At 38.9% G+C, this 72,089-nt stretch overlaps 1 protein-coding gene across 1 annotated transcript; it reads left to right on the top strand.

The window, feature by feature from the left end:
* Positions 1 to 30,321: 30,321 nt before the first annotated feature.
* On the top strand, positions 30,322 to 31,302 carry LOC120864073 (olfactory receptor 13C3). The gene has a single exon (XM_040240895.1). The coding sequence runs from the start codon at positions 30,349 to 30,351 to the stop codon at positions 31,300 to 31,302; it is 954 nt and encodes a 317-aa protein (XP_040096829.1). The 5' UTR covers positions 30,322 to 30,348.
* The last annotated feature ends 40,787 nt before the right edge of the window (positions 31,303 to 72,089 follow it).

The raw sequence follows: 72,089 nt of genomic DNA, 5'->3' as shown, positions 1-72,089 counted from the left end.
CACTCAAAAGTTTTTATATTTATTGATATTCTGTTTTTCTTTTGAAATAACTTAAATAAGAACTTCTCAATTTTTCTTACCTTGTGGCTGAGTTTTAAAGTCATTCACACCATTCCATTCTATTAAGTAATAGAAAACATTCTCAAGAATTTGAATTTTTTGTGCATAATTAAAATAAGGCCAGAAGATTCTAAATTTGAAAGACGATTTATTTCTTCTCAAAAAGAAACATGAGAAAGAACAGCCACAATCAATTAGTCTGTACATGAATATTCTTAAGAGGCACGAGGGAAATAAAACGTATAAAAAAGGTCAATGATGCAACTCTAGTTTCCTATGATTTGCCTTAAAGTTGACACTTACTCAAGAGACTCAGACTTTTTTGGAAGATAATTTAGCACTTATTTTTACAAACTTCATTAGTCTCTAAGGTTGAGAGTCAGAAACTTAGGATTCTCTAGAGATAAAGTTCCCTACTTCTGCTACATCTGAAACTCCAATTATCCTGACTTAACAAAAATCTTTCCCAGCTATACATTTCTTGGTATATTCCGTGAATACATCTATTTAATGGCCTCAGCATATATTGGGACTTAAATCAGAATATGTCCCAAAGTTCTCAGAAATGTTAAATTTTCACCTAAGAATTTATATTCCACAAATAATCCAAGGTCAATGTTGATAAAATCCTAAATAAGTCTCATTCTACCTTTTAAAATGATTTTTATCATCTATATTTTCATTAATTCTAAACCACATAGAAATTATTTTTCTTTATACCAGCATGAATAAATTTTAATTAACATTTTCCATTTTAAGTCAACAATTTTCTATGACTTTTCAGTCTTGTAACTTTCCTTTTTAGTATTTGAAGAATAGTTTTAATATTTGAAGAATTTAAAATTTGAAGCCTTTACTTCTAATATAGTTGGATATTCTAATTTGTTTTTTAATATTTTGAGATTTTGATATAATGACTATTGTTATCTATATATCAGGGCAGTCTAACCTGCTTTTCCTTGTACTGGGAGTAACTTAAGTTTCAACTCTGAATATGGGATTATAGCATGGAGAGAGATGAATTTAGAGAATCTTTAGTACATATGCAAAATTATTTTTCCAAAACTTAACTATTACCCTGCTACAGCTATATTTGCAGAAACCATTTGTATATATTTTCCAGAACCGGAGAATGTATTTTTTTTATTTGTATAAAATGTTACTTTTTCTTCTTATTCTTATGATTGCTAGTTAGATTTACCATTTCCTCTATATTTATTACTTATATTACTCTTTTATTATGTATCAATACTCTTTGCTTAACTCTCTCTTAGTATTTTGATAGTTTTCCTCTTAATTTGTATGAACACTTAATAAATTACCACTTTTCTCTTAAATTTTCTACAAATACCTTTCCAGTTTGTGTTTTCCCTTCTTATTTTGACAAGGTATTTAATTTTTCCTTGAGATTTTCATATTATCCCTGAAAAACATAAGTGAAATTTTCTTCTATGATTTTATTTGGTTTTGTTTAATCCGTATGATAATTATGTTTTATGACTAATGCATGGAATAGACTGATATTTTAAAAATATTAACTATTTTCCCAAAATACTTTATTAAAACATATCATGCTCTTTTCCTATTATTCATTTACCAAATATTTTTTGAGCACTTGTGATGGGTCAGGCTGTAGGATCAACGTTGGGCTGGAATGGGATATAATTAATAGAAAAAGACAGTTTCAAAATTCTAAAGATAAATATGGGAAGCATTGGAAAAGACCCTGATGCTGGAAAAGATTGAGGGCAGGAGGAGAAGGGGATAACAGAGACTGAGATAGTTAGATGGCATCACCAACTCAATGAACATGAGTTTGACAAACTCTGGGGGACAGTGAAAGACAAAGAAGCCTGTCATGCTACAGTCCATGGGGTTGCAAAGTGTTGGACATAACTTAGCAATTGAACCACAAAAATGGGAAGCATTATATTGTAGGTCATGAAATTTCTATGTTTATCTGTAATTTATATCTTGTTATGCTTAATAGTAAATCATAAGTATTTTCACATATTATCAGATACTCAAGAAATAATTCATAATGCCTATATATTACTCTATTATATACATGCTTCCAGAGAAAGTGATGGCACCTCACTCCAGTACTCTTGCCTGGCAAATCCCATGGATGGAGAAGCCTAGTGGGCTGCAGTCCATGGGGTCACGAAGAGTCGGACAAGACTGAGCGACTTCCCTTTCACTTTTCACTTTCATGCATTGGAGAAGGAAATGGCAACCCACTCCAGTGTTCTTGCCTGGAGAATCCCAGGGACAGGGGAGCCAGGTGGGCTGCCGTCTATGGGGTAGCACAGAGTCAGACACGACTGAAGTGACTTAGCAGTAGCAGCATATACATGCTTCAAGATTTATTTAGTCCATTTTCAAATAATAGACATATACCATGCTTTGACAATTTTTTAAAAATTAGGATTGTGAGGTTTTTAGGCTTGTGGGAGTATTTTAGGATTGTGAGGTTCTCTCTGAGAAGGAAAGACCTTTCAGTACACTAGAGAGAATCAATAGCAGAAGAACTGGGGCAGAAGATGGATAAGTGACGTGGAAAACAGAATGGTGGAATTTCCTGCTGCAAAACAGATTATAGAATAAAGGTTGAAGAAAATGAAGACAGTCTAAGATACCTCTGGAACAGTATTAAACACCTGAACATTCACATTGTACCGGTCTCAGGAGGAGAAGAGAGAGAGAAAGGACCTGAGAAAATGATTGAAGAGATAGTAGCTGAAAACTTCCCTAACATGGGAGAGGAAATAACCAGGTCCAGGAAGTGTAGAATCTGGGCAGAATAAACCCAAGGAGGAACAAATCATGACACATAGTGATCAAACTAACAATAATTAAAGATGAAGATAAAATATTAAAAGCAACAAGGGAACAACGATAAATAACACACAAGGGAACTCCCATGAGGTTATCAACTGATTTCTCAAGAGAAACTCTGCAAACTGAAAGGGAATGGAAAGACCTATTTAAAGTGATGAAAGGGGAGAATCTACAGCCAAGAACACACTTGCCAAGAATATCCAGCAAGACTGTCATTCAGATTTGACAGAGGAAACAAAAGTTTCAAAGACAGGCAAAAATTAAGAGAATTCAGCACCACCAAATGAACTTTACAACAAATGTTAAAGGAACTTCTCTAAGCAGGAAACACAAGAAAATGAAAAGACCTACAAGAAATAAACCCAAAACAACTAGGAAAATGGTAATAGGATCATACATGTCAATAATTACCCTATATGTAAATGGATTAAGTGCACCAACCAAAGGACATAGACTGGCTAGGCAGATGAAAACATGTGCGTGTATGCACTTTCACTTCCTACATCACTCTACTTAACCCTGAAATTGTATGTAATTATTTTGTATTGTTAGGTTAATCATGTTTCCATTGTGGCTTGTAGTTTTAATTATCTTTTTTATTTTTTGCCTGGCTATTGATTATGGAAACTTATAAACATCTTTTACTGTTGTGATTATGTAACTATCCCACTTGCTGGTGCTGTCTGAGGGTGACTGAGAGTTTTATTTTCTAAGAGGATATACAACTTGAAGAGTAATAAAGGCTCATCAGTTCAGTTAAGTCGCTCAGTCATGTCCGACTCTTTGTGACCCCATGAATCGCAGCATGCCAGGCCTCCCTGTCCATCACCAACTCCTGGAATTCACTCAGACTCACGTCCATCGAGTCAGTGATGCCATCCAGCCATCTCATCCTCTGTCATCCCCTTCTCCTCCTGCCCCCAATCCCTCCCAGCATCAGAGTCTTTTCCAATGAGTCAACTCTTCGCATGAGGTGGCCAAAGTACTGGAGTTTCAGCTTTAGCATCATTCCCTCCAAAGAAATCCCAGGGCTGATCTCCTTCAGGATAGACTGGTTGGATCTCCTTGCAGTCCAGGGGACTCTCAAGAGTCTTCTCCAACACCACAGTTCAAAAGCATCAGTTCTTCAGCACTCAGCTTTCTTCACAGTTCAACTCTCACATCCATACATGACTACTGGAAAAACCATAGCCTTGACTAGATGGACCTTAGTTGGCAAAGTAATGTCTCTGCTTTTGAATATGCTATCTAGGTTGGTCAGAACTTTTTTTCCAAGGAGTAAGCGTCTTTTAATTTCATGGCTGCAATCATCATCTGCAGTGATTTTGGAGCCCCCCAAAATAAAGTCTGACGCTGTTTTCACTGTTTCTCCATCTATTTTCCATGAAGTGATGGGACCAGATGCCATGATCTTCATTTTCTGAATGTTGAGCTTTAAGCCAACTTTTTCACTCTCCACTTTCACTTTCATATAGCCTCCATAAACTACATCTGAACATGTCCATTTGTTTGCATACAGGGCAAGCCTGGCTCACCTAGCACAGGAGGGGTCTCTTGACCTCTTCTCAGATCCTGGGCTCCACGCAGGGGTCAGACTTTGCACTTGAAGGCATGAGGCACAAGAAGGTGGACATTGTGGGGCTGGGAACATTAGTGAGAGCTTCAGCTCAAGCTGCCTCAAACTCTAGCCTCAGCTTTTCCACTGTCCCATGGAGCCATGGTCGAGAACCTACCTTGGTTTGTTCTGCTTCCCTGATAGCTCACTTGGTAAAGAATCCACCTGCAATGCAGGAGACCCTGGTTTGATTCCCGGGTTGGGAAGATCCCCTGGAGAAGGGATAGGCTACCCACACCAGTATTCATGGGCTTCCCTTGTGGCTCAGCTGGTAAAAAATCTGCCTGCAATGTGGAAGACCTGGATCCAATCCCTGGGTTGGAAAGATCCCCTGGAGAAGGGAAAGGTAACCCACTCCAGTTCTGGCCTGGAGAATTCCATGGACTGTATAGCCCATGGGGTCACAAAGAGTCAGACACAACTGAGCAACTTTCACTATGTAACTACTGTTTATTTTAATACCAGTGTATCATGATTGATCAACAGAAAATAATAGAATTCTTTATCACTACAACTACCATTTAATAGAAAATCCTGTAATCACTTTTTAAAATCCAACTGCACTTTAGAATTTTCTTGGAATTTGTTTAAAAAATACAAATGCCCTGGTAATGGTTTTGTTTTCCAAAACTCCAGATGTGATTCTAACAAGCAGCTCTGTTTTAAAAAACTGAACTATATGATGATCTTTAACTTTTATCTAGTTTCACTTTTCTATTTCATATTCAGTACTCCTATTTCATTAAATTTGTTTTCCAATTTCTCCATCTCTTTTTGTTGTTCTTTCTCAAGCCTTTATCAAAATGTAATAGAAAAGATTTTATATACATATATATAAATAGTATGTATAATATATACAAGTATATTAAAAACTTATGAATTTTTGCTTAGCTAAATAATTCATGCCAGTTTGATCCCACTTGTTTGACTAAGTATAAATAGAATGCTGCTGCTGCTGCTGCTGCTGTTAAGTCACTTCAGTCGTGTCCGACTCTGTGCGACCCCATCAGGCTCCGCCGTCCCTGGGATTCTCCAGGCAAGAACACTGGAGTGGGTTGCCATTGCCTTCTCCGAATAGAATGCTAGATTCCTAATTTATATTCACTCAAAAACTTTGATATATTTCCATTTATTCTTGCATCTGATATTACTGATGAAAATCTAGAAAACTTATTATTTTGGTGATTAAAAAAAAATGAACGAGGCTTGAAACTTCTAATCCAATTCTGAGGATATAAAGAAATACTATGTTGTAAAAAATATACCAGGAAATTAACATGTGATAAAGTATCACAAACAAAGCTAGTGGAGGTAATGGAATTCCAGTTGAGCTATTTCAAATCCTGGAAAATAATGCTGTGAAAGTGCTGCAGTCAGTATGCCAGCAAATTTGGAAAATTCAGCAGTGGCCACAGGACTGGAAAAGGTCAGTTTTCATTCCAATCCCCAAAAGAGGCAACGCCAAAGAATGTCAAAACTACCACACAATTGCACTCATCTCACATGCTAGTAAAGTAATGCTCAAAATTCTCCAAGCCAGGCTTCAGCAGTACATGAACCATGAACTTCCAGATGTTCAAGCTGGTTTTAGAAAAGGCAGAGGAACAAGAGATCAAATTTCCAACATCCTCTGAATCATGGGAAAAGCAAGAGAGTTCCAGAAAAACATCTATTTCTGCTTTCTTGACTATGCCAAAGCCTTTGACTGTGTGGATCACAATAAACTGGAAAATTCTGAAAGAGATGGGAATACCAGACCACCTGACCTGCCTCTTGAGAAACCTATATGCACATCAGGAAGCAACAGTTAGAACTGGACATGGAACAACAGACTTGTTCCAAATAGGAAAAGGAGTACGTCAAGGCTGTATATTGTCACTCTGCTTATTTAACTTATATTCAGAGTACATCATAAGAAACGCTGGGCTGGAAGAAGCACAAGCTGGAATCAAGATTGCCGGGAGAAATATCAATAACCTCAGATATGCAGATGACACCACCCTTATGACAGAAAGTGAAGAGGAACTAAAAAGCCTCTTGATGAAAGTGAAAGAAGAGAGTGAAAAAGTTGGTTTAAAGCTCAACATTCAGAACACTAAGATCATGGCATCTGGTCCTATCACTTCATGGGAAATAGATGGGGTAACCTTGTCAGACTTTATTTTTTGGGGCTCCAAAATCACTGCAGATGGAGATTGCAGCCAGGAAATTAAAGACGCTTACTCCTTGGAAGGAAAGTTATGACCAACCTAGTTAGCATATTCAAAAGCAGAGATATTAGTTTGCCAACAAAGGTCTGTCTAGTCAAGGCTATGGTTTTTCCAGTAGTCATGTATGGATGTGAGAGTTGGACTGTGAAGAAAGCTGAGCATCAAAGAATTGATGCTTTTGAACTGTGGTGTCGGAGAAGACTCTTGAGAGTCCCTTGGACTATAACGAGATCCAACCAGTCCATCCTAAAGATCATTCCTGGGTGTTCATTGAAAGGACTGATGCTGAAGCTGAAACTCCAGTACTTTGGCCACCTCATGCAAAGAGTTGACTCATTGGAAAAGACTGATGCTGGGAGGGATTGGGGGCAGGAGGAGAAGGGGACGACAGAGGATGAAATGGCTGGATGGCATCACCAGCTCGATGGACGTGCGTTTTAGTGAACTTTGGGAGTTGGTGATGCACAGGGATGCCTGGCGTGCTGCAATTCATGGGGTCACAAAGAGTCGGACATGACTGAGTGACTGAACTGAACTGAACTGAAAGTATTATTAACTAAAGATTTTGTTCAAATTTCACAAAATTTTGTGCTAGTACCCATTGTTTTCTTACCTTATTCAAGATTCTGAATTGTACTTAGTTACATTGAGCAGCTTCCAACAAAATATGATAAATTCTCTTTTCATTTTTACTGTTACAATTATTTTCCAATTTTCCTTGTTATGGCTTCTTAGATATACCCATCATTTAAACGTGGAAAATTTAGTTTCCAAATATGGAGTTTTAAAAGTATATTTGATATTAATTTCTCATTTAAATCCTTCATTCTCTGCAATTACCTTTGTTTTCTTTGAATCTTTTAACTTTACTGAGTCTTTCAATAGCCAAGTCAAAGATATCTCTTGGTAAATGTTACATTGCACTTGAAAATATGTGGGTTATTTTCAAATATCTTTTGTTATGGATTTCTAAAATTAATTCCACAGTGATAAGAGAACAGACTTTGTATGATTTCTATACCTTTAGACCATGACATTGTTGCGTCTTGTTTTATGTCCCTGATAAGTTGCAGTGTCTTCTGGTTTATAGTCTATGGGAATCTGAATAGAATTTGTATCCTGCTATTGTGGGAAAATTGTATCAATCTTAATTATGTTGAATTGGTTCATAGTGCTTTTCAGAGCACTATCCTACTTTTATGTCTGTTCATTTCTACTAATTTTTGAGAGTTTGTTACTAAAACTCCAATTAACAATCTTAATTCATCTACTTAAAAATCATTGTAATTAGTGGTGGAATTATATGTAACTTTGTTCTGTATGTTCCAGTAAGTCAGTCAGTTCAGTCACTTAGTTGTGTCTGATTCTTTGCTACCCCAGGACTGCAGCACACTAGGCTTCCCTGTCCATCACCAGCTCTCAGAACTTGCTCAAACTCATGCCCATTGAATTGATGATGCCATCTAACCATCTCATCCTCTGTTGTCCTCTTCTCCTCCCACCTTCAATCTTTCCCAGCATCAGGGTCTTTTCCAATGAATCAGTTCTTTGCATCAGGTGGCCAAATTATTGGAGTTTCAGCTTTATCACCAGTCCTTCCAATGAATATTCAGGACTGATTTCCTTTAGGATTGACTGGTTTGATTTCCTTGCTGTCCAAGGGACTCTCAAGTCTTCTCCAATATCTGTGTATCTAAGGTTACTGATACTTCTCAACCACCACAGTTCAAAAGCATCACTTCTTCAGCACTCAGCTTTCTTTATAGTCCAAATCTCATATCCACACATGATTCCTGGAAAAACCATAGCTTTGACTAGACAGACCTTTGTTGGCAAAGTAATGTCTCTGCTTTTTAATATGCTGTCTACGTTGGTCATAACTTTTCTTCCAAGGAGCAAGTGTCTTAAATTCATGGCTGCAGTCACCATCTGCAGTGATTTTAGAGTCCAAAAATATAAAGTCTCTCACTGTTTCCATTGTGTCCCCATCTATTTTCCATGAAGTGATGGGATCAGATGCCATGATCATAGTTTTCTGAATGATGAGTTTTAAGCCAACTTTTTCACTTTCCTCTTTTACTTTCATTGAGGCTCTTTAATTCTTTTTTGCTTTCTGCCATAAGGGTGGTGTCATCTGCATATTTGAAGGTATTGATATTTCTCCCAGCATTCTTGATTCCAACTTGTGATTCATCCAGCCCAGCATTTCTCATGATGTACTCTGCATATAAGTTAAATAAGCAGTGTGACAATATACAGCCTTGATGTACTCCTTTCCTGATTTGGAACCAGTGTTATTCCATGTCCAGTTCTAACTGTTGCTTCTTAACCTGCATACAGATTTCTCAGGAGGCAGGTTATGTGGCCTGGTATTCCCATCTCTTGAAGAATTTTCCACAGTTTATTGTGATCCACACAGTCAAAGGCTTTGGCATAGTCAATAAAACAGAAGTAGATGTTTTTCTAGAACTCTCTCACTTTTTCGATGATCATAATTATTAGTTGTAATTAAAAGAATATTTGATCATAAATTACATTCTTAGGATACCAAATTCCAAATTCTAAATCTTCCACATGCTGTGAAGGAGAGGGCTGTATTACTTTTCAGAATCTAGGTTTACTCATCTGTTACCAGTAGCTTCTTCATAGATTCCATGAGTGAATCAAGAGATATAATATGATGAAAGCAATTTGCAAGCTAAATGTGATATCCAAATGTTTGTTCATTGATTTTCAACATATATATATAGCAATGACTTAGTTGTATGCCACACAATATAATTAGGGATGGTGGGAAAAAACTAAATCTTTTTTTTGTTGTTCAGTTGCTAAGTCATGTTGGACTGTCTGTGACATCATGGAAAATAGCACCCTATGCTTCTGTGCCCTCCAGTATCTCCCGGAGTTGCTCAAATTCATGTCTGTTGAGTTGGTAATGCTATCTAACCATTTGATGCACTGTTGCCACCTTCTCCTTTTGCCTTCAATCTTTCCCAGCGTAGGGTCTTTTCCAATGAATTGGCTCTTCAAATTAGGTGGGCAAAGTATTGGAGATTCAGTTTCAGCATCAATCCTTCCAATGAACATTCAGGGTTGATTTCCTTTAGGATTGACTAATTTGATCTCCTTGCAGTCCAAGGGACTCTCAAAGGGTCTTCCCCAGAACCACAATTCAAAATTGTTGATTCTTTGATTAATCTTATTTATGATCCAACTGTCTCATCTGTACATGACTACTGGAAAAACCATAGCTGACCATATGGACCTTTGTTGCCAAAGTGATATCTCTGCATTTTAATATGCTATCCAGGTTTGTAATTCCCAAGGAGCAAGTGTCTTTTAATTTCATGGCTGCAGTCATTTTCTGAACTGATTTAGAAGCCCAGAAAAATAAAATCTGTCACTGTTTCCACTTTTCCCCTTTCTATTTGCTATGAACTGATGGGACCAGATGCCACGATCTTATCTTTTTGAATGTTGAGTTTTAAGCCAGCTTTTTCACTCTCCTCCTTCACCTTCATCAAGAGGCTCTTTAGTTCCTCTTCACTTTCTTCCATTAGAGTGTTATCTTCTGCATATCTGAGATTATTGATATTGCTCCCAGTAATCTTGATTCCAACTTGTGATTCATTCAACATGGCATTTTGCACGATGTACCCTGCATATAAATTAAACGAGCAGGGTAACAATATACAGCCTTGTTGTACTCCTTTCCCAATTTCAAATCATTCAGTTGTTCCATGTCTAGTTCTAACTGTTGCCATTTGACCTGCATACAGCTAAGGTAGTCTGGAATTCCCGTTTCTTTAAGAATTTCCCACAGTTTGTTGTAATCCACACAGTCAAAGGCTTCAGTGTAGTCAGTGAAGCAGAAGTAGATGTTTTTCTGGAACTCCTTTCCTTTCTCCATAATGCAAACAAACAAACAAACAAACAAACTTGGCAATACGATTTCTGGTTCTGCTGCCTCTTTGAAACCCAGCTTGTATATCTGAAAGTTCTTGGTTCACATACTGCTGAAGCCTAGCATGAAGAATTTTGAGCATAAACTTGCTAGCTTGTGAAATGAGCACAATTGTACTACAGTTTGAACATTGTTTGGTTTGAACATCGTTTGCCCTTCTTTGGGATTGCAATGAAAACTGACCTTTTCCAGTCCTGTGGCTACTGCTGAGTTTTCCAAATTTGCTGACACATTGAATGTAGCACTTTAACAGCATCATCTTTTAGGATTTTAAATAATTCAGCTGGAATTCCATCACCTCCACTTGCTTTGTTCATCATAATGCTTCCTAAGGCCCAGTTGACTTTATACTCTATGATGTCCAGCTCTAAGTGAGTGACCACAGAATCATGGTTATCTGAGTCATTAAGAACTTTTTGTGTCATTCTGTGTATTCCTGCCACCTCTTTTTAATTTCTTCTGCTTCTGTCAGGTCCTTAATATTTCTGTCCTTTATCATGCTTATCCTTGCATGAAATGTTCCTTTGCCATCTCAGATTCTTTTGAAGAGGTCTCTTTTCTCACCCATTCCATTGTTTTCTCTATTTCTTTGCATTGATCATTTAAGATGGCCTTCTTATATTTCTTTGTTCTTCTCTGGAACTTTGCATCAGCTGGGCACATCTTTCCTTTTCTCCCTGGCCTTTTACTTCTCTTTTGTCTGCTATTTGTAAAGCCTCCTCAGACAACCACTTCACCTTCTTGCATGTGTTTGTTTGTGTTTTTCCCTTTGTAATGGTTTTGGTTACTGCCCCCTTTACAATGTTATGAACTTCTGCCCATAGTTTTTCAGTCACTCTGTCTACCAGATCTAATCCCTTAAATCTATTTATCACCTCTGCTGTATAACTATAATGGATTTGATATAGATCATACCTGAATGGCCTAGTGGTTTTCTCTACTTTCTCGAATTTAAATTTGAATTTGCAATAAGGAGCTCATGATGTGAGCCACAGTCAGCCCCAGGTCTTGTTTTTGCTGACTCTACAGAACTTCTCCAGAACTTCTCTTTGATTGCAAAGATCATAATCAGTCTGTTTTTTATATTGACCACCTGGGGATGTCCATATGTAGAGTCATCTTTTGTGTTGTTGGAAAAGGGTGTTTGCTATGACCAGCTTATTTTCTTGACAAAACTTGTTAGCCTTTGCTCTGCTTAATTTTGTACTCCAAGGCCAAACTGGCCTTTTATTCCTGGTATCTCTTGAATTCCTACTTTTGCATTCCAATCCTCCATGATGAAAAGGACATCTATTTTTGGTGTTAGTTCTAGAAGGTCTTATAGGTCTTCATAGAACCAGTAAACTTCAGCTTCTTTGGCATCAGTAATTGGGGCATAGACTTTGATTACTGTGATGTTGAATGGTTTGCCTTGGAAATGAACTGAGGTCATTCTGTCGTTTTTGAGATTGGTCCCACGTACTACATTTCAGACTTTTGTTGACTATGAGGGCTACTTCATTTCTTCTAAGGGATTCTTGCTCACAATAGTAGATACAATGGTCATCTGAATTAAATTTACCCGTTCTCATCCATTTTAGTCACTGATTCCTAAGATGTTGATGTTTACTCTTGCCATCTCCTACTTGACTGCATCCAATTTGCCTTGATTCATGGACCCAACATTCCAGTTTCCTGTGTAACATTTTTCTTTACAACATTTGACTTTACTTTCACCACCAGACACATCCACAACTGAGCACTGTTTCTGCTTTGACCCAAGCATTTCATTCTTTCTGTAGTTATTAGTAATTGCCCTCCAGTCTTCCCCAGTATCCTATCTGACACCTTCCAACTTGGGGGGCTAATCTTCTGTCATATCTTTTTGCCTTTTCGTGTTTATGGAGTTCTCCCAACAAGACTACTAGAGTGCTTTGCCATCTCCTCTTCCAGTAGACCACGTTTTGTCAGAATTCTTCATTATGACCCATCTGTCTTGGGTGGCCTTGCATGGCATGGCTCACAGCTTCATTGAGTTACCTAAGCCCCCGTGCCACAGTAAGGCTGTAATCCATGAAGGGGGAGTACCATTGACTTATTTCTCTTTCTTGATGAGAAACTTTCCACGTTTAACTGTGAAATATGTCAGCTTTTATTCTGTTATAGATAGCCTTTATTAAGTTGAGATATGTTCCTTATGTACCCAACTTACTGATTTTTTTAATCATGAGAAAATATTGTAATTTTGTAAAATTTTCTTTTCTGCTTCTATTGAGATTATCATGTGCTTTTAATCTTTTATTCTATTATTGTGCTGTATTGCATATATTGACTTGTGTATGTTGAACCATCTTTGCATTCCAGTGATAAATCTCACTTGATCATGGTGTATGATTCTTGTAATATGCTTTTAAATTCAGTTTGCCAATATGTGGCTGAGAATTTTTTCATCTATATTCTTCAGGGATATTGGTCTAGTTTTTTTTTTTTTTTTTTTTTTTCTTGTAGTGTCCTTATCTGACTTTGGTGTGAGGGTAATGTTGACCTTTGAAAATAAGTTTGGGAGTTCTCCTTCCCCTTTCTTTCTTTCTTTTTGGATGAATTTGAGAACGATTGATATTAATTCTTTAAATGTTTGGTGAAATTTACCAGTAAAGCATCTGGTCCTGGGTTTGTTTTTATTGGGGGATTTATAATTATTAGTCTCATCAGATTGTTTGTACCTTCATGATTCATTCTGGGTAAATTGCTTCTTTCCAGGAATTTATAAATTTCTTTCAGGTTATCTAATTTATTGGCATATAATTGTTAATAGCAGTCTCTTATGATCCTGTGTATTTCCTTACTATCATTTGTAATGTGTCATCTTTTATTTCTGATTTTATGTATTTGAGTTTTCTCTCTCTTTTTCTTAGCCTAGCTGAAGGCTTTGTTTATCAATTTTATCTTTGTAAAAAAGCCACCTCTAATGTTTATCAATCTTTCATCTTGTTTTTCTGGTCTAACTTCATTTATTTACACTCTGAGCTCCATGTTTCCTCCTTATTACTAACGTTGGGCTTGATTTTTCTTTTCTTTCTAGTTCCTTGAAGTTAAAATTAGGTTATTTGAGATCTTTCTTTTCCTTTTATACATCTATTTATCATTATAAACTTCTCTTTCTGAACTGCTTTTGCAGTACTTTATCTGTTTTAGTGTGTATTTCCATTTGCATTTATTTCAACATATTTTTTAACTTCCCTTTGGATTTTTTTAAATTTAAATTTATTTATTTTATTTTATTTTTATTTAAAAATTTTATTTTTACTTTATTTTACTTTATAATACTGTATTGGTTTTGCCATATATTGATATGAATCCGCCACGGGTGTACATGAGTTCCCAAACATGAACCCCCCCTCCCACCTCCCACCCCATATCATCTCTCTGGATCATCCCTGTGCACCAGCCCCAAGCGTCCTGTATCCTGCATCAAACATAGCCTGGCGATTCGTTTCTTACATGATAGTATACATGTTTCAATGCCATTCTCCCAAATCATCCCACCCTCTCCCTCTTCCACAGAGTCCAAAAGTCTGTTCTTTACATCTGTGTCTCTTTTGCTGTCTTGCATACAGGGTTATCATTACCATCTTTCTAAATTCCATATATATGTGTTAGTATACTGTATTGGTGTTTTTCTTTCTGGCTTACTTCACTCTGTATAATCGGCTCCAGTTTCATCCATCTCATTAGAACTGATTCAAATGTATTCTTTTTAATGGCTGAGTAATACTCCATTGTGTATATGTACCACAGCTTTCTTATCCATTCATTTGCTGATGGACATCTAGGTTGTTTCCATGTCCTGGCTATTATAAACAGTGCTTCAATGAACATTGGGGTACATGTATCTCTTTCAATTCTGGTTTCCTCGGTGTGTAATCTCCACACTGTTCTCCATAGTGGCTGTACTAGTTTGCATTCCCAGCAACAGTGAAAGAGGGTTCCCTTTTCTCCACACCCTCTCCAGCATTTATTGCTTGTAGACTTTTGGATCACAGCCATTCTGACTGGTATGAAGTGGTACCTCATGGTGGTCTTGATTTGCATTTCTCTAATAATGAGTGATGTTGAGCATCTTTTCATGTGTTTGTTAGCCATCCATATGTCTTCTTTGGAGAAATATCTATTTAGTTCTTTGGCTCATTTTTTGATTGGGTGATTTATTTTTCTGGAATTGAGCTGCATAAGTTGCTTGTATATTTTTGAGATTAGTTGTTTGTCAGTTGCTTCATTTGCTATTATTTTCTCCCATTCTGAAGGCTGTCTTTTCACCTTGCTTATAGTTTGCTTTGTTGTGCAGAAGCTTTTAATTTTAATTAGATCCCATTTGTTTATTTTTGCTTTTATTTCCAGTATTCTGGGAGGTGGATCATAGAGGATTCTGCTGTGATTTATGTTGGAGAGTGTTTTGCCTATGTTCTCCTCTAGGAGTTTTATAGTTTCTGGTCTTACGTTTAGGTCTTTAATCCATTTTGAGTTTATTTTTGTGTATGGTATTAGAAAGTGATCTAGTTTCATTCTTTTACAAGTGGTTGACCAATTTTCCCAGCACCACTTGTTAAAGAGATTGTCTTTACTCCATTATATATTTTTGCCTCCTTTGTCAAAGATAAGGTGTCCATAGGTGTGTGGATTTATCTCTGGGCTTTCTATTTTGTTCCATTGATCTATATTTCTGTCTTTGTGCCAGTACCATACTGTCTTGATGACTGTGGCTTTGTAGTAGAGCCTGAAGTCAGGCAAATTGATTCCTCCAGTTCCATTCTTCTTTCTCAAGATTGCTTTAGCTATTCGAGGTTTTTTGTATTTCCATACAAATCTTGAAATTATTTGTTCTAGTTCTGTGAAAAATACCGCTGGTAGCTTGATAGGGGTTGCATTGAATCTGTAGATTGCTTTGGGTATTATACTCCTTTTCACTATGTTGATTCTTCCGATCCATGAACATGGTATATATTTCTCCATCTATTAGTGTCCTCTTTGATTTCTTTCATCAGTGTTTTATAGTTTTCAATATATAGGTCTTTAGTTTCTTTAGGTAGATATATTCCTAAGCATTTTATTCTTTTCGTTGCAATGGTGAATGGAATTGTTTCCTTAATTTCTTTTTCTGCTTTCTCATTATTAGTGTATAGGAATGCAAGGGATTTCTGTGTGTTGATTTTATATCCTGCAACTTTACTATATTCATTGATTAGCTCTAGTAATTTTCTGGTGGAGTCTTTAGGGTTTTCTATAGAGGATCATGTTATCTGCAAACAGTGAGAGTTTTACTTCTTCTTTTCCAATTTGGATTCCTTTTATTTCTTTTTCTGCTCTGATTGCTGTGGCCAAAACTTCCAGAACTATGTTGAATAGTAGCGGTGAAAGTGGGCACCCTTGTCTTGTTCCTGACTTTAGGGGAAATGCTTTCAATTTTTCACCATTGAGGATAATGTTTACTGTGGGTTTGTCATATATAGCTTTTATTATGTTGAGGTATGTTCCTTCTATTCCTGCTTTCTGGAGAGTTTTTATCATAAATGGATGTTGAATTTTGTCAAAGGCCTTCTCTGCATCTATTGAGATAATCATATGGCTTTTATTTTTCAATTTGTTAATGTGGTGAATTACATTGATTGATTTGCGGATATTGAAGAATCCTTGCATCCCTGGGATAAAGCCCACTTGGTCATGGTGTATGATCTTTTTAATGTGTTGTTGGATTCTGATTGCTAGGATTTTGTTAAGGATTTTTGCATCTATGTTCATCAGTGATATTGGCCTGTAGTTTTCTTTTTTTGTGGCATCTTTGTCAGGTTTGGTAATAGGGTGATGGTGGCCTCATAGAATGAGTTTGGAAGTTTACCTTCCTCTGCAATTTTCTGGAAGAGTTTGAGTAGGATAGATGTTAGCTCTTCTCTGAATTTTTGGTAAAATTCAGCTGTGAAGCCGTCTGGACCTGGGCTTTTGTTTGCTGGAAGATTTCTGATTACAGTTTCAATTTCCGTGCTTGTGATGGGTCTGTTAAGATTTTCTATTTCTTCCTGGTTCAGTTTTGGAAAGTTGTTCTTTTCTAAGAATTTGTCCATTTCTTCCACGTTGTCCATTTTATTGGCATATAATTGCTGATAGTAGTCTCTTATGATCCTTTGTATTTCTGTGTTGTCTGTTCTGATCTCTCCATTTTCATTTCTAATTTTATTGATTTGATTTTTGTCTCTTTGTTTCTTGATGAGTCTGGCTAATGGTTTGTCAATTTTATTTATCCTCTCAAAGAAGCATCTTTTGGCTTTGTTGATTTTTGCTATAATCTCTTTTCTTTCTTTTCCATTTATTTCTGCCCTAATTTTTAAGATTTCTTTCCTTCTACTAACCCTGTGGTTCTTCATTTCTTCCTTTTCTAGTTGCTTTAGGTGTAGAGTTAGGTTATTTATTTGACTTTTTTCTTGTTTCTTGAGGTATGCCTCTATTGCTATGAACTTTCCTCTTAGCACTGCTTTTATAGTGTCCCACAGGTTTTGGGTTGTTATGTTTTCATTTTCATTTGTTTCTCTGCATATTTTGATTTCTTTTTTGATTTCTCCTGTGATTTGTTGGTTATTCAGAAGCGTGTTGTTCAGCCTCCATATGTTGGAATTTTTAATCGTTTTTCTCCTGTAATTGAGATCTAATCTTAATGCATTATGGTCAGAAAAGATGCTTGGAATGATTTCGATTTTTTTGAATTTATCATGGTTAGATTTATGGCCCAAGATGTGATCTATCCTGGAGAAGGTTCCGTGAGCACTTGAGAAAAAGGTGAAATTCATTGTTTTGGGGTGAAATGTCCTATAGATATCAATTAGGTCTAACTGGTCTATTGTAAAGTTTGCATTTCTTTGTTAATTTTCTGTTTAGTTGATCTGTCCATAGGTGTGAGTGGGGTATTAAAGTCTCCCATTATTATTGTGTTATTGTTAATTTCCCCTTTCATACTTGTTAGCATTTGTCTTACATATTGCAGTGCTCCTATGTTGGGTGCATATATATTTATAATTGTTATATCTTCTTCTTGGATTGATCCTTTGTGTGGCCTTCTTTGTCTCTTTCCACAGCCTTTGTTTTAAAGTCTATTTTATTGGATATGAGTATTGCCACTCCTGCTTTCTTTTGGTCTCTATTTGCATGATATATCTTTTTCCAGCCCTTCACTTTCAGTCTATATGTGTCCCTTGTTTTGAGGTGGGTCTCTTGTAGGCAGCATATATAGGGGTCTTGTTTTTGTATCCATTCAGCCAGCCTTTGCCTTTTGGTTGGGGCATTCAACCCATTTATGTTTAAGGTAATTATTAATAAGTATGATCCCATTGCCATTTATTTTTTTGTTTTGGGTTCGGGTTTATACACCCTTTTTGTGTTTCCTGTCTAGAGAATATCGTTCAGCATTTGTTGGAGAGCTGGTTTGGTGGTGCTGAATTCTCTCAGCTTTTGCTTGTCTGTAAAGCTTTTGATTTCTCCTTCGTATTTGAATGAGATCCTTGCTGGGTACAGTAATCTGGGCAGTAGGTTATTTTCTTTCATCACTTTAAGTATGTCTTGCCATTCCCTCCTGGCCTGAAGAGTTTCTATTGAAAGATCAGCTGTTATCCTTATGGGAATCCCCTTGTGTGTTATTTGTTGTTTTTCCCTTGTTGCTTTTAGTATTTGTTCTTTGTGTTTGATCTTTGTTAATTTGACTAAAATGTGTCTTGGGGTGTTTCACCTTGGGTTTATCCTATTTGGAACTCTCTGGGTTTCTTGGACTTGGGTGATTATTTCCTTCCCCATTTTAGGGAAGTTTCAACTATTATCTCCTCAAGGATATTCTCATGGTCTTTCTTTTTGTCTTCTTCTTCTGGGACTCCTATAATTTGAATGTTGGAGCCTTTCATATTGTCCTGTAGGTCTCTGAGATTGTCCTCATTTCTTTTAATTCGCTTTTCTTTTTTCCTCTCTGATTCAGTTATTTCTACCATTCTATCTTCTATTTCACTAATTCTATCTTCTGCCTCCATTATTCTACTATTTGTTGCCTCCAGAGTGTTTCTGATCTCATTTATTGCATTATTCATTATATATTGACTCTTTTTTATTTCTTCTAGGTCCTTGTTAAACCTTTCTTGCATCTTCTCAACCCTTGTCTCCAGGCTATTTATCTATGATTCCATTTTTATTTCAAGATTTTGTATCATTTTCACTATCAATATTCGCAATTCTTTCTCAGGTAGATTCCCTATCTCTTCCTCTTTTCTTTGGTTTGGTGGGCATTTCTCCTGTTCCTTTACCTGCTGAGTATTCCTCTGTCTCTTCATCTTGTTTATATTGCTGCGTTTGGGGTGGCCTTTCTATATTCTGGGAATTTGTGGAGTTCTCTTTATTATGGAGTTTCTTCACTGTGGGTGGGGTTGTATCAGTGGCTTGTCAAGGTTTCTTGGTTAGGGAGGCTTGTGTTGGAGTTCTGGTGGGTGGAGCTGGATTTCTTCTCTCTGGAGTGCAATGGAGTGACCGGTAATGGGTTATGAGACGTCAGTGGTTTTGAAGTAACTTTGAACTGCCTGTATATGGAAGCTCAGGGGTGTGTTCCTGTGTTGCTGAGAATTTGCGTGGTATGTCTTGCTCTGGAACTTGTTTGCCCTTGGGTGGTGCTTGGTTTCAGTGTAGGTATGGAGGCATTTGATGAGCTCCTATCGATTAATGTTCCCTGAATTCAGGCGTTCTCTGATGTTCTCAGGATTTGGACTTAAGCCTCTTGCTTCTGGTTTTCAGTTTTATTTTTATAGTAGCCTCAAGACTTCTCCATCTATACAGCACTGATGATAAAACATCTAGGTTAAAGAGGAAAAGTTTCTCCACATTGAGGGACACCCAGAGAGGTTCACTGAGTTACATGGAGAAGAGAAGAGGGAGGGGGTAGTTAGAGGTGACTGGAATGAGATGAGGTGGGATCAAAAGAGGAGAGAGCAAGCTAGCCAGTAATCACTTCCTTATGTGCGCTCTATAGTCTGGACCGCTCAGAGGTATTCACGGAGTTATACAGGGAAGAGGAGAGGGAGGAAATAGACAGAGGTGGCCAGGAGGATAAAAGAGGGAAATGAAAAGGAGAGAGACAGATCCAACCAGTAACCAGTTCCTTAAGTGTTCTCCACTGTCTGGAACACACAGAGATTCACAGAGTTGGGTAGAGAAGAGAAGGGGGAGGGAAGAGACAGAGGCCACCTGGTGGAGAAAAAGGAGAGTCCAAAGGAGAGAGTGGTCAAACCAGTAATCTCACTCTCAGGTAAAATTGGGTAGTGAAGTTTGGGTTTTTAAATGTAGAAAATTGACAACAAATACCAAAAAGCAAAGATTAAAAATCTAGAGTAGACAATGGATTTTCAAAAATACAATATTAAAGAAAAGAAGAGAGAAAAAGAAAACAAATCCACAAGAATTATTAAACAACAACAACAACAACCACACAAAGACTATATACGGCATTTGCTTTAAAAAATAGGATCTTTTTTTTTTGAAAAGTAATAGTAGGTTATAAAAATAAAAATTAAAGGAGAAATAGAGGACTTAACAATTTTAAAAAGTTTTTTTAAAAAAAAGAAAAAGAAAGAAGAAAAAACAACCATACAACAACATCAAAGGAAAAAAAAAGAATGGCCATAAAAATAGTAAAGATATATCTGGCCCTTTCTCTGGTGTTGTGGGCAGTGTGGGGTCACTTCCAGGGCAGTTCCCTCTGTTTAACTTCTTCTGTTTGCTGGTCTCTTCAGTGTCTGATTTCCATCCTGACACAGGGGGGTGGTGGTGGACACTTTTATTTTATTTTATTTTATTTTTTAGGCTCACTTGTTCAGTCGTGCTGTGGGGAGGGAGGGATGCTGCAAACGAGTAACACTGGCGTGTGCACGCAGTGTCTCAGCCCCGCTGGGCCTGCCCCTGCTGGCGGTGCACACGGCTCAGGCTCTACGTTGCTCCGTTGGGAACCGTCTGAGGCCGGCCCTAGGCTGCATGCACTTCCCCGGTCTAAGCCGCTCAGGTTCGGTGCTCAGGTAGCCCTCAGAGGTGCAGATTCGGTTGGGACTGTGTTTTGTGCCCTTCCCAGGTCCGAGTAGCTCAGGTGTTTGGCGAGCGCAGTAGCTGCGACTTATCGCCTTTCCCGTCTCTGCTGCTCAGTTTTCTGGGTGTGGCGGATGGTGACTGTCCAGAAACCCCAGAAGTCTTAGCAAACAAGCCTGCTTGCAGTTTGGTAGGTAAAATCTCTCTGGGGCTGCGATTGCTCCCTTCTAGCCCTTATGGCTCTGGCTGCCTGTCACCGGCGGGGGATGGTCTGCAGCCAGCTATTATTTTCCATCCTTTGTTCTGTGTGCAGTCCTGGCGGTGTCTTATGTTCGAGCTTTTCACGTGGTAGCTATCCCACAGTCTGGTTTGCTAGCCCAAGTTAGTTCATTCTGTTTACGTGCGGGGCATTCCTTCCTGATTCTTAAAAAGCACTGCAGCCCATGACTCCTGCACCTCCGTACCCTGCCCCCACTTGCTAGTGGTGGATGCAGGCGTCTGTGCTGCTTTTCCGCTGGGGGAGTTACTATTGGGCTTGTAGTCTGTTGGTTTTAATTATTTATTTATTTTTCCTTCCTGTTATTTTGCCCTCTGTGCTTCCAAGGCTCACCACAGACTCGGCAGGGAGAGTGTTTCTTGGTGTTTGGAAACCTCTCTCCTTAAGATTCCCTTCCCGGGACGGGATTCTCTTGCCGGGACAGAGCGCCCTCCCTACCTCCTTTGTCTCTTTTTTCATCTTTTATATTTTTTCCTACCTGTTTTTGAAGACAATGATCTGCTTTTCTGGGTGCCTGATGTCCTCTGCCAGCATTCAGAAGTTGTTTTGTGGAGTTTGCTCAGCGTTGAAATGTTCTTTTGATGAATTTGTGAGGGAGAAAGTGGTCTCCCTGTCCTATTCCTCCACCATCTTAGGACTGCCCCCGAAATTTATTTATTTTAATTGGAGGCTAATTACTTTACAATATTGTATTGGTTTTGCCATACATCAACATGAATCTGTCATGGGTGTACACATGTTCCCAATCCTGAACCCCCCTCCCACCTCCCTCCCCATACCATCCCTCTGGGTCATCCCTTTTACACTTTGGTTACTCATAGGTGTGTTGTTTTATTTTCACATATTTGTAAATTATCCAGCTTTCCCTTGGTTGGTTTCTAATTTCATGCTATTGGGTATGAAAAAAAGATACTTGATATGACTTCAGTCCTCTTACATATGCCAAGGCTTGTTTTGTAGCCTATGATAGATATTTTTGTGATCTATCCTGGAGAATGTTCCTTGTGTACTTGAGAGGAATGGATATTCTGCTGCTCTTGGATAGACTGCTCTGTATATGTCTTTTAGGTCCATTTAGCTGAAAGTATGACTTAAATCCAATATTTTTATGTTAATTTTTTGCCTGTATGATCTTATCCATTGGTGAAAGTGGGGTATTGAATCTCCCTACTATTTTTGTGTTACTATTCCTACCTTTATATCAGTTAGTATTTACTCAATATATTTAGGTGCTTTTTTTGTAGGGTGCTTATATAATTGCTATGTTTCCTTGGTGAATCCACTCCTTTGTCATTATATAATGAAATTCTTTGTCTCCCATGAAAATTTCTGTCTTAAAGTCTATTTTATCTGATCTAAGTATGAAAGTGAAAGTGAAGTCGCTTAGTCGTGTCCGACTCTTTGCGACCCCATGGACTGTAGCCCACCAGGATCCTCCATCCATGGGATTCTCCAGGCAAGAATACTGGAGTGGGTTGCCATTTTCTTCTCCAGGGGATCTTCCTGACCCAGGGATTGAACCCAGATCTCCTGCATTGCAGGCAGAGGCTTTAACCTATGAGCCACCAGGGAAGCCCCACATTGTCTTTTGCACTGTATTTGCATGGAATATATTTTGCCATCCCCTCACTTTCAGTTCATGTGTGTCCTTAAAACTGAAGTTTTAAGGCAAAATATTGTTGGGTCTTATTTTTTGTTTGTTTTTATTTTTAATTGGAGGATAATTGCTTGTTGTATTGATTTCTGCTATAAAATGTGAATCAGCTCTAAGTATGCATATATCCACTTCTTCTTGAGCTGAAATGAGGTGGATGACCCTAGATCCTGTTATACATAGTGAAATTAGCCAAAAAGAGAGAAAAAAATTATATGTTAATGTATATATGGGATCTAGAAAAATGTTACTAATAAACCTATTTGCAGGGCAGAAATAGAGTTGTAGATGTAGAGAATGGGCTTGTGTAAATAGTGGAGGAAGGAGAATGTGGGAAGAATTGAGAGAGTATAATGATATGTACACTACCATGTTAAAATAGATAGCTAACAGGTAGAAGCTATATAGCATAAGGTACTCTGCTCAGTGCTCTGTGATGACCTAGAGGGCTGTGATGAAGGCAGAGACTCGAGGGTCTTTTTTTTCCCCTAAATTCATCCAGCCACTTGGATCTTTTGATTGGAGATTTTAATCCATTTACATTTAGAATAATTTTTGATATATAGTGACTTACTAGTACCACCTTATTAATTACATTATGGCTTTTACATATGTCCATTGTTCCTTTTTTCCTCTTACTGCCTACTTTTATGGATGCTGATTTTCCCTGTGATATGCTGATTCTCTTCTCTTTATCTTTTGTGAATTTATCATGGTTTAAATTTATAGTTACCATATAGCTTACATAAAACATACAATAGTCTATTTTATGCTGATAGAAACTTAACTTCAGTTCAGTTCAGTTCAGTCACTCAGTCGTGTCTGACTCTTTGCGACCCCATGAATCGCAGCACGCCAGGCCTCCCTGTCCATCACCAACTCCTGGAGCTCACTCAGATTCATGTCCATCGAGTCAGTGATGCCATCCAGCCATCTCATCCTCTGTTGTCCCCTTCTCCTCCTGCCCCCAATCCCTCCCAGCATCAGAGTCTTTTCCAATGAGTCAACTCTTCACCTGAGGTGGCCAAAGTACTGGAGTTTCAGCTTTAGCATCATTCCTTCCAAAGAAATCCCAGGGTTGATCTCCTTCAGAATGGACTGGTTGGATCTCCTAGCAGTCCAAGGGACTCTCAAGAGTCTTCTCCAACACCACAGTTCAAAAGCATCAATTCTTCTGCGCTCAGCTTTCTTCACAGTCCAACTCTCACATCCATACATGACTACTGGAAAAACCATAGCCTTGACTAGATGGACCTTAGTTGGTAAAGTAATGTCTCTGCTTTTGAATATGCTATCTAGGTTGGTCATAACTTTTCTTCCAAGGAGTAAGCATCTTTTAATTTCATGGCTGCAGTCACCATCTGCAGTGATTTTGGAGCCCCCCAAAATAAAGTCTGACACTGTTTCCACTGTTCCCCATCTATTTCCCATGAAGTGATAGGACCGGATGCCATGATCTTCGTTTTCTGAATGTTGAGCTTTAAGCCAACTTTTTCACTCTCCTCTTTCACTTTCATCAAGAGGCTTTTTAGTTCCTGTTCACTCTGCCATAAGGGTGGTGTCATCTGCATATCTGAGGTTATTGATATTTCTCCCAGCAATCTTGTTTCCAGTTTGTGTTTCTTCCAGTCCAGCATTTCTCATGATGTGCTCTGCATATAAGTTAAATAATCAGGGTGACCATATACAGCCTTGACGTACTCCTTTTCCTATTTGGAACCAGTCTGTTGTTCCATGTCCAGTTCTAACTGTTGCTTCCTGACCTGCATATTGACCTTTAAATCCTCCTTTTTATGTTTTTAACAGGACATTTTGCCTATTTTTATAGTCTCTATTTATCACAGTAATTTTTAATGCCCCTTTCCTTTAGTTTTTATACTATATTTAAATGGCTAATATAACGTCCTATTATAGAATTAGAATTTTATTAAACTGAGTGTTTCAAAGTGCTGAATATTTTTACATGTTTTCATGTTACTAATTTAGTTCAGTTCAGTTGAGTTGCTCAGTCGTGTCCGATTCTGCAACCCCATGGACTGCCGCACACCATGCTTCCCTGTCCATACCGACTCTGGGAGTTTGCTCAAACTCATGTCCATCAAGGTGGTGATGCCATCCAACCATCTCATCCTCTGTCATCCCTTTCCTCCTGCCTTCAGTCTTTCCCAGCATCGGGGTCTTTTCCAATGAGTCAGTTCTTTGCATAAGTTGGCCAAAGTATTGGAGGTTCAGCTTCAGCGTCAGTCATTCCAATGAATATTCAGGACTGATTTTCTTTAGGATGGATTGGTTGGATCTCCTTGCTGTCCAAGGGATTCTTAAGAGTCCTCCAACACCACAGTTCAAAAGCATCAATTCTTTGGCACTCAGCTTTCTTTATGGTCCACCTATCATATCCATACATGATTACTGGAAATACCATAGCTTAGATTATATGGACCTTTGTCAGCAAAGTAATGTCTCTGCTTTTTAATATGCTGTCTAAGTTTGTCATAGCTTTCCTTCCAAGGAGCAAGTGTCTTTTAATTTCATGGATTCAGTCACCATCTGCAGTGATTTTGCAGTTCAAGAAAATAAAGTCTCTTACTATTTCCATTGTTTCCTCATCTGTTTGCCCTGAAATGATGGGACCAAATACCATGATCTTAGTTTCTTGGATGTTGAGTTTTAAGCTAACTTTTTCACTCTCCTCTTTCACTTTCATCAAGAGGCTCTCTAGTTCTTCTTCACTTTCTGCCATAAGGGTGGTGTCATCTGCATATCTGAGGTTATTGATATTTCTCCCAGCAATCTTGAAACCATCTTGTGATTCATCCAGTCCAGCATTTCTCATAGTGTACTCTGCATTTAAGTTAAATAATCAGGGCAACAATATACAGCCTTGACGTACTCCTTTCCTAATTTGGAACAAGTCCATTGTTCCATGTCCGGTTCTAACTGTTGCTTCTTGACCTGCATTCAGTAACTCAGGAGGCAGGTCAGGTGGTCTGGTATTCCCATCTCTTTCAGAATTTTCCATTTTGTTGTCATCCGCATAGTCAAAGACTTTATGCATAGTCAGTGAAGCAGAAATATATGATTTTTCTGCAATTCTCTTGCTTTTTCTATGATCCAACGGACATTGGCAAATTGATCTCTGGTTCCTCTGTTTTTTCTAAATCCAATTTGAACATCTGGAAGTTCTCAGTTCACATACTGTTGAAGCCTGGCTTGGAGAATTTTGAGCATTACTTTCCTAGCGTGTGAGATGAGTGCAATTGTGTGGTAGTTTGAATGTTCTTTGGCCTTTCTTTGGGCTTGGAATGAAAACTGACCTTTTCCAGTCCTGTGGCCAGTGCTGAATTTTCCAAATTTTCCAGCATATCGAGTGCAACACTTTCACAGCATCATCTTTAAGGATTTAAATAGCTCAGCTGAAATTCCATCATATCCACTAGTTTTGTTCATAATGATTCTTCTTAATTAGTGTTCTGTCATTTCATCTTGAAGAACTCCTTTTAGCATTTCTGGTAAAGTGAGCCATGGTGCTAAATTCCTTCAGCTTGTTTGTATGGGAAAGTTGTTATTTCTTCTTTATTTCTGAAGAGTAACTTTGCCAAAGGTTGGTATTATCTACAGTATAACTCAATAAATTTTCCTAATACATTTAATTCAGTAATGAATTATTTATCTACCTGAATTCATCCCTTAAACTGCCCATTCTGTACTTCTTCCCCTCTTACTCCTCTCTCTCCTGCTTACCCTCTTTCTCCTACTCTTTTTCTTATTTACTTTGTGTCCTTAAACATATGGATTCCCTTTTTGTGCTGTGAGTTTATTTTATTGCTTTTCAGTATCTTTTTTCCATTACAAAAATGGTGATGCCATCCAGCACAAAATCGACCTATCTAAAACAATGAATATAAAAAAGCAAAAACATTAAATTTGTCATTGAATTCACAATGAATTGAATTGATCAATTGAATTGATTACTTTTCAATTCAAGCATTTCATTTTGATAATTTTCATTTGAATTAATAAATTCTTACTTTGAATTAACATTATTTTGGTAATAATATTGAACTAAAAAGCTCTCACATTTCATGAAATTACTTTGGTGAACATTTGCTCCTGTTTTCAAATGTTACATGGGTAGAAGAATGTCATTTCAATTTGAAGTTTTAGTTCAGCCACAGTTTGTTCCCAACACCACTCTTAATTGTGTCTGTGGGACAATGTCCCTAATGCACGAGAAGGTTCCCATTCCATTGATCTCTCATTCCAACTTTAAATTGCTTTGGGAACAGGGGAACAATTACAACTGTTGCATAACAAATATTTATTCTTCCAAGTCTGAGGAATCAAGCGTTGTTTGTTGATCCTAATCTTAATTCAGAATGCTGACAGTAAGTACTGACAAGAAATGTAGCAAGTTCTTTTAGGAGGTAGAAATAATTTGTCAATAATAATGGTAAATCTTAATTGTCATGGCATTGTATCTTTTCAGTCTATAGTTAAAGCTATCATTTAGTAGTAATTTGTAATGTGAATAGCCTGATGAAATAGAGGTATCAGTTTATCACTAAAATACAGCTGTGAATCATTATGACTATTACTATTTCTTTTTTTTTTTTTCAACCAGAATTTCATCACCTCCACTAGCTTTGTTTAGTGATGGTTTCTTTTTTTTTTTTTTTAAATTAATTAATTTATTTATTTTTAATTTTTACTTTACAATTCTGTATTGGTTTTGGCATAGATTGACATGAATCCACCACAGGTGTACATGCGTTCCCAAACATGAACCCCCCTCCCACCCCCCTCCCCACAACATCTCTCTGGGTCATCCCCGCGCGTCAGCCCCAAGCGTGTCATATCCTGCATCAGACATAGACTGGCATTTCGATTCTTACATGATATTATACATGTTTCAATGCCATTCTCCCAAATCATCACACCCTCTCCCTCTCCCTCTGAGTCCAAAAGTCCGCTATACACATCTGTGTCTTTTTTGCTGTCCTGCATACAGGGTCATCATTGCCATCTTCCTAAATTCCATATATCCATTATTATTTGTACACTCTGTTAATCCTTAATTTCCATATGCTATCTCATTATTTCCTAAAAATATTCCTCTAAGGAAAGTAAGGCAAATATTTTTATCATTTTACAAATGAGAAGACAGCTATAAATTAGAGACAGAGATCCTCAAACCAAAGACTTTGATTCTAATATGAGATGCTTTTCCACTATACAAAACCCATGTCTCGTATATTTTTTAATAAATATTAAATTATCCTCTATACTTACAATGCATAAATGGTACTAATTTATATAAGAGGCTGTTTGTTAGTATTGACTGAAAAATAGTTTAAAAAGCTAAAACCTGATGTTGATGAACAAATGAGACATGTTAAAGTTTTCCTGATCATTAATTCACAAATACTGCATGGGAAAATTGCTTCAGTTTAGAAAATAAGCCTTCACCAAGTCAGTCAGAACCCATCTATTATGTGCTGACACTGTATTAGACTTAGGTGTAGAAGGATGAACAAGACAAATAAGCTCCTTCCCCCATGTCTCTTGTTACCTCAGTGCTGGGAGCAGAAGTAAACCAAATGTAGCGAAACAAGCCTAGTTCAAGGTGTGTTTGACTTAGTGAGAGATTTCTGCCTAGGACGGAAAGGCTTGGAACAGATGACTGGAAGAAGCAGTTTAGATAGCCTCAGATGCATTGTTATTGCAATTGTCTGGAAGAGGAAGACAACAGTCGCTGCAGTCCTGGATTCAAAGAGCCTGGTTAAAACATCTTCATGTATCCTGGTAAATCTTGCTGTCTTCTTCCATTTCTGTTAGTGATTGGTCTGATCAGGGTGCTCATGTTCCTTATCCAGTGCATCCTCTCACCAATTTCTGAGCCTCACTGGGGAGAATTTTGACTTGCCATGTGAAGTAGTATAGTATAAGAGTTGGATTTTTGCCTCCTTGTTCCTGGCACTGTTGAATGAAGGTCAACTTGACTTTGTGACCCTGACTATTCTAAGGTTCTCAGTAACAATAGCCTGCTGTTGACGCATGATTTTTATACAAATTTTAATGCTACCAGTTAGGCAAAGTTGTAATGTAAAAATAATGGACTATGAATATTGCTTGTTCCTGATTTTAGTCATGTGACATCAGCCAAGTGAACTAATTTCAAGCCTAAAATATGACATACAAGATCCTGAAGTAAGAAATTGTTGCATAAATGAAATTTACAATGTCATTTGGGCTAAAGTTTTCATCTCCAATATTGAGATTTTTCTATTCCCTTATTGTATTTCTCTTCAAAGCTGTGATATTTCTGTGTGTATTCTAAATTGTTCCTTAGTATGAATCCCTCTGTTGAATTGGATTTCTGATTCTAAGTAATATCTGCTATATAGTGATTTCCTCAACTACTATCACACGGCAAACTAAGTGACAGAGTGGGTGAAAAGTGGCTATGCTGAAACCCTCAAATCCATTAGCCATGTGAGGACTAAGCTTGTGATTTTGACCAATGTCAAATATGGTGGTGATTATGAAAAGATCAGTTTTCACATCCAGTCAGTAATGTGACAAACACATTAATCTAAATATCTTAATTCCTTTTATTATGTTTCTGCTAAAAGTCTCATAAAATCCTACTGTATGATGACTTATTTGTATACTAAAAGTAGTGGTGCTGTGAACTACACTTGATCTGAGCTTTGAGCTCCACTTTATTATTTACTATGTGGTCAACCTTGGAAGAATTCCATTTTTTAATATTTGAAAAATGGGGATAGTACAAACAATGATTATATTTTGTTAAACATAAAATAGTACATATACCCATGTATACCTATTTATAAAAAATATTTAAACATTTTTTGCTGTTCTCTTAGGTTGACTTAAGTGAGTAAATTATGAAGATACACTCTGAAGCCACAGAGTAAAAATAAGTGAAGAGACTATGTAATGTTCTCCAAAGGTTGTCTGTAACATTCGTGTGGAGCTGGCCTATGCAGTGGTCTTGTCATAGGAATAGTCACACAAGAAACTAAGAGGAGCTGGAATATGAAATCAACAGATATCTGTGTTTAAACAGATGTTAAATTTCAGTTTATGCTATTCAATTTATTATTACTAATTGTCTATAAAACAATTAAGGTGACTAATATATACTATGTAGTGTCAGGCATAGAAAGATATATGTCCCCCAAAAATCAGAGTTTGTGTGAATTTTGACCATCATGAATTTCAATTAAAAATTTCCAGTCCTGTTGAGTGGTATTTTGCCATCTCCACTCTACTTTCTAGGGCAGATGAAGTCAGGCTTATACTTACTAATTACTCAGGAGTTTTAGAAACCTCAACCCAGGAACATGTCCTCCATAGCAGGAAAAGTTACTTCTGTATGTTTCTTTAATCATAAGTAGAACTTCACATACTGGCAATGGCATAGATACTTTAATCATTTCCGATTTTATTGTATTTTGTTGACACACATTGTTGAAGATAACTGGACTTCAGGGCTTCAAGCAAATACTCCTTATAATACATTCTTTAAAAACCAATTGTTCAGGTAATGTGTAACATGTAACACTTGTTTCCTGGCAGTGAATAAATATATCTTATACGAAATCTTCCTTTGACATCCTGAAAGCAGAGGACATGGATAAAATTAACCAGACATTTGTGCTAGAATTTCTTCTTCTGGGTCTTTCTGAATACCCAAGGACTGAGATTGTTTACTTTGTTGTAATTCTAAGTATGTACCTAGTCGTTCTAATTGGCAACGGTGTTCTGATCACAGCAAGCATCTTTGATTCCCATCTTCACTCCCCAATGTACTTCTTCCTGGGGAACCTCTCTTTTCTGGATATCTGCTATACATCTTCCTCTGTTCCTTCAACTTTGGTGAGCTTAATCTCAAAGAAAAGGAACATTTCCTTCTCTGAATGTGCAGTGCAGATGTTTTTTGGATTTGCAATGGGTTCAACAGAGTGTTTGCTCCTTGGCATGATGGCTTTTGACCGCTATGTGGCCATCTGTAACCCTCTGAGATACCCTGTCATCATGAGCAAGGTGGTGTATGTCCTGATGGCTTCTGTGTCATGGCTATCTGGAGGAATCAACTCAATTGTACAAACATCTCTTGCCATGCGATTGCCTTTTTGTAAGAATAATGTAATCAATCATTTTACATGTGAAATATTAGCTGTTCTCAAGCTAGCTTGTACTGATATATCTCTCAATATTATCACAATGATGGTATCAAATATGGCGTTTCTAGTTCTTCCACTGCTGGTCATATTTTTCTCCTACATGTTCATCCTCTATACCATCTTGAGAATGAACTCAGCTAGAGGGAGATATAAGGCCTTTTCTACCTGCTCAGCACATCTGACTGTGGTAATTATATTTTATGGTACCATCTTCTTTATGTATGCCAAACCTAAGTCTCAAGAATTGCATGGAGAAAACAAGTTGCAAGCTTCTGACAAGCTCATTTCCCTGTTTTATGGTGTAGTGACTCCCATGCTAAATCCTATAATCTACAGCTTGAGGAATAAAGATGTAAAAGCTGCTGTAAAATATTTGCTAAACCAAAAACCTCTCCAGTAAGTGACAGGGTAACAGGCAGGAAGGCCAGGGGTCTCCAAACGGAGGAAATAGCCTGCAAGTGCCAGACATTTTTATCTCTCTTAAGCGGCAGGAGGAAACAAACTAGGGATATTTTTTTCCTTCTCTACACAAATTTAAAAGGAGGTTTCTCTTAAAATACTGTGTTGCCATAATGACACATGGTTTCACCTGAAGTTAACTATTCTCAGACCTTGAGATAACCAATGCATTTTTCTTATGGAAATGTTTGTCTTAAGCTATGCTAATGTACTATACATTTACCCCAAACTCTGTCTTCAAGTCGGTTCCGCCTCATGCCTAAGAACCTGCTTGACAAATCAGTATGTTATACTCAGATATTGTTTCCCTAATCTATGTAAACAAAACTATTTGTATGGTAATCAGTCCTTCCACAAGATTCAAGTTAATCATTTTATGGCCCAGGATGAACCATTTGGTACCAAGATTATCCCAAAATACATCTTATGAGTGAGGGGCCTAGTGCCATTCTGAGTTTTAAGACATTCCTTTCTTTCATTAACAGACTGCTGCTGCTGCTAAGTCGCTTCAGTCGTGTCCAACTCTGTGCGACCCCATAGACGGCAGCCCACCAGGCTCCGTGGTCCCTGGGATTCTCCAGGCAAGAACACTGGAGTGGTTTGCCATGTCCTTCTCCAGTGCATTAACAGACTGCTAGTGACTATATATGGAGAAGGCAATGGCACCCCACTCCAGTACTCTTGCCTGGAAAATCCCATGGACGGAGGAGCCTGGTAAGCTGCAGTCTATGGAGTCGTTAAGAGTCAGACACGACTGAGTGACTTCACTTTCACTTTTCACTTTCATGCATTGGAGAAGGAAATGGCAACCCACTCCAGTGTTCTTGCCTGGAGAATCCCATGGGCAGGGGAGCCTGATGGGCTGCCGTCTATGGGGTCGCACACAGTCAGACACAACTGAAGTGACTTAGCAGTAGCAGTAGTGACTATATAATATCCAGCTGAAGATTAGCAGGGAGGTACTCTTTCTGACCCCTTCTGATAACTAAGTCAGAAGTTTTCTCTGTCTTCTTTATACTTTAATAAAACGTTATTACACAAAGCTCTGAACAATCAAGCCTCATTGCTGGTCCCAGATTAAATTCTTTTCCTTCAGAGGCCAAGAATCCCGGCCATCTTTTCATTGTGCAATAGACACAAAGATGGACTTCTAGGTAAATAAGTATGACCTATTTTAGGGAAACCATGGTTTAGGAGAGATTTTTATTCTTCTCTTCACTGACCTTACTTTGCTAGAATTACTAAAAACTATAGTTTGCAACCACCCTGGCGTCCAGTGTTTTCAGATTTCACAAGTACCATCAGTTAAGTTCAGTCGCTCAGTCATGTCTGACTCTTTGCGACTCCATGAACCTAGCATGCCAGGCATCCCTGTCCATCACCAACTCCCGGAGATCACCCAAAACCATGTCCATCGAGTTGTTGATGCCATCCAGCCATCTCATCCTCTGTCGTCCCCTTCTCCTCCTGCCCTCAATCTTTCCCAGCATCAGGGTCTTTTCAAATTAGTCAGCTCTTTGCAGGTGGCCAAAGTATTGGAGTTTAAGCTTCAACATCAGTCTTTCCAGTGAACACCCAGGACTGAACTCCTTTAGGATGGACTGGTTGGATCCCCTTGCAGTCCAAGGGACTCTCAAGAGTCTTCTCCAAAACACACTTCAGAAGCATCAATTCTTCAGCACTCAGCTTTCTTTATGGATCAACTCTCACATCCATACATGACTACTGGAAAAACTATAGCCTTGACTAGATGGACCTTTGTTGACAAAATAATGTCTCTGTTTTTAATACGCTGTCTAGGTTGGTCATAACTTTCCTTCCAAGGAGTAATCGTCTATTAATTTCCTGGCTGCAATACCATCTGCAGTGATTTTGGAGTGTCCCAAAATAAATTCAGCCACTGTTTCCCCATCTATTTGCCATGAAGTGATGGGACCAGATGCCATGATCTTAGTTTCTGAATGTTGAGCTTTAAGCCAACTTTTTCACTCTCCTCTTTCACTTTCATCAAGAGGCTCTTTAGTTCTTCTTCACTTTTTGCCATAAGGGTGGTGTCATCTGCATATCTGAGGTTATTATTTTTCCCAGCAATCTTGACTCCAGCTTGTGCTTCCTCCAACCCAGCGTTTCTCATGATGTACTCTGCACATAAATTGAATAATCAGGGTGACAATATACAGCCTTGACATACTCCTTTTCCTATTTGGAACCAGTCTGTTGTTCTATGTCCAGTTTTATTGCTTCCTGATGTGCATACAGGTCTCTCAAAAGACAGGTCAGGTGGTCTGGTATTCCCATCTCTTTCAGAATTTCCAGTTTATTGTGATCCACACAGTCAAAGGCTTTGGCATAGTCAGTAAAGCAGAAATCGATGTTTTTCTGGAACTCTCTTGCTTTTTCGATCAGCCAACAGATGTTGGTAATTTGATCTCTGGTTCCTCTGCCTTTTCTAAAACCAGCTTGAACATCTGGAAGTTCATGGTTCATGTATTGCTGAAGCCTGGCTTGGAGAATTTTGAGGATTACTTTCCTAACATGTGAGATGAGTGCAATTGTGCGGTAGTTTCAGCATTCTTTGGCATTGCCTTTTTTTGGAATTGGAATGAAAACTGTTCTTTTCCAATCTTGTGGCCACTGCTGAGTTTTCCAAACTTGCTGAAATATTGAGTGCATCACTTTCACAGCATCATCCTTTAGAATTTGAAATAGCTCAACTGGGATTCCATCACCTCCACTCCTTTGTTCATAATGATGCTTCCTAAGATCTGCTTGACTTCAGGTTCCATGATGTCTGGCTCTAGGTGAGTGATCACACCATCATGATTATCTGGGTTGTGATGATCTGTTTTGTACAGTATTCTTGCCATCTCTTCTTAATGTCTTCTTCTTCTGTTAGGTCCATAGCATTTCTTTCCTTTATTGAGCCCATCTTTGCATGAAATGTTCCCTTGGTATCTCTAATTTTCGTGAAGAGATCTCTAGTCTTTCCCATTCTATTGTTTTCTTCTATTTCTTTGCATTGATCACTGAGGAAGGCTTTCTTATCTCTCCTTGCTATTCTTTGGAACTCTGCATTCAAATGGGTATTTATTTTCTTTTCTCCTTTGCCATTTGCCTGTCTTCTTTTCACAGCTATTTGTAAGGCCTCTTCAGACAACCATTTGCCTTTTTGCACTTCTTTTTCTTGGCAATGGTCTTGATCCCTGTCTCCTGTACAATGTCATGAACCTCCTTCCATAGTTCATCATGAACTCTGTCTATCAGATCTAGTTCCTTAAATCTATTTCTCACTTTTACTGTATAATCATAAGGGATTTGATTTAGGTCATACCTGAATGGTAGAGTGATTTTCCCCACTTTGTTCAATTTTAGTCTGAATTTGGCAATAAGTTCATGATCTGAGCCACAGTCAGCTCCTGGTCTTGTTTTTGCTGATTGTATAGAGCTTCTGCATCTTCGGCTTCAAAGAATATAATCAATCTGATTTTGGTGTTGACCATCTGGTGATGGTCATGTGTAGAGTATTCTCTTGTGTTGTTGGACGAGGGTGTTTGCTATGACCAGTGCATTCTCTTGACAGAACTCTATTAGCTTTTGCCCTGCTTCATTCTGTACTCCAAGGCCAAGTTTGCCTGTTACTCCAGGTGTTTCTTGACTTCCTACTTTTGCATTCCAGTCCCCTATAATGAAAAGGACATCTTTTGGGGGGTGTTAGTTCTAGAAGGTCTTCTAGGTCTTCATAGAACCGTTCAACTTCAGCTTCTTCAGCGTTATATGTCGGGGCATAAATTTGGATTACCGTGGTATTGAATGGCTTGCCTTGGAAATGAACAGAGATCATTCTGTCACTTTTGAGACTGCATCCAAATACTGCATTTCAGACTCTTTTGTTAACTATGATGGCTACTCCATTTCTTCTAAGAGATTCCTTCCCACAGTAGTAGACATAATGGTCATCTGAGTTAAATTCACCCGTTCTAGTCCATTTTAGTTCGTTGATTCCTAGAATGTCGACGTTCACTCTTGCCATATCCTGTTTGACCACTTCCCATTTGCCTTGATTTATGGACCTAACATTCCAGGTTCCTATGCAATATTGCTCTACAGCATCGGACCTTGCTTCTATCACCAGTCACATCCACAATTGGGTGTTTGTTTTGCTTTGGCTCCATCCCTTCATTCTTTCTGGAGTTCTTTCTCTGCTGATCTCCAGTAGCTTATTTAGGCATCTACCAACCTGGGGAGTTCATCTTTCAGTGTCCTATCTTTTTGCCTTTTCATACTGTTCATGGGGTTCTCAAGGCACAAATACTGAAGTGGTTTTGTTATTCCCTTCTCCAGTGGCCCACATTTTGTCAGACCTCTCCACCATGACCTGTCCATCTTGGGTGGCCCCACATGGCATGGCTTAGTTTCACTGAGTTAGACAAGGCTGTGGTCCATGTGATCAGATTGGCTAGTTGTCTGTGATTGTGCTTTCAGTGTGTCTACCCTCTGATGCCCTCTCTCAGCACTTACAGTCTTACTTGGGTTTCTCTTACCTTGGACGTGGGGTATCTCCTCTCGGCCGCTGCTCTTGACCTTGGATAGGGGTAGCTCCTGGGCCACCCAGCCTCTGCTCCAAGATCCAAGTACCATGAATGTCAAGATCTCATCCCTGGTAAAATCCAAAGTGAGTGTTTCTGGTGTTCTACTTTTATCATTTGGAAGAGTTTAAGATGAATTGATATTCACTCTTCTCTAAATATTTGGTAGAATTCACCCATGAAGATATCTGGTCCTGGACTTTCCTTTGGGGACTTTCTCCTGATTGCATCTTCCATCTCTATTTTGTTATTAGTCTATTTAGGCTTTATACTTCTTATTGATTCAGTCTTGGTAAGATGTATGTTTCTAGGGTTTTCATTTTTTCCAAAGCTGCCAGATTGTTGGCATATAATTGTTCATAACAATTACAATCTGTAGTATCAGTTGTAAAGTCTTCTCTTTCATTTCTGAATTTATTTGAATCTTCTTTTTCTCTTAATCCAGCTAAGGGTTTTCAATTTTATCTTTTCAGAAAGACGACTTTTATTTTTGTCAATTTTAAAAATTATTTTTCTGTTTTCTGATTCATTTCTGCTCTATGTTTATTATTTTCTTCCTTCTGCTAAGTTGTGTTTGGCTTGTTCTTTTTCTCTTTCCTTGTGGTGTAAATTTAGGTTGTGTATTTGAGAAGTTTTTATTTTCAATGTGGTGTTATCACTATAAACTTCCCTTTTAATATTACTTTCAGTTCAGTTCAGTTCAGTTCGGTCACTCAGTCGTGTCCGACTCTTTGCAGCCCCATGATCGCAGTACACCAGGCCTCCCTGTCCATCACCTTCTCCCAGAGTTCAACTCACACCCATCGAGTCGGTGATGCCATCCAGCCATCTCATCCTCTGTCGTCTTCTTTTCCTCCTGCCTCCAATCCCTCCCAGTATCAGGGTCTTTTCCAATGAGTCAACTCTTCGCATGAGGTGGCCAAAGTACTGGAGTTTCAGCTTCAGCATCATTCCTTCCAAAGAACACCCAGGACTGATCTCCTTCAAAATGGACTGGTTGGGTCTCCTTGCAGTCCAAGGGACTCTCAAGAGTCTTCTCCAACACCACAGTTCAAAAACATCAATTCTCCGGTGCTCAGCTTTCTTCACAGTCCAACTTTCACATCCATACATGACCACTGGAAAAACCAAAGCCTTGACTAGATGGACCTTTATTGGTAAAGTAATGTCTCTGCTTTTGAATATACTATCTAGGTTGGTCATAGCTTTTCTTCCAAGGAGTAAGCATCTTTTAATTTCATGGCTGCAGTCTGACACTGTTTCCACTGTTTCCCCATCTATTTCCCATGAAGTGATGGGACCAGATGCCATGATCTTAGTTTTCTGAATGTTGAGCTTTAAGCAACTTTTTCATTCTCCTCTTTCACTTTCATCATAATGCATCCCATATTTTTGTATTGTGTTTTTGTTTGTCTTGATATCTTCTTTTATTAATAATTTTCTTTTTTTTCCTTGAGAAAATAGTTGTTTAAGAATGCATTGTTTCTATATGTTTGTGAGCTTTCCATTTTCTTTCTATTATTTAGTTCTAGTTACAGTCCACTGTGATGAGAAAAGGATGCTTACAATGATTTTAGTCACCTTAAGTTTGTTAAGACTTGTTTTCTGACCTATACTGGAGGATGTTCCATATGGATTTAATAAGAATGAATAGTCTGTTGAGTGGAATGTTCTATACGTGTCTGTTTGGTTCATTTGGTGATAGTGATTTTAAGCCTGCTGCTCCTTTTTGATTTTCTAGATAACTATTCATTTAGAGAGTGGGGTATGGATATTTCCTACTATTATTGTATTGCTATCAATTTCTTCCATTAGATCTGTCACCATTTGCTTTGTATACTTAGGTACTTTGACATTGGGTACATATATATTTATAATTATTATATTTTCCTGACAAATTGACACTTTTATCATTATACAATGACTTTCGTTGTCTCTTATGATAATTTTTGACTTAAAGTGTATTTTTCTAATATAAATATAGCTACCTCTCTCTTTGGTTATCATTTGCTTGGAATGCTTTTCCTCACCCCTTCACTTTCAGCCTTTGTGTGTCCTTAAATCTAAAGTGAATCTCTTGTAAGTGACATATACTTGAGTCTTATTTTTTAAATTCATTCAGCTACTCTTTTTTTTTGTTTGTTTATGAAGTTTAGTGTATTTACATTCAAAGTAATTATTGATAGCATGGTAAGGAGTTACCATTGTTATTTTAAAAAAATTTTTATGTCTGTTTTGTAGCTCTCTTATTTATGTCTTATCTTTCTTTGTGGTTTTATGAAATTTTTACAGTTGTATTCTTTGATTCTTTTCTGGTCTCTTTTGTGTATCTGCTATATCTTTTATCTTTACCATAAGATTTGTATCAACATTTAAAAATTGTAGCAGTCCCTTTTAAGTTTGTAAGAACTTAAGACAATTGTGTGCAGAAATTTTGCATGTTACTTCCCTTTTATATAATTGATGTCAGATTTTACTTATTTTTGTATTGTGTTTTTATTTAAAAATATCAATGGTTACAGTTATTCTGCTACTTTTGTCTTTTAATTTATATGCTAGTATTAAAAGTGACTTACATGCCACCATTACAGTATATAATAATCTATGATATATATATATACTGTATGTATACTATATTTATTTATTCTTAGCAGTAAGATTCTTGTAACTATTCTTCTTGAATGGTTTCTCTTTCTGTACTGAATTTCTCATTTTGTTTATGTATCATTTTCCTGCTTTCACTTGGTTGTCTGCAGCTCATTGAGCTCTTTTAAGATTTTTTTTGGAATTCTTTGTTAAATAGTTCTTGGGTCTCTGTTTTTTTTTTTTTTTTTAAGAGTTGGTTTCTGAAGCTTTATTGCTTTCCTTGGATGTATCATTTTTGCCTGGTTCTTCATTATTCTTGTAGACTTGCATTTGTTTTTGTGCATTTGGAGGAGCATGTCCCCTCTTCCAGTCTTTACAGATGATTTTGGCAGGTATTAACCCTCTCCTGTTGGATTCTTAGACAACCAGTACTACCTCCAGGATTGCAGTCAAGTGATCCTGGAGCTAGGTCACAGGGCTGCATCTCTGTCTGTAGTAGGGTCTATGGTTGATATTAGGTCTGATGCCCTTTTTAATAGGGATATCAGTGGGCATAATTCATCCTGGATAGGTGTTACTATTTCCAAGACCATGATCAAGTTGAGCTGGTGCTTGATCATGGGACTGCTTCAAAGTTTTCAGTCAGGACTATGGCTTGGGAACCTATTACTGGGTTAGTTTAAGTGTGACTACTGCTAAATCCATATAAGGTCAGAGCTGGTGACAAAACCAAGGATAAGCAGGACTACAGCCAGGTCTGCAGGAGGATAAGGCAGCAACTGTGTCTGCAATTAGGTCCACAGTTGGTGGGCCTGCTACTGAGGTGTTGGCCTGCTTTCTCAAACTTCATTCTTCAGTCTGTCTCCATTGGTGTGTAGTACCCTTATAAGTTAGATCCTGCAGCTCCCACAAAGGCACTTTTATCTATAGATGATTGTCAAATCTGTGATTCTCTTGCAGAACTAGGGTTGGGGGCTTCTTATTATGCCATCTTACTGGCATAATGCCATGCTCTCATTTTAAGACTTTTGGAAATTATCTCAGTATCTAGGAAAACTCTTCAAGAGGGAACATGAAAAAATAAGAAGACAATATGATATAAGTTAACATGATGAGTAAAAGACATGTGTTTTACTTATTCGATTTCAATAAGATACTGCTGTAAAACACACAGAAGAGAAATCTGGGATGTGACTATAGATTTGGATTCATCAATTTATGGGTGATTCATTGAAACAACAAGAATGGATAAATTTGCCATATGAGATAATACTAGAATCAGGTGGTGACCATTTTCTGGAGGGATATTCATGTCAGGTCAATATGTTTTCATTTTAGATGGAAGGCCAAAGTAATTTTTGAATTGTTGTTCAGTTGTTCAACTGTGTCCAACTCTTTTTGACCCCATGAACTGAAGCATGCCAGCCTTTCCTGTCCTTCACCATCTCCCAGAGTTTGTTCAAACTCATGTCCATTGAGTCAGTGATGGCATCCAACCATCTCATCATATTACTCCCTTCTCCTCTTGCCTTCAGTCTTTCCCAGCATCAGGTTCTTTCCCAATCAGTTGGCTCTTTACACAAGGTGCCCCCCCCCCAAAAAAAATAAATTATTTCACCGTTTCCATATTTTTCCCATCTATTTGCCATGAAGTAATGGGACTGGATGCCATGAACTTCATTTTTGGAATGTTGAGTTTTAAGCCAGCTTTTTCACTCTCCTCTTTCACCTTCATCAAGAGGCTCTTTAGAACCTTTTTATTTTCTGCCATTAGAGTGGTATCTTCTGCATATCTCAGTTTATTGATATTTCTCCCACCAATCTTAATTCCAGCTTATGATTCATCTAGCCTGGCATTTCACATGATTTACTCTGTGTGTAAGTTAAATAAGCAGGGTGACAATATACAGTCTTGTTGTACTCCTTTCACAATTTTGAACCAGTCAGTTGTTTCATGTCTAAGTTCTAACTGTTGCTTCTTGACTCACATACAGGTTTCTCAGGAGACATGTAAGGTGGTCTTTTATCCCATATCTTTAAGAATTCTCCATAGTTTGGTGTGAACTATGCAGTCAAAGGCTTCAGCGTAGTCAATGAAGTGGAGATAGATGTTTTTCTGGAACTCCCTTTCTTAGTCTATGAAGCAAAAAAAAAAAAAAAAAAGTTGGCAATTTGATCTCTGGTTCCTCTGCTTTTTCTCAATTCAGCTTGTACATCTAGAAATTCTCAGGCCATATACTGCTGTGAAGCTTAGCTTGAAAGATTTTGAGCATTACCTTGTTAGCATGTGAAATGAGGGTGATTGTGTGGCATTTTGAACATTCTTTGGCATTGCCCTTATTTGAGATTGGAATGAAAACTAACCTTTTCCTGTCTTTTGACCACTGGTAAGTTTTCCAAATTTGCTGGCATATTTGAAGACCCATTAATTAGAAAGTAGATACACTGTATAGAATTAGGAAATATGCAGAGACTGTGAAACCACTTAGAATGTTATTGTACCACCCAAGCTAAAAGGTTGTAAGAGCTAAGATCATGACAATAGCAGAGAACAAATGGTATTATATGGCCTTTAGGATAAAACAGATCTGTGTTCGAACCCCATCTCAGATACTAACATTCATGATTACCATTATTTGGAAGAGTACAGGCACTCATATATCTGTTGAAATAACTGAACTATTTCTGTAAATTCTAAGAACTAAAAACCTACTGTAAAATATAAACTCCAATTATAATTCTAGTTCTGAAAATAAACTCAAGTTATACGGTCCCAAAGAATACAATAAGGATGAAAAGTAGAAAATGTAGAACATATTTTGGCTTCATATAAAAGTATAGAGATAGGTGCTTTTAATTCTGTGAGATCTGATTGTTGTGCTGACTGCCTTTAAACATTATTTGGTAGGTTAAAAACACCTTTCCTTTGAGGAAGATAGGATTAATTGCATATGATATTGTTATCTAGGAACTACATGTGAAAGCATACAAATAATTTGAGCCAAGGTCTTTTGCTGATAATGGGTATATAACATGATTTGGTTGACAATATGTCTTAGAGGTTTGCCTGAAGAGAACTTTTACCTTGAAATTCTTCATTTCTTTGGACAGGTGAAGATGCTGTAGATATATTTTTATTATTTCATGCTTGTTATTCTTGAACTTAATGACATATATGTGTGATAAGGTTCTGCTCTCCAGTATTTCTAAATCTCTGGTGTGATATTGAGGTCTCAAAATTTAGAAAAAATGCCTGAATTTTTTTTCTGTAGTGATGAGTAGAAACTGCCATCTATTTTGAAGGTAAACTCATTCTTTCTTTAGGGAAGGACCACAATAAAAAGTGGTCCTTATTGTGCTGAATGAAGCATAAGCTGGAATCAAGATTGCCAGGAGAAATATCAATAACCTCAGATATGCAGATGATACCACCCTTATGGCAGAAAGTGAAGAGAAACTAAACAGCCTCTTGATCAAAGTGAAAGAAGAGAGTGAAGAGACTGGGTTAAAACTCAAGGTTCAAAAAATGAAGATCATGGCATCCAGTCCCATCACTTCATGGCAAATAAATGGGGAAACAATGGAAATAGTGTCAGACTTTATTAGGGGGCCTCCAAAACCACTGTAGATGGTGACATGAAATTAAAAGATGCTTGCTCCTTGGAAGAAAACCTAGACAGCATAACCAAACTACTTCAGTTCAGTTCAGTCGCTCAGTTGTATCCGACTATTTGCGACCCCATGAATCGCAGCATGCCAGGCCTCCCTGTCCATCACCAACTCCTGGAGTTCACTCAGACTCATGTCCATCGAGTCAGTGATGCCATCCAGCCATTTCATCCTCTGTCGTCCCCTTCTCCTCCTGCCCCTAATGCCTCCCAGCATCAGAGTCTTTTCCAATGAGTCAACTCTTCACCTGAGGTGGCCAAAGTACTGGAGTTTCAGCTTTAGCATCATTCCTTCCAAAGAAATCCCAGGGCTGATCTCCTTCAGAATGGACTGGTTGGATCTCCTAGCAGTCCAAGGGACTCTCAAGAGTCTTCTCCAACACCACAGTTCAAAAGCATCAATTCTTCTGCGCTCAGCTTTCTTCACAGTCCAACTCTCACATCCATACGTAACCACTGGAAAAACCATAGCCTTGACTAGACAGAACTTTGTTGGCAAAGTAATGTCTCTGCTTTTCAATATGGTATTTAGGTTGGTCATAACTTTTCTTCAAGGAGTAAGTGTCTTTTAATTTCATGGCTGCAATCACCATCTACAGTGATTTTGGAGTCCCTCAAAATAAAGTCTGACACTGTTTCCACATCTATTTTCCATGAAGTGATGGGACTGTATCCCATGATCTTCATTTTCTGAATGTTGAGCTTTAAGCCAACTTTTTCACTCTCCTCTTTCACTTTCATCGAGAGGCTTTTTAGTTCCTCTTCACTTTCTGCCATAAGGGTGGTGTCATCTGCTTGTCTGAGGTTATTGATATTTCTCCTGGCAATCTTGATTCCAGCTTGTGCTTCTTCCAGCATTTGTCATGATATACTCTGCATATAAGTTAAATAAGCAAGGTGACAATATACAGCCTTGATGTACTCCTTTTCCTATTTGGAACCAGTCTGTTGTTCCATGTCCAGTTCTAACTGTTGCTTCCTGATGTGCATATAGGTTTCTCAAGAGGCAGGTCAGGTGGTCTGGTATTCCCATCTCTCTCAGAATTTTCCACAGTTTATTGTGATCCACACAGTCAAAGGCTTTGGCATAGTCAATAAAGCAGAAATAGATGTTTTTCTGGAACTCTCTTGCTTTTTCCATGATCGAGCAGATGTTGGCAATTTATTCTCTGGTTCCTCTACCTTTTCTAAAACCAGCTTGAATATCTGGAAGTTCATGGTTAATGTATTGCTGAAGCCTGGCTTGGAGAATTTTGAGCATTACTTTACTAGCATGTGAGATGAGTGCAACTACGCAGTAGTTTGAGCATTCTTTGTCATTCCCTTTCTTTGAGATTGGAATGAAAACTGACCTTTTCCAGTCCTGTGGACACTACTGAGTTTTCCAAATTTGCTGGCATATTGAGTGTAGCACTTTCACAGCATCATCTTTCAGGATTTGAAATAGCTCAACTGGAATTCCATCACCTCCACTAGCTTTGTTCATAGTGATGCTTTCTTAGGCCCACTTGACTTCCCATACCGGGATGTCTGGCTCTAGGTGAGTCATCACACTATCTTGACTATCTTGGGTGTGAAGATCTTTTTTGTACTGTTCTTCTGTGTATTCTTGCCACCTCTTCTTAATATCTTCTGCTTCTGTTATGTCCATACCATTTCTGTCCTTTATCGAGCCCCCTTTGCATGAAATATTCCCTTTGTATCTCTAATTTTCTTGAAGAGATCTCTAGTCTTTCCCATTCTGTTCTTTTCCTCTATTTCTTTGCATTGATGGCTGAAGAAGGCTTTCTTATCTCTTCTTGCTATTCTTTGGAACTCTGCATTCAGATGCTTATATCTTTCCTTTTCTCCTTTGCTTTTCACTTCTCTTCTCTTCACAGCTATTTGTAAGCCCTCCTCAGACAGCCATTTTGCTTTTTTGCATTTCTTTTCCATGGGTATGGTCTTGATCCCTGTCTCCTGTGCAGTGTCACGAACCTCCGTTCATAACTCATCAGGCACTCTATCTATCAGATAGATTCCTTTAAATCTATTTCTCACTTCCACTGTATAATCTTAAGGATAGAGCTTCTCCATCTTTGGCTACAAAGAATATAATCAATCTGATTTTGATGTTGACCATCTGGTGCTGCCCATGTGTAGAGCTTTCTCTTGTGTTGTTGCAAGAGGGTGTTTGCTATGACCAGTGAATTTTCTTGGCAAAATTTTATTAGTCTTTGCCCTGAGGGTGCGGGAGGGCCTAGAAGAACTATTCCACGTTCAAGATCAGGAGGGACGGTGGTGAGGAGTTGCCTCTCGTCCAAGATAAGGAGCAGTGGCTTCGCTTTGCTGAAGCAGCTGTGAAGAGATACCCCACGTCCATGGTAAGAGAAACCTAAGTAAGACGGTAGGTGTTGCAAGAGGGCATCAGAGGGCAGACACACTGAAACCATACTCACAGAAAGCTAGTCAATATAATCACACTAGGACCACAGCCTTGTCTAGCTCAATGAAACTAAGCCATACCCATGGGGCCACCCAAGACAGGCAGGTCATTGTGGAGAGGTCTGACAGAATGTGGTCCACTGGAGAAGGAAATGGCAAACCACTTCAGTTATTTTTGCCTTGAGAACCCCATGAACAGTATGAAGAGGCAAAATGATAGGATACTGAAAGAGGAACTCCCCAGGTCAGTAGGTGCCCAATATGCTACTGGAGATCAGTGGAGAAATAACTCCAGGAAGAATGAAGGGATGGAGCCAAAGCAAAAACAACACCCAGTTGTGGATATGACTGGTGATAGAAGCAAGGTCTGATGCTGTAAAGAGCAATATTGCATAGGAACCTGGAATGTCAGGTCCATGAATCAAGGCAAATTGGAAGTGGTCAAACAGGAGATGGCAAGAGTGAATGTCAACATTCTAGGAATCAGCAAACTAAAATGGACTGGAATGGGTGAATTTAACTCAGATGACTATATCTACTACTGCGGGCAGGAATCCCTTAGAAGAAATGGAGTAGCCATCATGGTCAACAAAAGAGTCCAAAATGCAATACTTGGATGCAATCTCATAAACGACAGAATGATCTCTGTTCATTTCCAAGGCAAACCATTCAATATCACAGTAATCCAAGTCTATGCCCCAACCAGTAATGCTGAAGAAGCTGAAGTTGAATGGTTCTATGAAGACCTACAAGACCTTTTAGAACTAACACCCCAAAAAGATGTCCTTTTCATTATAGGGAACTGGAATGCAAAAGTAGGAAGTCAAGAAACACCTGGAGTAAACAGAGACATTACTTTGCTGACAAAGGTCTGTCTAGTCAAAGCTATGGTTTTCCAGTTGCCATGTATAGATGTGAGAGTTAGACTATAAAGAAAGCTGTGCGCCTCAGAATTGATGCTTTTGAACTGTGGTGTTGAAGAAGACTCTTTGAGTCCCTTGGACTGCAGCGAGATGAAACCAGTCAATCCTAAAGGAAATCAGTCCTGAATATTCATTGGAGGAATAATGCTGAAGCAGAAACTCCAGTATTTTGGCCACCTGATGGGAAGAACTGACTCATTGGAAAAGACCCTGATGCTGGGAAAGATTGAAAGTGGGAGGAGAAGGGGACGACAGAGGATGAGATGGTTGGATGGCATCACTGACTTGATGGACATGAGTTTGAGCAAGCTCCGAAGTTGGTGATGGACTGGGAAGCTTGACGTGCTGCAGTGCATGGGATCGCAAAGAGTTGGACACGACTGAGCGACTGAATTAAACTGAACAATAAGAAGTGCTTTTAGTCGTATACCCCAATTTTTTTGAGTTAAGCCTAATGCTTGTAGAAGAAGGAAGTAAATAGACCTCAGAACAAGGAATTAAAGAGAAAAACATTTAAAGATTCCACTTTGAGGAAGAATGGCGAGTAGCATGTCTGTTACTGCCATTATAAGCACTTTTGCCATAGATATCGCTGCTGCAAGAATTTCTACCCAAATATATTTTGCTGCCTAACTAACTGGCCATAAGGCAGTGTTACTATGAAAGACAAAGTGACTTGTTCACACTTTTTTATTTGAAAGTTTGATTTCAATTAGTTGAAATGCATTAACATTTCTTCTAGTTAGCAATATTATTGAGGGCTTTATTCAACTGACAAGTGATGATAATTTGCTTTTGCTTCAAGAATTGGTTTCTTAGTTTGAAAAATGCTACATTAGGTATAAAGAGGCTGATGGTCTCAATGGCACAGATTTGAACCCATATTTCCCATAGAACTTTGGATCATCTGTCAACAGCTGTGAAAATGTCAAGAAAAAAAAAAAAAAAAAAAAAACAACAGCAGTCTAGAGGTTTTCCCAAAACAATACAAAGTACAGTTACAAATATACATACTACTATTTGAAAACTGATACCTCTGTCAATGAAGTAAAAAAAAAAAATGGGGAAAAAGAAAAAATGCAATGCTGAACAAGGAAATACATCAAGCAAAAAAGTGTGTAAAATACTATGAATGAATGATTCAGAAGACAAATGTTCAGGTACAAGTCACAAAATAAAATATTTTATTTCCATAGTATCACCATGACTATGCACACATTTTAAATGCATTAAAATATTTTGTATTTTGCAATCAGTCAGTTCAGTCACTCAGTCATGTCCGACTCTTTGCGACCCCATGAATCAAAGCACGCCAGGCCTCCCTGTCCATCACCAACTCCCAGAGTTCACTCAGACTCATGTCCATCGAGTTGGTGATGCCATCCAGCCATCTCATCCTCTGTCGTCCCCTTCTCCTCCTGCCCCCAAGCCCTCCCAGCATCAAGGTCTTTTCCAATAAAATCCTTTAAATTTTGTCATTCGTCTTTGTGTGGTATGTTTATGTACTTTTTGATGTTCCTCTTTTTTTTTTTTTTTTAATTTTAACTTTTATGGTGAAATTGCCTTATGGCCAATTGGCTATGCAGCAAAAACGTTGTGGCAAAAATGTCTATGACAAAGATGGTTATAACAAAAGTATCTAGAACCATCTAGAAGATATGAGAAGCAGTGATATTCTATATTAAATTTTTTTTTTTTTACTGCATCACTTAATTTTGTTCTCAAGTTCAGTTGTTTATTAAACATGACAGCTTCTTGAACATGTATGTGTTTTATTCACTCTTTGGGGGGCAAAATGGACTGTGGACAGCTTGAATACAATGGAGAAATAGTTATAAGATTATAATAGAAAATGTTAGAGAAGTACAATAGAGCATTCTGGGGAAAAATCATCAAGAAATAGCAACATGTGTGCATTAATGCAATATAAAGATTATATTATTGAAATTTGGTAACTAAAAGAAGAGGTGACTCCTGAATGCTAGAGAAATTGGGACTCCCAATGATTCCTAAAAATGAAAAATTTCTTTGGCAAAAAAAGAATGAAAGAGCAAGACTGAGAAAGAGATGGAAACAGAGAATCAAAAATAACAAGGAGTGAGGAGCACATGCAGATCGTATTAGAAAAAAAAAAAAGGGAAAATTAAAGCTGGGGACTATGAGGACTAGCTTCCCTGGTGGCTCAGAGGTTAAAGCGTCTGACTCCAATGCAAGAGACCAGGCTTCTATCCCTGGGTCGAGAAGATCCCCTGGAGAAGGAAATGGCAACCCACTCCAGTATTCTTGCCTGGAGAATCTCATGGACAGAGGAGTCTGGTGGGCTATGGGGTCGCAAAGAGTCGGACACGACTGAGCGATTTCACTTTCACTTTCAGTGAGGGAGAAAGAGTGGATGAGGTAAGGTAAAAGAATGTATTAATCAGAATACACGTGGTTTTAAGCAATTAAAAAATCTATTCAAACTGTTTATTAAAGGAAGTATATTAGTTCAAGCAACTGAGTAGTTTACTGAGTAGTCTGTAATTTTTTAGACCCAACTTTCCAGGAGTTAATGATGCCATCAAACACAGTCTATTTCCTTCCCTCAGCTTACTTTCCTCTTGGGTGATTTGATTCTCAGTCTGACTCTCACATACTGACAAAGATGCATAGGAGAAAATCCAGGCTTACCTTAAAAAATGAGTGACTCTTTTATGATACTCAGACAACATTCCAGCAATGAAGACTGATTAGCATGGCTTAGGTCACATGCTACCCTGAATAAATCACTGTGGCTAGGGAGGATGTTCATTTTTCATTGACCCAAACTGTGTTTCATGATTATCATTCAATCCAGATAGTGTGGTGTGGACTACCCAGCAAAATATGCATTGAGATTGGGAGACAGTTGATTCCTTAACATGAAAAGAGGCATTCTTTGACAAAATGAGGGGATGCTGGACAGACAAAAAGACCAAATATTTCAAGGAGACTAAGAACGATGATAAGGAAGAGACAGAAGAAAGAGAAGGGTATGAAAAAGAAAGAAGGAAGTGGGAAGGGGACAGAGAGAAGGGACAGAGTGTTACAGAGAGTGAAAAATAGAGTGAGATACACAAAGAGGCAGGTTTCCCAGGTGTCAAAGTGGTAAAGAATCCAGCTGCCAATGCAGGAGACACAAGAGGTGTGCATTTGATCTCTGAGCTGGGAAGATCCCCTGGGGTAGGAAATGGCAACCCAATCCAGTACTCTTGCCTGGAAAATTCCATTGGCAGTGGAACCTGCTGGGCTACAGTTCATAGAGTTGGACACAACTGAGTCCCTCCCCCAACACACACAACAGAGAGAGAGACAGAGAATGATATTCATCATTCTATCATGGCCTGTGTGGAACCAAGAGCTATTGATGCCTATAACTAGAAAGACTGCTGGAAAGATATTATATGGAAAGGTTTACAAGGATATATCAGTCAGTTCAGTTGCTCAGTTGTGTCCAACTCTTTGTGACCCCATGGAATGCAGCACGCCAGACTCTCCTGTCCATCACCAGCTCCTAGAATTTGGTCAAACTTATGTCCATTGATTAGGTGATGCCATCCAACTATCTCATTCTCTATCATCCCCTTCTCTTCCCATCTTCAATCTTTCCCAGCATCAGGGTGTTTTCCAAGGAGTCAGTTCTTCCCATCAGGTGGCCAAAGTATTGGAGCTTCACCTTCAGCATCTGTCCTTCCAATGAACGTTCAGGACTGATTTCCTTTAGGATTGACTGGTTTGAACTTCTTGCAGTCCAGGGGACTCTCAAGAGTCTTCTCCAACACCACAGTTCAAAAGCATCAATTCTTCAGAGCTCAACTTTCTTTATGGATCAACTCTCACATCCATACATGACTACTGGAAAAACCATAGCTTTGACTAGATGGACTTTGTTGGTAAAGTAATGTCTCTACATTTTAACATGCTGCCTAGATTGGTCATAGCTTTTCTTCCAAGGAGCAAGAATCTTTTAATTTCATGGATTCAGTCACCATCTGCAGTGATTTTGGAGCCCAAGAAAATAAAATCTCTCACTGTTTCCATTGTTAGCCCATCTATTTGCCATGAAGTGATGAGATTGGATGCCTGAAATGCAGTAGTTGGGTGCAGTATCAAAAATGACAGAATGATTTCTGTTCATTTCTAAGGCAAACCATTCAGTATCACAGCAATCCAAATCTATGCCCCAACCGCTAATACCAAAGAAGCTGAAGTTGAATGGGCCTCTGAAGACAAGGATGTATACTGTTATAAAAATGAGAACTCCACATTTAGCTTTATATTAACAGTGCTCTTATTTTACTAAATTCTGCAGGTTCATCTCTGAATACCAAAGTAGATCTTTTCCCCAAACAATTCTTAAGCTCTTTCATATTTTCCATGAGTACAAGTGTCTACTCAAGATTTTATGCACAGCTTGTTTCACATCCTTATTTCTCAGGATGTGATGATGGGATTCAACATTGGGGTTACTACTCCATAAGACAGCCAATGATCTCATCAGATGTCTTTGTGTCCTTTGACTTGGGTTTCATGTACATAAAAAGAGCTGAACAATAGAATAAAATGACCACAGTCAGGTGGGCTGAACAGGTAGAAAAGACCTTTTATCTCCCTTCTGCAGATTTGATTATCAGGATGGAAGAGAGGATGAAAACATAGGAGATAAAAATTAATACCTGGAACAAGATGGCGGAGGAGTAGGTGGACATGGAATACATCTCTCTCCACAGATACATCAAGAATACACCTTTAGACACAGAAGTGAATGCAGAACACCAGCTAAGAGTGGACAGGAGTACCTGACCAGCAGAAAATAATATATAGGCCCACACAAAACTCAGTAGGATGAAGGAACTAGGGGGGAAAATGGGAGTGTTAGTAGGACTGGACCTGCCTTCAATGGGTAGGGAAACTGAAACAGGGGTCCAATCCCCACACAGGGGCAATTGTCTGAGTCAGAGGAGAAACATTTAAAGATAAGAGAAAAACAGCTGATCTGTGGCAGCCTAAATGGAATGAAAATCAGACAGTCCTTGCTGCAGCCATACATACCTTGGACAGTGCAGTGGCTGGGAGCTGGAGTTTAGGGATTGTGGAGCAGTCCCAAGGTGAGGGCTGCTGTTGATTGCAGAGAGACAGATAGAGGGGATGTGAGGGAGAAGATTGTGTTGGGGAATGCCTGTGGAGGAAAGCCAGGCAGCCATGGAAGCAAGGCGATTATACTAAGTCATGCATGGGGGTGGAGCCATCACTATAGCCTCTCTCTCCTGACACACCAGCATTGGCAGCTGAAAAATAGAGAGGCTGGCCCATAAAATAGAGAGGCTGCACTGAACTACTGAGTAGGACCCCATCCAGAGTGCTCTTTTAAGTGACTGATGCACTGATCTACAGAGAAGGACCCCAGGCAGGGAGTCCCTCTATGTGCCTGACACATCAAACAACAAAGAAGGACCCCAGGCAAGGAAGTCCTCTAAGTGCCTGAACAGATGGAGCTACAAAGAAGACTGGCCAAAGAGGCCTTCTGATCACCAGCTACAACAGGCTTGAAAAAAGACCCTGATGCAATCTCAAAAATGACAGAATGATCTCTGATCGTTTCCAAGGAAAACCATTCAATATCACAGTAATCCAAGTCTATGCCCTGACCAGTAATGCTGAAGAAACTGAAGTTGAACCATTCTAAAAAGACCTACAAGACATTCTAGAACTAACACCCCAAAACATGTCCTTTTCATTATAGGGGACTGGAATGCAAAAGTAGGAAGTCAAGAAATACCTGGAGTAACAGGCAAATTTGGCCTTGGAGTACAGAATGAAACAGGACAAAGGCTAATAGAGTTTTGCCAAGAGAATGCACTGGTCATAGCAAACACCCTCTTCCAACAACACAAGAGAAGACTCTACACATGGACATCACCAGATGGTCAATACCAAAATCAGGTTGACTATATTCTTTGCAGCAAAGATGGAAAAGCTCTATACAGTCAGCAAAAACAAGACCAGGAGCTGACTGTGGCTCAGATCATGAATTCCTTATTGCCAAATTCAGACTGAAATTGAAGAAAGTAGGGAAAACTCCTAGACCATTCAGGTATGACCTTAATCAAGTCCCTTATGATTAGACAGTAGAAGTGAGAAATAGATTCAGGGAATTAGATCAGATAGAGTGCCTGAAGAACTGTGGATGGAGGTTCCTGACATTGTACAGGAGGCAGGGATGAAGAGCATTGCCAAGAAAAAGAAATGCAAAAAGGCAAAGTGGTTAACTGAGGAGGCCTTACAAATAGCTGTGAAAAGAAGAGAGGCAAATGGCAAAGGAGAAAAGAAAAGAAATACCCATTTGAATGCAGAGTTCCAAAGAATAGAAAGGAGAGATAAAAAGCCTTCCTCAATGTTCAGTGCAAAGAAATAGAGGAAAACAACAGAATGGGAAAGACTAGAGACCTCCTAAAGAAAATTAGAGATACTAAGGGAATATTTCACACAAAGATGGACTCAATAAAGGACAGAAATGGTATGGACCTAACAGAAGCAGAAGATATTAAGAAGAGGTGGCAAGAATACACAGAAGAACTGTACAAAAAAGATATTCACGACCAAGATAATCACGATGGTGTGATCACTCACCTAGAGCCAAACATCCTGGAAAGTGACATCAAGTGGGCCTTAGAAAGCATCACTATGAACAAAGCTTGTGGAAGTGATGGAATCCCAGTTGAGCTGTTTCAAATCCCGGAAGATGATGCTATGAAAGTGCTGCACTCAATATGCTAGAAAATTTGGAAAACTCAGCAGTGTCCACAGGACAGGAAAGGTCAGTTTTCATTCCAACCCCAAAGAAAGGCAATGCCAAACAATGCTCAAACTACTGCACAATTGCACTCATCTCAGACGCTAGCAAAGTAATGCTCAAAATTCTTCAAGCCAGCCTTCAAGAGTATGTGGACCTTGAACTTCCAGATGTTCAAGCTGGTCTTAGAAAAGGCAGAGGAACCAGAGATCAAATTGCCAACATCCGCTCGATCATCAAAAAAGCAAACGAGTTAAAGAAAAACATCTATTCCTGCTTTATTGACTATGCCAAAGCCTTTGACTGTGTGGATCACAACAAACTGTGGAAAATTCTGAAAGCAATGAGAATACCGGAACACCTGACCTGCCACTTGAGAAACCTGTATGCAGGTCAGAAGCAACAATTAGAACTGGATATGGAACAATAGAATGGTTCCAAATAGGGAAAGGAGTACGTCAAGGCTGTATATTGTCACCTTGCTTATTTAACTTCTATGCGGAGTACATCATGAGAAACGCTGGGGTGGAGGAAGCACAAGCTAGAATCAAGATTGCCGGGAGAAATCTCAATAACCTCAGATATGCAGATGACACCACCCTTATATCAGAAAGTGAAGAAGATCTAAAGAGCTTCTGATGAAAGTGAAAGAGGAGAGTGAAAAAGTTGGCTTAAAACTCAACATTCAGAAAACTAAGATCATGGCATCCAGTTCCATCACTTCATGTTAAATAGATGGGGAAACAGTGGAAACAATGACAGACTACCTTTTAGGGCTCCAAAATCACTGCAGATGGTGACTGCAGCCATGAAATTAAAAGACACTTGCCCCTTGGAAGAAAATTATGACCAACCTAGACATCGCATTAAAAAGCAGAGACATTACTTTGCCAACTAAGGTCCTTCTAGTCAAGGCTATGGTTTTTCCAGTAGTCACGTATGGATGTGAGATTTGGACTATAAAGAAAACTGAGTGCCAAAGAGTTGATGGTTTTCAACATTGGTGTTGGAGAAGACTCTTGAGAGTCCCTTGGACCACAAGGAAATCCAATCAGTCCATCCTAAAGGAAATCAGTCCTGAATATTCATTGGAAGTGCTGATGCTGAAGCATAAACTCCAATACTTTGACCACCTGATGGGAAGAACCAACTCATTTGAAAAGACCCTGATTCTGGGAAAGATTGAAGGTGGCAGGAGAAGGGGAAGAGGGAGGATGAGATAGTTGGATGGCATCACCAACTCGATGGACGTGAGTTTGAGCAAGCTCCAAAGTTGGTGCTGGACTAGGAAGCCTGGCATGCTGCAGTCCAAAGGTCGTAAAGAGTTGGACATGACTGTGTGACTGAACTGAACTGAATTGAGTGCCATAACTCCTGTGGCAGTGGTAGTCTGTCTCCCTGCTCACTTAGCGCTGTGAGGGCCCCTGCAAGACAAGCAGTTGTGCTACCTTCACGCTCAACTCTCACTGGAGCAGAGCTGCCACAGGCAAAAAAAGTCTTACTCCATGTGCATAGGGTTGCTTCCTTAGTGTCTGACTCGCTGTGACTCTGTGGATGGTTGTCTGACAGGTGTCTCTGCAGGGAGGGGGGTTCTCCAGGCAAGAATACTGAAGTGTATTGGCCAATACTGGTTGCTATACTCTTCTAAAGCACTATATTTCCTGCTGCCCTAGCTGCCAACTCCCCTGAGTACCTGGTGTTTCCAGAACCCCTGTGACTCAAGTAGCTGCACCACCTCCACACCTGGCCTCACATGGGCAAACCCAAGTCCTCCAGCACAGCCTCAGGAGCAAACCCCAGTGAACAACCCATATCCAGAGGTGGAAATAAAATCACAAGTGAAGCCCAGGGACAGTGTGACTAAGGAAGAAGACCCAAAACCCTCTTACCAGCTGTACAGCTACAGATCAAATCTACATGATCAACTAGGCATACTCTGTGTCTGTGGAACATATAAGAGATCATTTAAATCTCTCACATAAGAAAACACACTAGTTTTGATAGCTATGGACCTTCCTTGGAGGCACGACATAGAGGAGTAGGAGCAGATTAGCATCTGAGCTGCCCTCACAGCAGGTCCAGAGATCAGCACAGTGTTGGAGGGCATCCTTTCTTCACATCCTAGGGAAGTGAAGTGGACTGTGACTTACAGAGAGGGAAAGGACTCTGACAACAGTGATTCAAGAAAAACATTTCTTATTCTTATGTTTTGACTTGTTCTGTAGATTCTTTTGGATTTTATTTTCTTTTTCTTCCTTTTCCCCCCTCTGTTGTAATTGTTGATTTCTTTGGCACTATGAAATATAACTAAGCTTTTGAGCTTCTTTTTTTCTCTTTTTTCTCTCAGTCATATTTTTTATTGTTATTATAAACCTCTGCCTCTATACTGGGCTTTTGTGATTCTGGGGAGGTTTTTTTTTTTTCTCTTTTTTTTAATTTTAATTTTTAAAACCTATTATTTTTTTCTACATTTATTCCTTTGTTTGCTTTCCCAACTGTTCTTTCCCCCTTGTAGTTAATCTTTAATATATATATAAATCTTTATCTACTTCTATTTAACTTTGCATATCTATTCTTACTTTCTTTTCTTTCCTTTAGTCTCAACATATTTGTTAGTTTTATTTTCATTGCTTTATTCCCCACTGGGCACCTTGCTTTGGTTTTGTTTTCCAGTTTGTGCTTTAGTTAATTTTGTTCTGATAGATGCAATCTTTGGTTCCCTTTGTTCACCAGGTCAATCTATTGTACTTTATTTTTTTTTTTTTGACTGTTTTGATTTTGCTTATGGGTGTATACATACATGTACATGAATGAGAAATCAAAAGATTTACAGACAAGCAAAAGCTGAGAGAATTCAGCACCACCAAACCAGCTCTTCACAAATGCTAAAGGATCTTCCCTAAACAGGAAACACAGAAAAGGTTTATAAACTCAAACCCAAAACAACAAAGTAAATGGCAACAGGAGATACTTATCAATAATTACCTTAAATGCAAATGGGTTGAATGCCTAAACCAAAAGATAAAGACTGGCTGAATGGATACAAACACAAGACCCCTATACATGCTGTCTAAAAGAGACCCATCTCAAACCAAGGGACACATACAGACTGAAAGTGAAGGGCTGGAAAAAGATATTTCACGCAAATGGAGACAAAAAGAAAGCAGGAGTAGCAATACATATATCAGATAAAATATAATTTGAAATAAAGGCTTTGAAAAGAGGCAAAGAAGGACACTACGTAATGATGAAAGGATCAATCCAAGAAGATGTGACAATTATAAATATATATGCACCCAACATAGGAGCACTGAAATACGTAAGGCAAATACTATCAAGTATGAAAGGGGAAATTAACAGTAACACAATAATAGTGGGAGACTTTAGTACACCACTCACACCTATGGATTGATCAACCAAACAGAAAATTAGAAAGGAAACACAAACTTAAATGATACAATGGACCAGTTAGACCTAATTGATATCTGTAGGACATTTCATCCCAAAACAATGAATTTCACCTTTTAGTGCACATGGAACAGTCTCCAGGATAGATCACATCCTGGGCCATAAATCTAGTCTTGGTAAATTCAAAAAAATGATATTCATTTCAAGCATCTTTTTTGATCACAATGTGGTAAGATTAGATGTCAACTACAGGGGGAAAATCTATTAAAAATACAAACATATGGAGGCTAAACAACACACTTCTGAATAATCAACAAATCATGTAAGGAATCAAAAAAGAAATCAAAATATGTATAGATAAAAATGAAAATGAAAACATGACAACGCAAAACCTATTGGGTTCAGTAAAAGCAGTGCTAAGGGGAAGGTTCATAGAAATACAAGCTTACCTAAGAAATAAGAGAAAAATCAAATAAATAACCTAACTAGACACCTAGGCAACTAGAAAAAAGAAGAAATGAAGAAGCCCAGGGTTAGTAGAAGGAAAGAAATCACAAAAATTCGGGCAGAAGTAAATGAGAATGAAACAAAGGAGACTATAGCAAAAATCAACAAAACTAAAACCTGGTTCTTTGAGAAGATAAACAAAATAGATAAGCCATTAGCCAGACTCATCAAGAAAAAAGGCAGAAGAGTCAAATCAAAGAATTAAAAATGAAAATGGAGAAATCATAACAGACAACACAGAAATACAAAGAATCATGAGACTACTAACAGCAATTATATGACAATGAAATGGACAACTTGGAAGAAATGGACGAATTCTTAGAAAAGTATAACCTTCCAAAACTGAGCCAGGAAGAAATAGAAAATCTCAACAGACCCATCACAGGCATGGAAATCAAAATAGTAAACAAAATCTTCCAATAAACAAAAGCCCAGAGCCAAATGGCTTCATAGGTGAATACTACCAAAAATTTAGAGACAAGCTAATACCTATCCTACTCAAACTCTTCCAGAAAATTGCAGAGGAAGGTAAACTCCCAAACTAATTCTATAAGGCCACCAACACTCTAATACCAAAACCAGACAAAGATGCCACACAAAAAAAGGAAAGCTACAGAGGTGGCATGAATACACAGAAGAACTGTACAAAGAAGATCTTCACAAACCAGATAATCAAGATGATGTGATCACTCACACTCACCTAGAACAGACATCCTGGAATGTGAAATCAAGTGGGCCTTAGAAAGCATCAGTACAAACAAAGCTAGTGGAGGTGATGGAATTCCAGTTGAGCTATTTCAAATCCTAAAAGAGGATGCTGTGAAAGTGATGCACTCAATACGTCAGCAATTTGGAAAACTCAGCAGGGGCCACAGGACTGGAAAAGGTCAATTTTCATTCCAATCCCAAAGAAAGGCAATGCCAAAGAATACTCAAACTACCACACAATTGCACTCATCTCACACGCTAGCAAAGTACTGCTCAAAATTCTCCAAGCCAGGCTTCAGCAATACGTGAACCATGAACTTCTGGATGTTCAAGCTGGATTTAAGAAAAGGCAGAGAAACCAGAGATCAAATTGCCAACATCTTCTGGATGATTGAAAAAGCAAGAGAGTTCCAGAAAAACATCTATTTCTGCTTTATTGACTGCGCTAAACCCTTTTGGATCACAATAAACTGTGGAAAATTCTGAAAGAGACAGACATACCAGGCCACTTGACCTGCCTGTTGAGAAACCTGTATGCAGGTCAGGAAGCAAAAGTTAGGACTGGACATGGAACAACAGACTGGTTCCAAATAGGAAAAGGAGTACGTCAAGGCTGTATATTGTCACCCTGCTTATTTAACTTCTATGCAGAGTACATCATGAGAAACGCTGGGGTGGAGGAAGCACAAGCTGGAATCAAGATTGCTGGGAGAAATATCAATAACCTCCGATATGCAGATGACACCACCCTTATGTCAGAAAGTGAAGAAGAACTAAAGAACCTCTTGATGAAAGTGAAATAGGAGGGTGAAAATTTTGGCTTAAAGCTCAACATTCAGAAAACGAAGATCATGGCAACTGGCGCCATCACTTTATGGCAAATAGATGGGGAAACAGTGGAAACAGTGGCTGACTTTATATTTTTGGGCTCCAAAATCACTGCAGATGGTCATTGTAGCCATGAAATTAAAAGAAGACGCTTACTCCTTAGAAGGAAAGTTATGACCAATCTATACAGCACATTAAAAGCAGAGACATTACTTTGTCAATAAAGGTCTGTCTAGTCAAGGCTATGTTTTTTCCAGTAGTCAAGTATGGATGTGAGAGTTGGACTATAAAGAAAGCTGAGCATAGAAGAATTGATGCTTTTGAACTGTGGTGTTGGAGAAGACTCTTGAGAGTGCCTTGGACTGCAAGGAGATCCAACCAGTCTGTCCTAAAGGAGATCAGCCCTGGGATTTCTTTAAAAGGACTGATGTTGAAACTGAAACTCCAATACTTTGACCACCTAATGCAAAGAGCTGACTCATTTGAAAAGACCCTGATGTTTGGAAAGATTGAGGGCAGGAGGAGAAGGGGACGACAGAGGATGAGATGGTTGGATGGCATCACCAACTCATTGGACATGGGTTTGGGTGATCTCCAGCAGTTGGTGATGTACAGGAAAGCCTTTTGTGGTGGAGTTCATGGGGTCGCAAAGAGTCAGACACGACTGAGCTACTGAACTGAATTGAATAGGCCAATATCACTGATGAACATAGACACAAAAATCCTCAATGAAATTCTAGCAAACATAATCCAGCAACATATTAAAAAAATCATACATCCTGACCAAGTGAACTTTATCTCAGAGATGCAAGGATTCTGCAATATTCACAAATCAATCAATGTGACACACCACATTAACAAATTGAAAGATAAAAACTGTGTGGCTATCTCAATAGATGCAGAAAAGCCTGTGACAAAATTCAATAAGCATTTATGATAAAAACTTTCCATGAAACATGCATAGAAGGAACACACCTCAACATAATAAAAGCCATATATGATAAACCCACAGCAAACAATATCCTCAATGGCAAGAAATTGAAAGCATTTCCCCTAAAGTTAGGAACAAGACAAGACTGCCCACTCTCACCACTACTATTCAACATAGTTTTGGAAATTTTAGCCACAGCAAATAGAGAAGAAAAAGAAAGAAAAGGAATCCAGATTGGAAAAGAAGTAAAACTCTTACTGTTTGCAAATAATGTGATCCTCTACATAGAAAACCCTAAAGACACCAGCAGAAAATTACTAGAGCTAATCAAAGAATATAGCTAAGTTGTAGGATATAAAATTAATACACAGAAATCCCTTGCATTACTATACACTAACAATGAGAAAACAGAAAGAGAAATTAAGGAAAAATTCCCATTCATCATTGAGATGAAAAGAATATTTAGGAATAAATCTACCTAAAGAAACAAAAGACCTATATATAGAAAATATAAAACACTGATGAAAGAAATCAAAGATGACACAAATAGATGGATAGAGAAATATACCATGTTCATGGTTTGGAAGAAACAATACAATGAAAATGAGTATTCTACTCAAAGCAATGTATAGATTCAATGCAAGCCCTATCAAGCTACCAATGGTATTCTTCACAGAACTAGAACAAATAATTTCACAATTTGTATGGAAATACAAAAAACTTGAATAGCCAAAGGAATATTGAGAAAGAAGAATGAAACTGGAGGAATCAACTTGCCTGACTTCAGACTATACTACAAAGCTACAGTCATCAAGACAGTGTGGTACTGGCACAAAGACAGAAATAGAAATCAATGGAGCAAAATAGGAAGCCCAGAGATAAATCCACACACTCCTGGACACCTTATCTTTGACAAAGGAGGCAAGGATATACAATGGAGAAAAGACAATCTCTTTAACAAGTGGTGCTGGAAAAACTGGTCAACCACCTGTAAAAGAATGAAACTAGCAAAATGAATACAGTATTGTAAAGTAAAATAAAAAAAGAATGTAACTAGAACACTTTCTAGCACTATACATAAAAATAAACTCAAAATGGATTAAAGATCTAAATGTTAAGACCAGAAACTATCAACTCCTAGGGGAAAGCATAGGCAAAACACTCTCTGACATAAATCACAGAAAGATTCTCTATGACCCACCTCCCAGAGTAATGGAAATAAAAGCAAAAATAAACAAATGAGACCTAATTAAACTTAAAAGCCTTTGCATAACGAGGGAAACTACAAGCAAGGTGAAAAGACAGCCTTCAGGATGGGAGAAAATAATACCAAATGAAGCAACTGACAAAGAATTAATCTCCAAAATGTACAAGCAGTTCATGCAGCTCAATACCAGAAATAAATGACCCAATCAAAAACTGGGCCAAAGAACTAAACAGACATTTCTGCAAAGAAGACATACAGATGGCTAACAAACACAGGAAAATATGCTCAACATCACTCATTATCAGAGAAATGCAAATCAAAACCACATTGAGGTACCATCTCAAGTGGGTCAGAATGGCTGCTATAAAAAAATCTACAAACAATAAATGCTCGAGAGGGTGAAGAGAAAAGGGAACCCTCTTACACTGGGAATACAAACTACTACAGCCACTATGGAGAGCAGTGTGGAGATTCCTTAAAAAATGGAAAATAGAACTGCCATACAACCCAGCAATCCTACTGCTGGGCATACACACTGAGGAAACCAGAATTGAAAGAGACACTTGTACCCCAGTGTTCATCACAGCACTGTTTCCAATAGCTAAGACATGGAAGCAACTTAAATGTCCATCAGCAGACGAATGGATAAGAAAGTTCTAATACATATACACAATGGAATATTACTCAGCTATTAAAAAACACATTTGAATCAGTTCTAATGAGGTGGATGAAACTGGAGCCTATTATGCAGAGTGAAGTAAGTCAGAAAGAAAAACACCAGTAAAGTATAATAATGCATATATATGACATTTAAAAAGATTTTAACAATGACCCTAAACACAAGACAGCAAAAGAGACACAGATATAAAAACAGATTTTTGGACTCTGGGAGAAGTTGAAGGTGGGATAGAGAGAATAGCATTGAAACATGTATATTACCATATGTGAAATAGATCATCAGTCCAAATTTGATGCATGAAACAGGGTGCTTAAAACTGGCACACTGGGACAACCCAGAGGGATGGGATGGGGAAGGAGCTGGGAGGGGTGATTGGGATGGGGTACACGTGTACATCCATGGCTGATTCATGTCAATGTATGGCAAAACTCACTACAATATTGTAAAGTAATCAGCCTCTAATTAAAATAAATAAATTATTTTTTTTTTTTAAAAAGGAAACAATAGTTAGAACTGGACATGGAATAACAGACTGGTTCCAAATTGGGAAAGGAGTACATCAAGGCTGTATATGGTCACCCTGCCTATTTAACTTATATCCAGAGTATATCATGAGAAATGTTGGACTGGATGAAGCACAAGGTGGAATCAAGTCTGCCAGGAGAAATATCAATAAGCTCAGATATGCAGATGGCACCACTCTTATGTCAGAAAGTGAAGAAGAACTAAAGAGCCTCTTGATGAAAGTGAAAGATTTCAGGAGAGTGAAAAATTTGGCTTAAAACTCAACATTCAGAAAACTAAGATCATGGAATCCAGTCCCATCACTTCATGGCAAATAGATGGGGAAACAATGGAAACAGTGAGAAAATTTATATTTTTTGGGCTCCAAAATTACTGCATATGGTGACTGCAGCCATGGAATTAAAAGACACTTGCTCCTTGGAAGGAAAGGTATAACCAACCTAGATAGCATATTAAAAAGTAGAGACATTACTTTGCCTGCAAAGGTCTGTCTAGTCAAAGATATGGTTTTTCAAATAGCCATGTATAGATGTGAGAGTTGGACTATAAAGAAAGCTGAGTGCCAAAGAATTGATGCTTTTGAACTGTGGCATTGGAAAAGACTCTGAGTCCCTTGTACTGCAAGGAGATGAAACCAGTTCATTCTAAAGGAAATCAGTCCTGAATATTCATTGGAAGAACTGATGCTGAAGCTGAAACTCTAATACTTTGGCCACCTGATTCGAAGAACTGACTCATTAGAAAAGACCCTGATTCTGGGAAACATTGAAGGCAGAAGAGGAGGACAGAGGATGAGATGGTTGGATGCCATCACCAACTTTATGGACATGAGTTTGAGCAATCTCCGGGAGTTGGTGAAGGACAGTGAAGCCTAGCATGCTGCAGTCCATGATGTCACAAAGAATCTGATACGACTGAGCGACTGAACTGAACTGATATAATTATTGCCATTTTAAACCTTGCTTTCCAGTTGAGTTCTTAGTTCTTCCTTGTATATTTCTTCTTTTTTTCTGATTTTCTTTGTGTAGTTTAAAGATTTTCTTTCATATTATGCATTAGTTACCTTTATGATTGGTTTTTTTGTTTTTGTGAATCTATTATATGTTTTGTTTGTGGTTACCATGGTTTTCAAGTAAGTATGTTAAGCCATAACTCTATCTGCTTGCATTAGCCTAATAGTCATATAAGTTGAAACACATTCTGAAAGATTTACATTTTTAATTCTCTCCTCCAAATTTTGTGATGTCCTATTGTACATGTGCATGTGTAATTCTGTTGCTGTGTGTTTTAGTTATTATAAATTTTTTTTAATCTATATATTATGCTATGAAAATGATCTTGTCTTTTCATACATTTGCCTTTCCTATTGTGATTTCCCCTTATTTCCTTCTTTAGACTCATGAAATTTTCAGCCATCATTTCTATAAATACATTTTTAATCTCTTTTTTCTCTCTTGTCTTTCTGGAACCTATTGTGCACAGGTTGGCACACTTCATATTATATTATCTTGTATGTTGTCCAGTGAATTCTGTGTTCCATATCACTTATTCACTTTGCATTATTTAGTCTTTTTTCATTGCTTCTAGATTGGTTTTTATCTCAACAGTTGAATTGTCTAATTTTGATTGATTCCTCTGTATAGTTTCTACTACCTTGCTGGAGTGATCTGTGTTTCTGTTGATAAACTTTCTTAATTCTGTTAGCATTTTTTTTTACTTCCTTTTTAAACTCAGGGTCTACTGGATTGGCGATGTGTGTTTCATTATGTGTTCTTTCAAGGGATTTCTCTTGTTCTTTTAATTGACAGAAGTTTCTCTTCTCTTTCATTTTTCTTAATTATCTCTGTTTCTATGAAGTTAGTAGAAACAGTCATCTGCTGTGGTCTTGAAAAGTGTTTTTATGTAGGAGCATCCTTAAGTAGACTATGTGAGTCCAATATTTTTGACGCAATTGCCACTTTGTGTATGGATGTCAGCCATGTTTTTTTCTGAGTGTGCTGGATGTTATCCACTTGATAGAAGGGGTATAATTGATACTGTGGGGTCCAGAGTCTGCACTGGGTTTTGGATGTGTCCTCCTCTTTGCTTTAAAGCTATCACAGCCTGATTGGAGGCAGGGCCCCTCGTAGCTTAATAGTTGCTACAGTCTTGTTGGAGGCAGGGTTTGCTCCCTAGTTGTTGAAGTAATAGTCCTGAGTATCTGGTTCTATTTGGCTCTGTTGCACTTAAGTGTGTACTCCATCCAAAAGGAGATGAGCACTGAATCAGATGAGGCCCATGTGGGCACAGTGAACCTATTCACTGCTGGTGCAGGTGTCTGGAACCATCCTAAGGTCATATCCCTTTCTCTCTTGTGTTTGTTCCTGATCTAGTGCTAGGTGGTTTGGGGAAATGAAGTGCTGTGGCTGTAGGAATCAAGATGGTTGTGCAACCCCTTGGAGACTGGGCTGTCTCTGTGGCACTGCTCTCTTAGGAGCCATCTGCCTTAAGTTTGGCTCCAAGTTAGGTGTGGTGTGGACAAAACTATAGTACTCCTCCTAAGAAATCAGTCACTGTGTACTTCTCCCCAAGAGCTACCTGATGGATTCTGTCATTCCATCCAGCATGAATACCAACAAAGTCTGATGCTACCAGACCCACCCATGAGCCTGTCCTTACAGTGTACTCACTGACAGTGCACTCCGAGGTTCAGTCTGGACCATATCTGAAGCTCTCCAGATGTCCCCTTGCAGCTAGATAAGTCTTCTCCCACAGCTGGCCTGACCAAAATTCAGTGCCTAGCCACCATGCATACCAGCAGTTGCATGCATTTTGAATTGGGAAGTGCAAGGAGGCGGTAGCCACCAGTAATGATCTCTCTCTGCCCTGATTTCTAGCCAGCCAGCACATCCTGCCTGGTTATGTGGGGATATTTTTCTGTGACAATTGTTCCACATGTAGATGTGTTTTTGAGGTGTCTGTATGAGTAGGTGAGCTTCACATTCTCCTACTATACCATCTTGATCCTCCTTGAGTAGTAATAGATCCTTTGTATATTCTCTGTCCCACTATAACCTAGCAATATACCGTAGTTTCTATAAATGTTTTTAGTCTATTAAGAGTCCACTAAATAGGATACTTGTTGCTTAGTTGATGGATTTATTGAAATTGGCTAATTTAACTGAACATAGAATGTACCATTGGAGAGATATGTTTATTATGCTAAGGTGAATGAAAAGATAAAACAACTGAAAATAAAGTCATAGACAAAAAAATAAAAAGAGAGAGATTGTTGAGAAAGTGAGAGATTCACTCCTACTAAATAGAAGAAGTAGATTTTTTGCTGACTGCCAGATGTAATTTGACTTTATGTGCTAATTGGAAGGCTTTATGATACTTCTGAGAAGAAGAAAACCATTCAGAAGTGATGTTCAAGATACATTTTTTTCACTCAAAGATCACAAACCCCAGGGTACAGAAAATCAATATGCTGTAGTGAGGAATGGAAAAGCAAAGACAAATAAGCTTTGCATCTTACTCTTGAGTAGTGTTGAATTACATGGCAGAGAATGAGATAATGAAGCTATTATATGTTATGATAAAACCTATTTTAAAGCTAAAAACAGTAAAATCACAGACAAATGTAGGTGATGGTATAGTAGGAGGATATGGAGCTCATCTCAAACAAAACCTTGTGTATACCAGGACCCAGAGGCCCTACAGAGACTGAGCCAGACCTGCCTTTGAGGGTGTGAGACACAGGTCAGCAGTGGCCTGTAGCAGGGACAGGGGCTCTGGGTGCAGCTACCTGGGTCACACAGCCTATGGCATAAGCCCTCTTGGAGGAGATCGCCATTAACCCTACCATAGAGCCACCAAGCAGATGACCCAGAAACTGAAGAACAATTATACCAAATATTTCTCACACTGTTAAGAATGTTCTAGGACCCACAACAGATTTCCCAACCTCAGGATCTGGCAAAGGGACTGAGAACCCCCAGGGAATTTGACTTTGGAGGCCAGTGGGATTTGATCACAGAACTTACACAGGACTAGAGAAACAGACTCTTGGAGGGCACAGAGAAAGCCTTGTATGCATTAGGACTCAGGTAACAGTGACCCCACAAGAGACTGACCCGGACTTGTCTGTGAGTGTCCAGGAGTCTGGTGGAGGCGTGGGTCAACAGTGGCCTGCTGTAGGGTCAGGGGCACTGAATGCAACAGTGCCTGCACATGACCTTTTAAAGGAGGTCACCATTATCCTCATTACCCCCACCATAGTTTGGTCTCAGGTCAAACAACAGGGAGGGAACAGAGCCCTGCCCATCAACAGAAAATGGGATTAAAGATCTACTGAGCATGGCCCCTCCCATCAGAAGGAGACTATTTCCCCCACAGTCAGTCTCTCCCTTCAGGAAGGTTCATAAAGCTCTTATACTTATCTATCAGAGGGCAGACAGTGAAAACAACAATGACAGAAAACTAACCAAACTGATCACATGAACCACAGCCTTGTCTAACTCAATGAAACTGTGAGTCATGCCATGTAGGGCCGCCCAACATGGATGGGTCATGGTGGAGAGTTCAGACAAAACATGGTCCACTGGAGAAGGGAATGGCAAGCCACTCCAGTATTCTTGCCTTGAGAACCCCATGAACAGTATGAAAAGGCAAAAGGATATGACACTGACAGATGAACTCCCCAGGTCGTAGGTGCCCAATATCCTCCTGGAGAAGACTGGAGAAATAACTCCAGAAAGAATGAAGAGACAGAGCCAAAGCAAGAACAACACCCAGTTGTGGGTGTGACTGGTGATGGAAGTCAAGTCCAGTGCTGTAGCAGAACAATATTGCATAGGAACCTGGAATGTTAGGTCCATGAATTAAGGTAAATTCAGTTCAGTTCAGTTGCTCAGTCGTGTCCAACTCTTTGAGACACCATGGACTGTAGCACACTGGGTTTCCCTGTCCATCACCAACTCCCAGAGTCAGCTCAAACTCATGTCCATCGAGTCGGTGATTCCATCCAACCATCTCATCTTCTGTTGTCCCCTTCTCCTCCTGCCTTCAATGTTTCCCAGCATCAGGGTCTTTTCAAATGAGTCAGTTCTTCACAACAGGTGGCCAAAGTATTAGAGTTTCAGCCTCAGCATCAGTCCTTCCAATTAATATTCAGGACTGACTTCCTTTAGGATTGACTGGTTTGATCTCCTTGAAGACCATTATTTTGCTGACAAAAGTCTGTCTAGTCAAAGCTGTGGTTTTTACAGTAGTCATGTATGGATGTGAGAGCTGGACGATAAAGAAAGCTGAGCGCCGAATAATTGATGCTTTTGAACTGTGGTGTTGGAGAAGTATCTTGAGAGTCCCTTGGATTGCAAGAAGATCAAACCACTCTATCCTAAAGGAAGTCAGTCCTGAATATTCATTTGAGCGAGCTCCAGGAATTGGTGATGGACAGGGAAGCCTGGCATGCTGCAGTCCATGGCGTCAAAAGAGTTGGTCATGACTGAGCGACTGAACTGATCTGAACAGACAAATATCTTCCATGAGTAAATCATAAACATTTAACCTGGATTTGAAGGATAAGTAATACTTTTCCAAGTGCAAAGTTGAGGACAGACATCCCAGGTGAAGAATATGTTAGAACAGCATTTTCAAAGCAAGATGGGGATTTGATTCTTGGGGCATGTTAAGAAGATGACAGGAGTCAGAACAAGGCTTAGGTACTTTAATAAGGATACAGGGGATTTATTTTAACAATGAATAAATGATTAGAAGGGCTAATAAGATGTACCCAATATATAGATTTTGTCAATTCAGAATTAAGGCTTCCTTACACTCTCACATATTTGGATCTATAATGTCCTGCTTGGTTCCTGCCTGACATTTAGAAGAGAGACACACTCTTATGGTTTTCCTGTAACATTCTTTGGAAAAAAGCTCCTCAAGATAGTGTTAAGTAAAAGGGAGGATTCTTCTGCCCAATTTTACTTATAGCCTATTCCACCTGGTCTTAAGAAACTTAAGTCAGGATAATGGATACGGGTCATTAGAGAATGTTTAGCTTTTTCATCTAGAACATATCTATTGTGTTAACAAATGGCACAGATGATTTTTATGGATCCACATTTATTGTTGCCCTTATTAGAAAAAAAATGTAGTAGTTTCAAATGAAGACAAATACTTCTAGATTGTCAGATTTCTTCTAAATTGATCTACAGTGTCTTGCCTAAGAGGATTCCATCTGTGTGTAATGAAAATATACCTTTTATCCATAGACATGCATTTGTAAAGAAAACTGGATATCAGCTCTGTGTTTCAGATTGCTTGGTGGGACACACATGGTAAATAAAGTTAAAGACCTTAAAGATCTTCTGAAACAGACCCCAGTGATTTCAAGGGCAGGAGCCTGAGCTAAAACGATGATTACTACCTTTGGTCAGTTATGCCACTAACATCAGGAAAAGAATGTTCTTTTAAATTATATTTATGGCATAATCTCTGTGACCATATAGTATGATTTGTATTTGGTGATCCAAATTTATGCTGAATGTCCAAGTATAATTGTTCAAAACACTCTGTTTCAGTGTCAGAAGTGTCCAAGTTTGGATTATAGTGATGTCTGGCCCTTGTCACAGAGTAGAGTTGCTCAGAAATACTATTTTTCATATCTACGAATCTGAGATATTGGGGTATTCTAGGTGGCAAGAATACACAGAAGAACTGTACAAAAAAGATCTTCATAACCCAGATAATCACGATGATATGATCACTCATCTAGAGCCAGACATCCTGGAATGTGAAATCAAGTGGGCCTTAGAAAGCATCAGTACAAACAAAGCTAGTGGAGGTGATGGAATCTCGGTTGAGCTATTTCAAATCCTGAAAGATGATGCTGTGAAAGTGCTGCACTCAGTATGCCAGCAAATTTGGAAAACTCAGCAGTGACCACAGGACTGGAAAGGTCAGTTTTCATTCCAATCCCAAAGAAAGGCAATGCCAAAGAATGCTCAAACTACTGCACAATTGCAGTCATCTCACATGCTAGTAAAGTAATACTCAAAATTCTCCAAACCAGGCTTCAGCAATACGTGAACCGTGAACTTCCAGATGTTCAAGCTGGTTTTAGAAAAGGCAGAGGAACCTGAGATCAAATTGCCAACATCCGCTGGATCATGAAAAAGGCAAGAGAATTCCAGAAAAAAAAACATCTATTTCTGCTTTATTGACTATGCCAAAGCCTTTGACTATGTGGATCACAATAAACTGTGGAAAATTCTGAGAGAGATGGGAATACCAGATCACCTAACCTGCCTCTTGAGAAATCTGGATGCAGGTCAGGAAGCAACAGTTAGAACTGGATATGGAACTACAGACTGGTTCCAAATAGGAAAAGGAGTACGTCAAGGATGTATATTGTCACCCTACTAATTTAACTTCTATGCAGAGTACATCATGAGTAACGCTGGACTAGAAGAAACACAAGCTGGAATCAAGATTGTCGGGAGAAATATCAATAACCTCAGATATGTAGATGACACCACCCTTATGGCAGAAAGTGAAGTGGAAATAAAAAGTCTCTTGATGAAAGTGAAAGAGGAGAGTGAAAAAGTTGGCTTAAAGCTCAACATTCAGAAAACGAAGATCATGGAATCCGGTCCCATCACTTCATGGGAAATAGATGGGGAAACAGTGGAAACGGTGTCAGACTTTATTTTGGGGGGCTCCAAAATCACTGCAGATGGTGACTGCAGCCATGAAATTAAAAGATGTTTACTCCTTGGAAGAAACGTTATGACCAACCTAGATAGGATATTGAAAAGCAGAGACATTACTTTGCCAACAAAGGTCCGTCTAGTCAAGGCTATGGTTTTTCCTGTGGTCATGTATGGATGTGAGAGTAGGACTGTGAAGAAGGCTGAATGCCGAAGAATCGATGCTTTGCACTGTGGTGTTGGAGAAGACTCTTGAGAGTCCCTTGGACTGCAAGGAGATCCAACCAGTCCATTCTGAAGGAGATCAACCCTGGAATTTCTTTGGAAGGAATGATGCTAAAGCTGAAACTCCAGAACTTTGGCCACCTCATGCAAAGAGTTGACTCATTGGAAAAGACTCTGATGCTGGGAGGGATTGGAGTAGGAGAAGAAGGGGACGACAGAGGATGCGATGGCTGGATGGCATCACTGACTTGATGGATGTGAGTCTGAGTGAACTCTGGGAGTTGGTGGTGGACAGGGAGGCCTGGCATGCTGCGATTCATGGGGTCGCAAAGAGTCGGACACGACTGAGAGACTGAACTGAACTGAACTGAAGGGCTTCTTTCTTTCTTTCTTTTTTAGAATTTTTAAACAAATAGTTGGGTGGTAGCAGTTTCAGGTGGTAAAAAGTATGTTCTTAGTACTCGCTCTTTTAGGTGTTCAGTTCAGTTGCTCAGTATGTCCGACTCTTTGAGACCCCATGAATCGCAGCACTCCAGGCCTCCTTGTCCATCACCAACTCCTGGAGTTCACTCAGACTCACGTCCATCAAGTCAGTGATGCTTTCCAGCCATCTCATCCTCTGTCGTCCCCTTCTTCTCCTGCCCCCAATCCCTCCCAGAATCAGAGTCTTCTCCAATGAGTCAACTCTTCGCATGAGGTGGCCAAAATACTGGAGTTTCAGCTTCAGCATCATTTCCTCCAAAGTAATCCTAGGGCTGATCTCCTTCAGAATGGACTGGTTGGATCTCCTTGCAGTCCAAGGGACTCTCGAGTCTTCTCCAACACCACAGTTCAAATGCATCAATTCTTCGGCGCTCAGCTTTCTTCACAGTCCAACTCTCACATCCATACATGACCACTGGAAAAATCATAGCCTTTACTAGACGGTCCTTTGTTGGCAAAGTAATGTCTCTGCTTTTAAATTTGCTCTTTTAGGTGTACCTATATTAAAAACCAAAGGCATTATTTTGCCAACAAAGATTCATATATTCAAAGCTATGGTTTTTTTAGTGGTCATGTATGAATGTAAAAGTTGGCCTATAAAGAAGACTCAGCACTGAAGAACTGATGCTTTCAAATTGTGGTACTGGAGAAGACTCTTTAGGGTCCCTTGGACAGGATGGAGATCAAACCAGTCAATCCTGAAGGATATCAACCATGAATATTCATTAGAAGAACTGACGCTGAAGCTGAAGCTCCAATACGTTGGCCACCTTATTTGAAGAGCTGACTCATTGGGAAAAACTCTGATGCTAGGAAAGATTGAAGGCAGGAGAAGGGTGGGACAGAAGATGAGATGATCACCAACTCAATGGGCATGATTTGGACCAAACTCTGAAAGATAGTGAAGGACATGGAAGGCTGGTGTGTTGCAGTTCATGGGGTCACAAATAGTCAAACATGGTTTAGCGACTGAACAACAACAATAGTCCATAAGGGGGATCCATGAAGAGGGAATTCATGAGATTCCTGGTAGATCTCTTGCCAAAATTCCTGGACAGATATCCCTTCAGCTGTATTTGTCTGCCTCCAATGGCAACCCACTCCAGTACTTTTGCCAGGAAAATTCCATGGATGGAGGAGCCTAGTAGGTTGCAGTCCATGGGATTGGGAAGAGTCGGACACGACTGAGCAACTTCACTTTCACTCTTCACTTTCATGCATTGGAGAAGGAAATGGCAACCCACTCCAGTGTTCTTACCTGGAGAATCCCAGGGACAGCAGAGCCTGGTGGGCTGCCATCTCTGGGGTCGCACAGAGTCAGACACGACTGAAGCAACTTAGCAGCAGCAGCAGTAGCAGCTTCCTTCTTCCTTCCCTCCCACCTCTCACTATGGTTTCTCCTCAGAGAGCAATGTGTCCTTTCACCTGAAAAATGCATGGTAGGGGCCGTATCCTACTCACCATCTTTACCTGCCACCTCCCCTGTCAGAAAGATTATGCTGACTCTGTGCCATTCCAGCCACTGCTGCTTCTGCTGTTGCTTCCTCTGGCACCACTCCTCTGGCTCTGAAGCCTCCTCTGAAGTTTAATCCATCCACCTGGGTGGCTCAGTGGTAAAGAACCTGCCTGCTGATGATTGAGCCACAGGAGACTCTGGTTTGATCTCTGGGTCAGGAAGATCCCCTGAGGAAGAAATGATAACCCACTCCCACATTCTTGCCTGGAAAATCCCATGGACAGAGGAGCTTGCCAGGCTATAGTCCATAGGGTTGCAAAGAGTCAGACACGACTGAGTAACTGAGCACCCATGCACTTTCACATGTACAGATAGATGGAAATCTTGGGTGTCTTGGTGGGCTGTGTAGAGCTTTTTCATTTTTTATGGGTGTCTAATTACTTGTAAATTAAAAGGGAGAAGAAAAATAGTGATTCATGGTATTATGATACTGATATTATTGCAAATCTCAGATTCTTTATCACCTCTATTCTGTTGTTTAACCCATTCTAAGAATTTTAAATTTCTGATATTTTAAATTTTGGTTCTAGATCTCCATTTCTTTCTTTTTGTAGTTAATTCTTTACTGAGATTTGGTTTCTTTTCATCTCTAGTGAATTTTTTTTTTCCTTTACTTTATCTAAATAGTTATTTGTTGTTGTTGTTCAGTCGATCAGTCATGTCCAACTCTTTGCAACCCCATGGACTGCAGCATGCCAGGCCTCCCCATCCATCACCAACTCCTGGAGCTTGCTCAAGCTCATGGCCATTGAATCAGTGATGGCATTGAATCAGGGCCATCCAACCATCTTGTCCTGAGGTTGTCTGCTTCTCTTCCTGCCTTCAATGTTTCTCAGCATTGGGGTCTTTTCTAATGAGTCGGCTCTTTGCATCGGTGGCCAAATTATTAGAGCTTTAGCTTCACCATCAGTCCTTCTAATGAATATTCAGGATTGATTTACTTTAGGATTGACTGGTTTGATCTTGTAGCCCAAGGGACTCCTCTCAAGAGTCTTCAACAACACAGTTCAAAAGCA

Source organism: Oryx dammah, unplaced genomic scaffold (genome assembly GCF_014754425.2).
Source record: "Oryx dammah isolate SB20612 unplaced genomic scaffold, SCBI_Odam_1.1 HiC_scaffold_1, whole genome shotgun sequence".
Classification (NCBI taxonomy): Eukaryota; Metazoa; Chordata; class Mammalia; order Artiodactyla; family Bovidae; genus Oryx; species Oryx dammah.
Note: the sequence above shows the minus strand (reverse complement) of the source record. Positions and strands in the feature narration are given on the sequence as shown.

Bases quoted from the DNA above. Each gene is read 5' to 3' on its own strand.
- LOC120864073 (XM_040240895.1), top strand. From the start codon at position 30,349: ATGGATAAAATTAACCAGACATTTGTGCTAGAATTTCTTCTTCTGGGT.